This window comes from Scyliorhinus torazame, chromosome 5 (assembly GCF_047496885.1).
Source record: "Scyliorhinus torazame isolate Kashiwa2021f chromosome 5, sScyTor2.1, whole genome shotgun sequence".
In the NCBI taxonomy this organism is placed as follows: Eukaryota; Metazoa; Chordata; class Chondrichthyes; order Carcharhiniformes; family Scyliorhinidae; genus Scyliorhinus; species Scyliorhinus torazame.
Window position 1 is genome coordinate 156204460 of NC_092711.1, and position 72089 is coordinate 156276548.

General features: G+C 48.1%; 3 protein-coding genes and 1 long non-coding RNA gene across 4 annotated transcripts in view; 3 read left to right on the forward strand and 1 right to left on the reverse strand.

Moving 5' to 3' along the window:
- Positions 1 to 4423: 4423 nt before the first annotated feature.
- On the forward strand, positions 4424 to 13780 carry LOC140420235 (uncharacterized). Its single transcript, XM_072504268.1, has 2 exons — positions 4424 to 4519; positions 8002 to 13780. Exon 2 carries the CDS (start codon positions 8367 to 8369, stop codon positions 9372 to 9374), a length of 1008 nt encoding a protein of 335 aa, XP_072360369.1. The 5' UTR covers positions 4424 to 4519; positions 8002 to 8366; the 3' UTR covers positions 9375 to 13780.
- A 125-nt stretch (positions 13781 to 13905) lies between these two features.
- On the reverse strand, positions 13906 to 33230 carry LOC140420250 (uncharacterized). The gene is made up of 3 exons (XR_011946240.1): positions 32618 to 33230; positions 23982 to 24212; positions 13906 to 16417 (listed from the first exon to the last, which is right to left on the reverse strand). It is a non-coding gene; the product is annotated as an uncharacterized lncRNA (long non-coding RNA).
- Positions 33231 to 42176: 8946 nt separating this feature from the next.
- Positions 42177 to 52257, forward strand: LOC140420232 (uncharacterized). The gene is made up of 2 exons (XM_072504265.1): positions 42177 to 42311; positions 50376 to 52257. Exon 2 carries the CDS (start codon positions 50723 to 50725, stop codon positions 52010 to 52012), a length of 1290 nt encoding a protein of 429 aa, XP_072360366.1. The 5' UTR covers positions 42177 to 42311; positions 50376 to 50722; the 3' UTR covers positions 52013 to 52257.
- An 18396-nt stretch (positions 52258 to 70653) lies between these two features.
- The window catches only part of LOC140420228 (uncharacterized), a 24647-nt gene continuing 23211 nt past the window's right edge, over positions 70654 to 72089 (forward strand). The window contains exon 1 of the mRNA XM_072504261.1: positions 70654 to 70840. The gene's annotated coding sequence lies outside the window, so the exon portion shown is untranslated. The remainder of the gene's footprint in view (positions 70841 to 72089) is intronic.

The window sequence follows — 72089 nt, forward strand, 5'->3', positions numbered from 1 at the left end:
TGGATTGGCCACGCTAAATTGTCTGATAATTGGAAAAGAAATATAATTGGCTACTCTAAAATATTTTTTAAAAGTTAGAATTATAGAATCCCTGGGTGGGATTCTCTCCTACCCGGCGGGGCGCTGGGTCCCGGTGGGATGGAGTGGCGGGAACCACTCCGGCGTCGGTCCGCCCCAAAGGTGCGGATTTCTTCCCATCTTTAGGGACCAAGTCCTCACCTTGAGGGGCTAGCCCTGTGCCGGAGTGGTTGGCGTGCCGCCAGCCTGCGGGAAAGGCCTTTGGCGCCTCGCCAGCCAGGGCCAAAAGGACTTTGCCGGGCGGCGGAAGTCCGTGCATGCGCGGGACCGTCAGTGGCTGTTGACAGCATCCCCGCGCATGCGCAGGGGTGATGTCTCTACCGCGTCGGCCATGGTGAAGACTGTGGCCGACGCGGAGGGAAAAGAGTGACCCCATGGCACAGGCCCTCCCGCGGATCGGTGTGCCCCGATCGCGGGCCAGGGCACCGTGGGGGCACCCCCTGGGGCCATATCGCCCCCCCCACCAGGACCCCGGAGCCCGCCCGCGCCGCCTAGTCCTGCCGGGAAGAGAGGTGGTTTGATCCTTGCCGGCGGGACAGGCATTCCAGCAGCGGGACTTCGGTCCATTGCGGGATGGAGAATTGCCGGGGGGGGGGCTCGCCGACCGGCGTGCCGTGATTCCCGCCCCTGCCGAATATCCGGTGCCGGAGAATTTGGCAAACGGCGGGGGCGGAATTCATGCCAGCCCCCGGCGATTCTCCAACCCGGTGGGGGGGTCGGAGAATCCCGCCCCTGTTTCTGGGAGGGCAGTTTACGAGCTTTGAGGGGCTGATTGATATGTTTGGATTGGCGTGGGGAGAATGTTTCAGGTATATGCGGGTGCTGGACTTTGCAAGGAAGGTCTTCCCGATCTTCCCAATAGTGCCTGTCTCCTCGCTGTTGGAGGCTGTGCTGTCAGCGGACGCGGGTGGGGGGTTGTGGAGAGGGGTTCGTCTCGGTGATTTACAGGAGTGTTTTGGAGGAGGATGGCGTGTCCATGGAGGGGTTAAGGCAAAGTGGGAGGAAAAGCGCTGGAGGAGGGAGTGTGCTTTGAGGTGCTTCGGAGGCTAAATGCCTCGACTTTGTGTGCGAGGCTGGGGCTGATGCCACTGAAGGTGGTGTACAAGGTGCACCTTACAAAGTCTTGTGGTCTTGGCACCTTCAGGTGATGCCACCTAAGACAGAGTAAATAAAATCAGGAATACTCAGGAAGTATCAATTCGAGGAGCATAGATCTCTCAGAGATAACAAAGGAATAGATCAGAGTTTTAGCAACAGATGCTCTGAGCCTTGGGTGGAGTCAGGCAATGTTACTGAGGTGGAATCCAGTCTTCAAGATGATGTAAATATGTGGTTGGGAGCAAGTCACGGGGTCAAATATCACACCAACCATTTGGACAATCTCTTTCAGACTCAATACAGTTGTCAGGATGAGGTTTGAAGTCAGTGGCTAATAAATGGAGTTTGTTACAGGGGCTGAACGCAATGTCTTCCCAATACTGAAGTGGAGAAAGTTTCTGCTCACCCATTACTTACTGTCAGAACTGTGTGTGCCTTGGAGGGGAATCTAGATGTGATGGTGTTCACAGACCTGATACCCTGGTCCTTCAAGGAGGCGGAGGTTGAGGGTTTGGGAGATTCTGTCAATGTTCTGGTTAGATTTTGGAAATATAAATTCCCTCTCCTTCTCCACCTCTGCTCTCAATCTTTTCTCACTCTCCTCCCCCCACAGAGGCCTGAAACTTTTCTGGCCCAGACGTGTGGAAGGTTCCCTTCCCTGAACGACATCAGTGAATCGGTTGTTCTTTTGTGAAAATCTGGCAGTTTTCAAGGTGACCTTTTCCTAGTGCCGGCCTCACAAATGACCAGATTTCAGCTCAATTTCACAACCCACCTTTGTGTTCTTCTGGATTTTCTCTCACTCCTTTTTTCTGTCCAAACTGATTTCACAGGATATTGGAAGGGGAAGGTTTGCATTCGGGAAATATCACATCAGGATCTAATGGAGTCGCTTAAGTTATCATTACTGAATATCAGCAGGTTTTGAACATAATATAAGAACATAAGAACTGGAAGCAGGAGTAGGCCATCTGGACCTTTGAGCCTGCTCCGCCATTCAATGAGATCATGGCTGATCTATTGTCGACTTAGCTCCACTTTCCCGCCAGAACTACCATAAGCCTTTATTCTTCAAAAAACTATCTATCTTTATCTTGAAAACATTTAATGAAGGAGCTTCAACTGCTTCACTGGGCAGGGAATTCCATCGATTCACATGGAAGGAAAAAACACCGTTCACAGTGGAGAGAAACCATACATGTGTTGTGTGTGTGGACGAGGTTTCAGCCAATCTTCTGGCCTGTCAAGACACAAGCGCATTCACACTGGCGCAAAACCGTGGAAATGTGGGGATTGTGAGGTGGCATTTGGTTTCCCGTCTGAGCTGGAAACTCATTGATGCACTCACACTGGGGAGTGACCATTCATCTGTTCCGTGAGTGGGAAGGGATCTACTTGGTCATCAAACCTGCTGACGCAACAGCGGGTTCACACTGGGAGAAGCTGTTCACCTGCTGTGTGTGTGGAAAAGGATTCACTGATTCATCCAAGCGACCTAAACAGCAGCGAGTTCACACCGGGGGAGACCATTTGCCTGCACTGAGTGTGGGAAGGGATTCACTCATATATCCACCCTGCTGAGACACCAGCGAGTTCACTTTTACTGCAACAAACAAACGAGAAGCAACAATGCCTAAACATTATTTTTACAGGGAACGTATCCCTTAAACTATAAATAGAATGTTGCCCTTTTACTTTTCACAAAATCAAACATGGTTACATCGCTGAAGTTGTCACTCAATTCTCCTGGAACCAGCCCAATGTGATTCTTCGTTCCTATGTTTACTTCCATTCTATTCCTTTGCCTGACTGGCAAACCTTCATCCCAGAAGTGTCTTTTGCAGTGATGGTTCTCCTGATGATATTCAGGTCCCGATAAACCAAGTGACTCTTCCAAATAGGGGCTAGGAGCTGGTTTAGCACACTGGGCTAAATAGCTGGCTTTTAAAGCAGACCCACGCTTGCCAGCAGCATGGTTCATTGCCGTACCAGCCTTCCCGAACAGGCGCCGGAATGTGGCGACTTGGGGCTTTTCACAGTAACTTCATTTGAAGCCTACTTCTGACAATAAGTGATTTTTATTTCATTTAATTTCAAATCCTGAAGTGGCGTTAGGTTTTTTTCTGCAAACCTTCATCTAATATCCTGTAAAAGGAATTGACAAACGAAAATTGAGAACAGGCAATTCTAGTTTCCATCCAACACACTCTCCCTCCATTTTCACTCTGCTGTATGTAATATTCATCCTCCTAATTATCTAAAGGTGCTGATTCCGGCTGACTGACAGATCCCTGCTCACTGCTTCCCATCTTGGAGAGGCCTGAAAATCTCCATGCAGACTGCCAGACATAAATGTGTCTATATTACTGAACTCTAAATGTGTGGAAAATACAGACTAGATTCACTTCCTTTCTCTACAGTTGCTGCAAGTTACCAATGACTCCTCAGGCCGGGATCGAACCCAGGTCCAGAATCGAACCCAGGTCCTCAGCACCGTATAGACAGCAGTGCTAACCACTGGGCCACAGTGCTGCCCTATTCAAAACAGAGTTGAGGAAAAACTGCTTCTCCCAAGGGCTGTGAATCTGTGGAATTCACTACCCCAGAGTGCGGTGGAGCTGGGACAGTGAGTAAATTTAGGGAGGAGTTGGACAGATTGTTAATTGGGTCGAAGGGTTCTGAAGAACTCTCAGGACCGGGAAGAAAAGGCCAGGATGAGATCAGCCATGATGGAATGGCAGAGCAGATCAATGGGCCAAATGGCCTAATCCTGCTCCTATACCTTATGAACTTCTGAAAGGGGGAGACATTGATTTGCTCCCAGATGTTGGTAGAAGAGGAAGTTTTAGTCTGAAACCCATTGTTCAACCTCCACATTGTGACATCACAAAGGCCCTCATTCTCTAAATCAGCCAATACGAATCAATCCGCTCCGCGGTGACGTCACTGCATTAGAGCGCACACGCCGGCGCGCAGACACGCGAGCCCAGCCCCCACCCTCTGTTTCCTCGCCCCCAAAACTTCCTCGAGACGGTTTCCAGGCAACCGCCTGACAGTTCCGGCCGTCGGTGGTTTTCCCATCCCCTGACCCGGGACTGCGCATGTCTCAGGGAGTGGGGATGCTGCGCATGCGCATGTGAGCTCTCTTCCGCTGACCTTACCGCTCAGATGTTGACCAATGGGAAAACTTGGAGGACCGGAAAGACTCTGCCCCTCCGCCAATCAGAGCTCCACCATTGTCTCAATGCGGAAGCTGGACATGGAGGTTTTTGCCGAGTAAAGCTGTTGTTCCCCCAACCTTGAATGAGCTTGAGCTTCACACAGACTCCTGTCTCCAACATCTGTGAGTAAAACACTTTCTTTTCTCCCCCTTTCCATTTCTTTTCTCATTCTCACCTTCAATTGGTCACTTGCAGCAACTGAAGGGAACGGAAGTGAATTCAGGGAGGGTCAGACTCTGGAAAGGTTGGCCCAGGCCTTTCTCTCTCTTAAAGACATTGACATCCTTTGCTCCCTCAGCTTGGCACATTTATTTGTCTGGCTAAAAGGATGGTCTGTTCCTAATGTTCACAATTAAAGGGCTGGTTTCCCCAGGAGATGGCTGACATTTAAGGGGTCAGTAAACAGGCCAAATCAAACCCAGCCAATTACTTCCCTGTCGGAATACTCTCCACCATCAGCATAGTGATGGAAGGAATCATCAAAGGCCCTATTAAGTGGCACTTATTCTGCAATAACCTGCTCCTGGACGCTCAGTTTGGGTTCCGCCAGTGTCACTCAGCTCCTGACCTCATTACAGCCTTGGTTCAAACTTGGATGAAAGAGCTGAATGCCAGAAGTGAGGTGAGAGTGACTCCCCTTGACATCAAGGCAGCATTTGACTGAGTATTGCATCAAGGAGCCCCAGCTAAACTGGAGTCAATGGGAATCAGGGGATAATTCTTCACGGGTTGGAGTCATACCTGGCACAAAGGAAGATGGGTGTGGTGATTGGAGGTCAATCATCTCACCTCCAGGACTTCACTGCAGGATTTCCTCAGGGCAGTATCAGAGGCCCAACCATCTTCAGCTGCTTCATTAATGATCTCCTTTCCATCATAAGGTGAGAAGTGGTGATGTTTGCGGATGACTGCACAATGTTCAGCACCATTCTCAACTCCTCAGATAATGAAGCAGTCCATGTCCAAATTCAGTAAGACTTGGACAATATCCAGACTTGGGCTGATAAGTGACAAGTTACATCCGTTGCTACACAAGTGCCAGGCAATGACCATCTCCGACAAGAGAGGATCTAACCACCACCCTTTGACATTCAGTGGCATTCCCATCACTGAAACCCGCACAACCAACATCCTGGGGGTTACCATTGATCAGAAACTGAACTGGACTAGCCATATTAATACTGTGGTTACCATGGCAGATCAAGGGCTGGGAATCTTATGGCGAGTAACACGCCTCCTGATGCCCCAAAGCCTGTCCACCAGACATCTACAAGCACATGTTAGGAGTGTAATGGAATACACTCCACTTTGTTGGATGAGTGCAGCTCCAACAACACGCAAGAAGCTCGAATCTATCCAGGACAAAGCAGCCTGATTGATTGCGCCGCCTTCCGCAAACATTCAAACCTTCCACCACCGACAAGCAGTAGCAGCCATGTATACCATGTCCAAGATATACTGCAGTAACTCATAAAGGTTCCTCAGACAGCACCTTCCAAACCCACAACCATCTAGAAGGACAAGAGCAGCAGATACCTGGGAACCTCACCACCTGGAGGTTTGCTTCCAAGTTACACACCACCCTGACTTGGAAATATATTGCCGTTCCTTCACTGTCCCTGGGGCAACATCCTGGAATTCCCTCCAGAACAGCACAGGGGATGTAGGGCAGCATGGTGGAGCAGTGGTTAACGCTGCTGCCTCACGGCGCCGATGTCCCAGGTTCGATCCCAGCTCTGGGACCATGTGTAGTTTGTACACTCTCCCCCGTGTTTGCGTGGGGTTTCGCCCCCACAACCCAAAGATGTGCAGGTAAGGTGGATTGGCCATGCTAAATTGCCCCTTAATTGGAAAAAAATGAATTGGGTAATTCAAATTTATAAAAAACAAATTTAAAAAAAAAAAACAGCACAGGGGATGTACCTACACCTCAAGGACTGCAGCAGTTCAAGAAGGCAGCTCACCACTACTTTGGAAGGGCAACTGGGGATGGGCAATAAATGTTGGCCTGACCAGCATTGTCCACATGCCGTAAATTAATTTTTAAAAATTTAATATCGGACAAAGATATGTCTCGTGTTGTTATATGGTACGTATTATATATATTATTGGTGGTTCTGTAATAAAATACATGTATTATTATTTCTAGTTTTGTAATATAGTACTGTACCTACATTATATATTTCCAGTCATACAGTCATTGCAGCACTGACAGAATCCATTTGGGAACTCAAGTCAATGCTGACTCTCTCTACAGCAATCCAGTCAGTCCCATTCCCCCTCTATCCCTGTTCACCTGCAAGTTTATTTTCTTGAAGTGACCATCCTATTTTATTTTAAATTATGAATCATCTCAATAACTTCCACAACCCTTGTGGGCAGTGAGTTCCCTGTCATGACCACTCCATGACTAAATAAAATTCTTCCTCAAGAATTTCCCCATCTCCAATCAGTAAATGTACTTATATGGAGATTTTCTACTCTTGTACAGGTTTTAGTGAGTTTAGATTTGTTGATCAGCACCTTCAGGAAAATTGGGAGGGAAAGTAAGTGAATACAGTCTGTATATTACACACACTTTCAACAAAAGAACAAAGAACAAAGAAATGTACAGCACAGGAACAGGCCCTTCGGCCCTCCAAGCCCGTGCCGACCATTCTGCCTGACTAAACTACAATCTTCTTCACTTCCTGGGTCCGTATCCCTCTATTCCCATCCTATCCATGTATTTGTCAAGATGCCCCTTAAATGTCACTATCGTCCCTGCTTCCACCACCTCCTCCGGTAGCGAGTTCCAGGCACCCACTACCCTCTGCGTAAAAAACTTGCCTCGTACATCTACTCTAAACCTTGCCCCTCTCACCTTAAACCTATGCCCCCTAGTAATTGACCCCTCTACCCTGGGGGAAAGCCTCTGACTATCCACTCTGTCTATGCCCCTCATAATTTTGTATACCTCTATCAGGTCTCCCCTCAACCTCCTTCGTTCCAGTGAGAACAAACTGAGTTTATTCAACCGCTCCTCATAGCTAATGCCCTCCATACCAGGCAACATTCTGGTAAATCTCTTCTGCACCCTCTCGAAAGCCTCCACATCCTTCTGGTAGTGTGGCGACCAGAATTGAACACTATACTCCAAGTGTGGCCTAACTAAGGTTCTATACAGCTGCAATATGACTTGCCAATTCTTATACTCAGTGCCCCGGCCAATGAAGGCAAGCATGCCGTAAGCCTTCTTGACTACCTTCTCCACCTGTGTTGCCCCTTTCAATGACCTGTGGACCTGTACTCCTAGATCTCTTTGACTTTCATTCAGTAACATAGACATATATCTGTCTGGCAGCCTGCATGAAGATTTTCAGGTCTCTGTGTCCAGGACAGGAAGTTTGGATCTGTCAAACAGCCTGAATCAGCACCTTCAGGAGAATTGGGAGGGTGAATATTAGATACAGCAGAGTGAGAATAGAGGGAGAGTGTGTGGGATAGAGATTTAGAGCATTTCAGGGAAAGAGAGAGGAAAGAATGTTCGATATAAACTAGAATTGTCAGTTCTGAGTTTCTATCCTGTACTGACAATGATTACTATTGTAAAATCTGTTTGCAGGAAGTTAGAACGAGAGGAGTTTGAGGCCGATATCTCAAACTAAATATAATGTCAAGAACTGACTGAGTCACTCAATTCTTGGGAACTGAAGATCATCGGCCTTTGAATCTCGAAGGAGAAATGTTTGTCTATTCTGTCTGCTTCAAGATATTTTAAACATCAGTGTGTCTGGAAAAGCACTGAGACACACACACACCCATGTGGGACTATTACAGAGCACTGACTGTGGAAAGAGCTTTAACCAGTGACACAGCCTGAAAAAATACTACACCATTCACAGCAGGGAGAGACTGTATATGTGTTCTGTGTGTGGATGAGGCTTCAACTGATCATCCAACGTGGTGAGACGCAAGATCACCCGGACCATGGAGAAACCATGGAAATGTGAGGATTGTGGGAAGGGATTCAAAGGCCCGAACGAGCTGAAAAGGCATCAATGCAGCCTCACTGGAGAGAAGCCGTTCACCTGCTCTGACTGTGGGAAGGGATTCACTCAGTTATCCAGACTGCAGAGACACCAGAGAGTTCACACTGGAGAGAAGCCTTTCACCTGCTCTCAGTGTGAAAAGAGATTCACTCACATTGGCAACCTGCGGAGACACGAACAAGTTCACACTGGGGAGAGGCCGTTCACCTGCTCTGACTGTGGGAAGGGATTCACTCAGTTATGCAGACTGCAGAGCCACCAGAGAGTTCACACTGGAGAGAGGCCTTTCACCTGCTCTCAGTGTACAAAGGGATTCACTGACATTGGCAACCTGCGGAGACACGAACGAGTTCACACTGGAGAGAGACCGTTCACCTGCTCTCACTGTGAAACGGATTTCATTGATAGTGTCAGGCTGCGGAGACACGAACGAATTCACACTGGAGAGAGGCCTTTCACCTGCTCTCAGTGTGAAAAGGGATTCACTGACATTGGCAGCCTGCGGAAACACGAACGAGTTCACACTGGAGAGAGGCCTTTCACCTGCTTTCAGTGTGAAAAGGGATTCATTGATATTGGCAACCTTCGTAGACACGAACGAGTTCACACTGGAGAGAGGCCATTCATCTGTCCTGTGTGTGATAAGGGATTCACTGAATTATCCAGCCTGCAGAAACACAATGTCACTCACACCAAGAGCAGGCCCTTTGAATGCTCTGACTGCAGGAAGGGTTTCAAAAGCTCACAGCTACTGATGTCCCACCAGCGCATTCACTCTGAGGAGAGACCGTTCAGCTGCTCTCATTGCACAAAGAGGTTTAGAACCTCATCCAACCTGATAAAACACGAGCGAGGTCACACCGGGGAGAGCCTGTTCACCTCTCCGACTGTGAAAAGATTAACTCGGTCATCACTTGCTGAGCCACAATGTCACTCACACCAATGAGAGACCCTTTAAATGCTCCGACTGTGGGAGTGGGTTTAAAAGCTCTCTGGTACTGATGTCCCACCAGCGCATTCACACTGAGGAGAAACTGTTCAGCTGCTCTCTCTGCACAAAGAGGTTTCAAACGTCATCCACATTGCGGAGACACCAGTGAGGTCACACTGGAAAGAAGCCATTCACCTGCTCTCACTGTGGGGAGGGATTCACTCAGTCGTCCAACATGCTGAGACACCAAAGGGTTCACAAGTGATGATGAGTTAAATTCTGCTGTTATTCCTGCTGTTAATCACATCCAGGACTGAAGTGGGTGGAGGGATTTGTCTTCTCATCAACTCCTCCTGCTGCTAGGATGTGGCGATCCTGGCGAACTACTGCTCCCCGGACCTGGAATACCCGACTGTGAAGTGCCGTCCATACTACCTTCCATGGGAATTCTCTTCTGCGATCATCACGGCGGTCTACATCCCACCCCAGGCGGAAGTGAAGAAGGCGCTTGATGAATTGTAACCGCTATAAATAACAATGAAGCAGAATACCCGGAGGCCTTGTTCATTGTGGCCGGGGACTTTAACCAGGCCAACCTCGAGTGTATTGCCAAAATTCCACCAATACATCTCCTGTCCCGACAGGGGCCCCAACATCCTTGACCACTGCTACACAAACATCAAGGGCGCCTCTCGATCCGTCCCCTGACTGCACTTCGGAAAATCGGAGCACAAGACGGTGCTCCTTCTCCCGGCATACAAGCAGAAACTGAAGCGGAGAATCCGGTTAAGAAGGTCGTGCAATGCTGGTCCGAGGCAACAGAAGAGCTCCCACGTGACTGCTTGGAGTCAGTGGACTGGTCCATATTCAAGAACCCCGCAGCCAACCTAAACAAGTATACCAGCACCGTCACAGACTTCATCAGCAAGTGTGTAGAAGATTGTGTGTCAAAGAAGGTAGTACGTACGTTACCCAACCAGAAACCATGGTTTAATCGGGAGATTCACTCCCTGTGGAAGGGCACGTCTGAGGCATTCAAGACAGGCGACCCTGACCTAATCAAAAGATCTAGGTATGACCTCCGCAAAGCCATCACAGACTCCAAGAGACAACACCAGGACTCCCAAGAGACAATACCAGGCTAAGCTGGAATCACAGATTAACGACATGGACTCTCGTTGGTTGTGGCAAGGCTTAAATAACATAATGGGTGCAAAGTAAAGCCGAGTAGAGTCTTCAGCAGCAGCGCAGCCCTCCCCGACAAACTCTGTGTTCTATGCTTACTTCGAGCAGGAAACCAACAAACCTTGGACACACCCATGCCCACCGTCATAGCCTCCAAAGCCAGATTGGCCTTCTTGAAAGTGAACCCTCGGTAAGCGACAGGTCCTGACGGGATCCCTGCCATGCACCCAGATCCTGCGCTGACCAACTGACGGGTGTGTTTGCGGACATCCTCAACCTCTCCCTACTCCGTTCTGAGGTTCCCACCTGCTTCAAGAAGACCACCATCATACCGGTGCCAAAGAAGAACCAGGCAACGTGCCTCAATGAATACCGTCCGATGGCCTTGACATCAATCATTATGAAATGCTTAGACCACAGCTGGAGTAATGTGTGCAGTTTTACTCCCCTTACCTTAGGAAAGGTATTGCCACAGAAGAACAGCAACAAAGTTTCACCAGACTTGTTCCAGGTTTGACAGGACTGTCCTATGAAGAGAGATTGGGGATACTAGGTCTTTTTTCTCTCGAGTTTCAAGGAATGAGGGATTTAATTGAAACTTATAAAATCCATAAAGGAATAGACAGAGGAGGTGCAGGCGAGATGTTTCCCTGGGTTGGAGAGTCTGGAACCAGGGGACACAATTTCAAAATAAGGGGGAAGCCACTTAGGACCGGTCTCGGAGGAGACATTTCTTTACTCCGAGGGTTGTGAATCTTTGGAATTCTCGACCCCAGAGGGCTGTGGGAGCTCAGTCGCAGAGTGAGTTTAAAGCAGAGACTCTCAGATTTCTAAATCCCAATAACACAAAGGGATATGGGGATAGTGGGGGAAAAGGCATTGAAGTGGTTGACCAGCCATGATCGTATTGAATGGTGGAGCAGGCTCGACGGGCTGAATGGCCAACTCCGGCTCCGATGATATAAAGATGGGTAGGAAAGTAAATTGTGAAGAGGACATAAGGAGACTACAAAGGGATATGGATAGGTTAAGTGAGTGGGAAAAGATCTGCCAAATGGAGAATAATGTGGGAATATGTAAATTTGTCCTTGTTGGCCAGAAGTATAAAAAAGCTTATTATCTAAATGCTGCGTGATTACAGAGCTCTGAGATTCAGAGGGATCTGGGTGGCTGAGAGCATGAATCACAAAAGGCGAGTATACAGGAACAGCAAGTAATTAGGAAAGCTAATAGAATGTTATTGTTTATTGTGAGGGGAATTGAATACAAAAGTAGGGAGGTTATGCTTCAGTTATACAGGACATTGGTGAGACCACATCTGGAGCACTGTGTACAGTATTGCTCTCATTTAAGGAATTATGTCAATGTGTTGGAAGCAGTTCAGGGAAGGTTTACTGGACTCATACCTGGAATTGGAGGCTGGTCTTATGAGGAATGATTGGACAGGCTGTTTAGGTGACTTGATTGAACCGCATAAATCCTGAGGGGCCTTGACAGGGTGGATGTGGAAAGGATGTTTCCTCTTGTGGGAGGATCTAGAAATTGGAGTCACTTTTTAAAAGTAATAACTTGCCCATTTAAGGCAGAGGAGAACTTTTTTCTCTGAGGGTTGGGAGTCTTTGGAACTCTCTTCCTCAAAGGGCAGTGGAAGCAGAGTCTTTGAATATTTTGAAGACTGAGTTGAATAGATTCTTGATAATCAAGGGGGTGAAAGATTATTGGGGGGTCGGCGGGAATGTGGAGTTGAGGTTACTATCAGATCAGCCGGGAACTTATTGAATGGTGGAGCAGTCTCGAGGGGCCGAGTGGCCTACTCCTGCTCCTAATTTGTATGTTATCACATCCTTTCTAATAGATTTTAGCATTTTCCCTCCTGTTGATGTCAGGCTAATGGGTCTGTGGTTCCCTGTTTTTTCTCTCCCTCCTTAAATATTGGGGTTACATTTACCACCTTCCAATCTGCAGGAACCATTTCAGAATCTATAGAATTGTGAAAGATGATCACCAATGTATCCACTATCTCTACAGCCACCTCTTTCAACACTCTGGGATGTAGAGCAGCAGCTTTTGGGGATTTATTAACTTTCAACCACATTAATTTCTCCAGTACTACTTTTTCACTAATTCTAATCTCTTTCAGTTCCTCGTGCTCACTGGTCCCTTGGGGGTCTCATATTTTTGGGACAATTTCTGTATCTTCCACCATGAAGACAGACACACATTGTTTAGTTTCTGTGTCATTTCCTCATTCCCCATTATAAACTCTGCTGTCTCTGCCTGGAATGGACCCACATTGGTCTTTGCTAATCTTTCCCTTTTCACATTCCTATTGGAGCTTTTCCAGTTCTCCCCAGTTTGCTCTCACATTCTATTTACTCATTATGAGTTTCTTGATCCTCCTTTGCTGAATTCTCAAACAAGTTTCCAATCCTCAGGGTTGCACTTATTTTGGCAACTATATGAGTGATAAGATCTATTTTATCTTCAAAAATGAGACCAAGATCTGGTTGATTGGAGGTGTCCAAAAATACAACTTTATTGCTAATTATCCACCTTGATTCTCTTGCATAAAAATAAATCAAAATGCAGATCAAATAATACATCAAAACATAATAAAGAGAGTTAAACAAAAACATGAGAAAATATTAGGAAATCAATAGATGGTTCATAATTTCATAAAGCATGAATACAGAAGAAACTTTAGTCATGAAACTTTATTCTTAAAGAAATTCTTATCAATGGTCTAACCCCTTATTGGTTTCAAATTCTCAGCTGAGGCTTCCTGATTTATTCAAAAAACTCTCTGTCACTTGGAGCATGATTTGTTATCCAGGCATTGGTCATTACTTAAAATTCATTAATGTCTATCAATTTAATTAAATGTCTACATGTTCCTGCCACATGTACCAATCCTCTGAAGATAAGGTGTTCTGCAATAACCTTGCTTGTTGCTCAGGCTTTGCTACATTTTGTGAATGTTTCTGTTGCTGAGGCTGCGATACTTTTTCATTACTAGATGTATTTGTAGAACAATGGTTTATTCATTACGAGGGCTTTTATGCAACTTTTCTTGAAACCGTGTTAGATTCTGACACATCAAGTTGCTATGAAACAATGACTTTGCCTTGTGGATATTCCATTTTCTGTCTGTATGTATACTGAATTTAAGAATTATACTGCATTGATTCTTCAAGGTACCAATAAATCAGTGAAGCAATAAATCTGTAATCTATCAATGAGCCTCTTCCTTTGACCTAATGGAATCTTTAATTTTTCTTGTTAGCCACGGTTGCGTCACTTTCCCTGTTGGATTTTTGTTTCTGAAAGGAATCTATATTTTATATAAATATGTGTAATTCTTTAAATGCGACTGCCTGTGTATCATTACACATTTTATTGTAAGTTCCCAATCAACTTGCCCCTCCTAGCTTGACAGTTTCCTTCTGAGACAGAACCATGTAACCACCATAGCCTATCTTCATCTAAACCTGCATGCTTTGGGGTTCCAAACAGAAACAGGAACTATCTGGCATCTACCTTCCAAACACCCTTTCACTCTGTGATCCTTATGAAATTTGCCACAAGGCTCAAAAGCATCAGTCGTGAGAAGGCCAGTCCAGCAGAAAGAAACCCTCCGACCCTCCCCATTGACCAACTGTCAGAATGAACAAAATGCAGTCCTGGATGTAATTGAGGAGCAACAATAACAGCAGAATCCAACCCCTGTAATCAATTGTGAACTTGTTGGTGCCTCAGCAGGTACGAGGAAACACAATCCCTTGCTACACTGAGAGCAGATGAACGGCCTCTCCCCAGTGTGAACTTGCTGGTGTCTCGGCAATGTGGATGATTGAGTGAATCCCTTCCCACACTGAGAGCAGGCGAATTGTTTCTCCCCAGTGTGAACTCGCTGATGTCTCCGCAGGGTGAATGACTGACTGAATCCTTTCCCACAAAGAGAGCAGCTGAATGGTCTCTCCCCAGTGTGAATGCGCTGATGAGCTTCCAGTGCAAATAGGAGCTGCAGTCGACCATTTGGCACATTGAACTTGCTCAACCCTGTCATGAGCTCAATGGCCGATCTAGCTCAGCACCATTTCCCCACACTATTCCCCATTTCCCTTGGTGACTTCAACATCTCGAAACCTATCAACTCGATCTGGATAATACTTGATGAATGAGGCTCCATAGTCCTCTGGAGTAGAAAATTCCAAAGTTTCACCACATCCTCGAGTGAAGAATTCACTCCTCATCTTAACTTTCAGTCCATTTTCCTACCTGTTCCCCATGATCCTCAACTCCCTCATCAATCAGAATTCTGTCTAACTTCACGGCACCAAGGACCCAAGTTTGATCCCGGCCCTGGGTCACTGTCCGTGTGGAGTTTGCACATTCTCCCCGTGTCTGTGTGGGTCTCATCCCCACAACACAAATATGAGCAGGGTCGGTGGATTGGCCATACTAAATTGGCCCTTAATTGGAAAAAACATGAATTGGGTACTTTAAATTTAAAAAAGATGTTTTGGTGAGAGGGGGGTGGCGTCACAATCAAATCCAGTGACTACCCACATGTACTTTGTGTCAGTTTGGGGTCAATGTCCACCCCCTCATTTTTCATCCGAGTCTCATAAGGTTGGAGATGGCTCTGGACAAGTAATGGCGGGCGCAGCTCCCACAATCCTCCCATGCTGGTGAAACTGCTTTATCCCAGATGGGTGGGTGGTCTGGAACTGCACATGTCCAAGGGAGAGGGACCCTTAATTGAAAACAAAAACAGAGAACTTATAATAAAACAAATAATTCTGTCTAGCTCATCCTTGAATATATTCAATGACTCCCAGACTCCACTGGTCCCTGGGGGAAACTAATTCCAAAGATAAACTTTGAGGTAAGAGATTACTGAAAATATATAACATGGTTACAGTACAATATTACAAGAGTAGAAATAATAATAAATGTTCTTTACAGGTCCAGACGGAGTGACTGGGAAGAGGGGTAACCCCAGGTTAAAGACGTGTGAAATGTCTCCAGCCAGGACAGTTGGTAGGATTTCGCAAGCCCAGGCAGATGGTTTGGGGGGGGTTGGGGGGGGTGAATGTAATCCAAGGTCTTGGTTTAGGCCGTACTCACGTGTGCGGAACTTGGCTATAAGTTTCTGCTCGGCGATTCTGCATTATTAGGCTTGCAAAATCCTACCAACTGTCCTGGCTTGAGACAATTCGCACCTCTTTATAACCTGTGATTATCCCTCTCTCCAATCACTCCGTCTGGACCTGTAAAGACTTAATTACCTGCTAAGACTCGCATTCAAAAGTATCGTCTTGCATCATTGACTTTGTCTGTATCTATGTTTCTGGAACCCACCTCTTCATTCACCTAAGGAACAGTGCTCCGAAAGCTAGTGATTCGACTAGTGTTGGACTTTAACCTGGTGTAGTAAGACTTCTTACTTTTACTTTAACACAATGAACAACCACACTCCATGGTAACGTCGCTGAAGTTGTCACTCAATTCTCCTGGAACCAATCCAGTGTGATGCTTCGTTCCTGTGTTTACTTCCATTCTATTCCTTTGCCTGACTGGCAGCCCTTAACCCCAGAGGCGTCTTTTGCTGTGATGGTTTCCTGATGATATTCAGGTCCCGATAAACCAAATGACTCTTCCAAATCCTGAAGTGACGTTTTTTTCTTCAAATCTTCGTCTAATATCCTGTAAAATGCAAGTTGAGAACAGACAATTCTAGTTTCCATTCTCACTCTACTGTACGTAATATTCATCCTCCCAAATCTCAGAAGGTGCTGATTCAGGCTGATTGACAGATCCATGCTCACTGCTTCCTGTCCTGGGCAGAGGCCTGAAAATCTCCATGCAGGCTGCAAGACAAAAATATGTCTATAATACTGAACTCAACATGTGTGCAACATACAAACTTCCTTTCACTTCAGTTGCTGCAAGTCACCAAAGTCCCCTCAGAATGAGAAAAGAAATGGAAAGGAAAAGTAGATTTGGAGAGGCTACTCCCTCTTAATAATAATAATAATCGAGGGCAGCACAGTGGCGCAGGAGGTTAGCACTGCGGCCTCACGGCACTGAGATCCCAGGTTCGATTCCAGCTCTGGGACACTGTGTGGAGTTTGCACATTCTCCCCGTGTTTGCGTTGGTTTTGTCCCCATAACCAAAACGATGTGCAAGCTAGGTGGATTGGCCACGCTAAATTGCCCCTTAATTGGGGAAAAAAAATGAATTGGGTACTCTAAAATTTTAAAATAATACTAATAATCTTTATTATTGTCACAAGTCGGCTTACATTAACACTACAATGGGGCGGTACGGTGACGCAGTGGTTAGCTCTGCCGCCTCACGGCGCCGAGGTCCCAAGTTCGATCCCAGATCTGGGTCACTGTCAGTGTGGAGTTTGCATATTCTCTCTGTGTTTGCCTGGGTTTTGTCCACACAACCCACAGTTGTGCAGGGTAGGTGGATTGAACACGCTAAATTGCCCCTTAATTGGAAAAGATGAATTTAGTAATCTAAATTTAAAAAAAAAAAACACGGCAATGAAGTTACGGTGAAACTCCCCGTGTCGCCACATTCTGACACCTGTTAGGGTACACAGAAGGAGAATTCAGAATGTTCAATTCACCTAACCGCCGTCTTTCAGGCATTCTAGAACAAGAGGTAATAGTCTGAGGGTAAGATGGGCAGCATGGTAGCACAGTGGTTATCACAGTTGCTTCACATCTCCAGGGTCCCAGGTTCGATTTCAGCTTCGGTCACTGTCTGTGGAAATCTGCACGTTCTCCCTGCGTCAGCGTAGGTTTCGTACGGGTGCTCCAGTTTCCTCCCACAGTGCAAAGATGTGCAGGTTAGGTGGATTGACCAAGATAAATTGCCCTTAGTGTCCAAAAAGGTTAGGTGGAGGTTCCGGTGGCGGCTATGGAGGAGTAAGTCACACATTTGGTGCTTTTGGACCTTTCCCCCCAACTTTTTTGTACTTTTGAGTGCTAGTTCGGAAGGCATAGGCACTCAGGCACTGACTCCAGACACAGGTGTATGGAATTAAGAAGCAGAAAGAATCGCAAACAGTTGAAGAAGTGGGCAAACAAGGGCAGTGTACAAGCTGCTGCTGAGGACAATATGGCCGACGTCCGGACCCTTAATGCAGACAGCCCAGCCAACAACGGAGCATCTGTTGAAGGTCATTCATGAGGGCTTTAATGCTTTGCAGCGGAACAGTATAGACCCGATTCAGAAGTATATCGAGGGCCCTGAGCACAGGCTGGATGCCCAGGATCGTACGATCCAGAAGCTGGAAAAGGCGCTGGAGGAGCAGGAGGATCACCAAACGGTGGTGGAGGCGGAGATGGAGAGGTTGAAGGACCAACAAAAAAGGCTTCTGGAGATGGTAGAGGGGGAGGGGGGGGGGGGTAACGGGGAAGGAGTTTTTGTTCTATTCACATATTCATAAGGTGTATTCCCGAATTGATCTTTTCATCATGAGCAGAGATTTGTTAGCGGGGGTGACGGATGTAGAATATTCGGCGATCGCTATTTCGGACCATGCCCCGCACTGGGTTGATCTGCAGGTCTGCAAGGAAACTTTTCAGCGCCCTCAATGGAGGCTGGAGGTCGGTTTGTTGGCTGACGAGGCGGTGTGAGAGGGTGAGGAAATGTATGCAAAACTACCTGTACGTCAATGACACGGGAAGTCTCAGCGGTGGTGCTCTGGGAAGCGCTGAAGGCTGTGGTGAGAGGGGAGCTGATTTCAATCAGAGCACATAGGGACAGGACGGACAGGGCAGGAAACTTGGTAGGGGATTCGGCGGGGCTGAACAAGGTGTTCAGGGATTTCTATAGCAAGCTTTAATCCTCAGAACTCCTGGGGCGGGAGGGGATAAGACGCTTTCTGGATGAACTGACCTTCCCAAAAGTGGGAAGGGGATTGGGGATTGGTAGACTGGTTGGGGACCCGATCAGGACTTCAGAAATATTGGTGGGCTTGAGGGCCATGCAATCGGGTAAAGCCCCAGGGCCGGATGGGTATCCGGTGGAGTTTCATAAAATTCTCCGAGATAGTGGGGCCGGTGCTGGCTAGCGTTTTTAATGAGGCACGAGACCGAGGGGTGTTACCCCCAATGATGTCACAGGCCACCATCTCGCTGATATTGAAACTGGACAAAGACCTGGAGGCATGTGGGTCCTATAAGCTGATCTCTCTGCTCAACGTAGATGCTAAAATTCTGGCCAAGCCCTTGGCGGCTAGGATTGAGGACTGTGTGCCAGACGTCATTATGGAAGATCAAACCGAGTTAGTCAAGGGCAGGCAGCTGGTGGCCATCCTAAGAAGGCTGCTGAATGTGATTATGATGCCCCGGAGAGTAAGGAGGTAGAGGTACTTGTGGCAATGGATGCTGAGAAGGCTTTCGACCGGGTTGAGTGGGACTATCTATGGGAGGTGCTGGGACGTTTTTGGTTCGGGGAGGGCTTTATCGACTGGGTCAGACTGTTGTACCAGGCTCCAGAGGCGAGTATGAGGATGAACAGGACGACATCTGACTATTTCAGACTGTACCGTGGGACAAGGCAGGTGTGTCCCCTCTCCCCACTGCTGTTTGCGGTAGCAATAGTGCCACTGGCAATTGCCCTAAAAGCCTCTAGGGGCTGGAAGAGGCTGGTACGGGGGTAGGTGTGGAACACAGAGTTTCATTGTACGCTGACGACCTGCTCCTATACATCACGGATCCAGTGGCTGGGATGGGTGAGATTATGGGAATCCTGAAGGAATTCGGCTGGTTGTTGGGGTACAAACTAAACATGACAAAGAATGAGTTGTTTGTAGTCCAGGTGAGGGGCCAGGAGGGTAGGTTGAGGGGGCTGCCGTTCACGTTAGTGGGGGACAGTTTTAGATACTTAGGGATACAGGTGGCGCGGGACTGGAGCTGTCTGCACAAGTTGAACTTGTCTCGGTTGGTGGAGCAAATGAGGGCTGAGTTCCGGAGGTGGGATGTGCTCCCACTGACACTAGCGGGGAGAGTGCAGACAGTTAAAATGACAATCCTCCCGAGATTCCTGTTCATCTTGTAGTGTCTCCCCATTTTCATTCCGCGTTCTTTTTTCAAGAAGGTTAATAAAATGATTATGGGATTTGTGTGGGCGGGAAAGTCCCTGCGGGTGAAGAGGGTGATGCTCGAGAGGATCAGAGGGGAAGGGGGCTGGCGCTGCCAAACTTCAGTAATTTCTACTGGGCGGCCAATATGATTTTTTAAAAAATAAAAAAATTTAGAGTACCCAATTATTTTTTTAATTTTCCAATTAAGCGACAATTTAGCGTGGCCAATCCACGTAACCTGCACATCTTTGGGTTGTGGGGGTGAAACCCACGAGACATGGGGAGAATATGCAAACTCCACACGGACAATGACCCAGGGCCGGGATTTGTACCCGGGTCCTCAGCACCGCAGCAACATAGCTATGATAAGGAAGTAGATGGTGGGTGCGGGGTCGGATTGGGAGCGAATGAAGGCCGCTTTGTGCAGGGGGACCAATTTGGCAGCCCTGGTTACAGCGCTCCTGCCACTCCCACCAGCACGGTACTCCACGAGCCCCATAGTGGTAGCGACATTGTGGATCTGGGGCCAATGGAGAAGGCACATGGGGGGAATGGGAGCATCGGTTTGGTCCCCAATTTGCAATAATCACCGGTTTGCCCCAGGGAATATGGACAGTGGGTTCTGAGCATGGCAGAGGGCTGAGATTGAGAGGATGGGGGATTTATTCTTGGAAGGGAGCTTCCCGAGCATGAGGGCGTTAGAGGAGAAATTTGGGCTGGCGAGAGGGAATGAGTTCAGGTACCTGCAGGTGCGGGACTTTCTGCGCAGATTCAGTCCTTCCCACGCCTGCCACTCAGGGGGATCCAGGACAGGGTAGTGTCCAGTGGATGGGTGGGGGAGGGGAGGGTCTCGGATATATATAAAGAACTTATGGGAGCGGAGGAGTCAGACCGAGGAGCTGAAGCTTAAGTGGGAAGAGGACCTTGGAGGTGAGATAGAAGAGGGCTTATGGACGGAGGCGTTGAGTAGGGTGAACACGACCACAACATGCGCCAGGCTCAGCCTGATTCAATTTAAGGTCGTCCACTGGGCCCACTTGACAGTGGCCCGGATGAGTAAATTTTTCGGATTGGAGGACAGGTGCGCCAGATGTTCGGGAGGGCTGCCGGCGAAACATGCCCACATGTTTTGGGCATGTCCAAAACTCAGGGGGTATTGGCAGGGGTTCGCGGATGTTATGTCCTGTGTACTGAAAACAGGGGTGGTCAGGAGTCCAGAGGTGGCTATTTTGGGGGTTTCGGAGGACCCGGGAGTCCAGGGGGAGAGAGAGGCTGACGTTTTGGCCTTTGCTTCCCTGGTAGTCCGGCGACGAATTCTGCTGGGATGGAGGTACTCAAAACCTCCGAAGTCGGAGGCCTGTCTATCAGATATGGCAGGCTTTCTCGGTCTGGATGAAAGCTGTATGGGTTCGCCCGGATGTGGCAACCATTTATCAACTTCTTCGCGGAAAATTAATCGTCAGCGGGGGGCGGGGTTAGGGTAATGTAGGTTAGGGGGGTACTTAGGCTGGTCCTTGTGGGAGGGGAGCTGGGTTTCTTGCACTATAACGATTGTTTTTTTGCACACTGTTTTATATTATTGTTGTTTATTGTGCCAAAATGTCTTAATAAAATTGTTTGTCAAAAAAAAGTTAGGTGGTGTTACTGTTGGGGCTTTTCACAGTAACTTCATTGCAGTGTTAATGTAAGCCAACTTGTGACAATAAAGATTATTTTTAAAAAGAGGTAGCAAATTCTAAGAGTTGAGGAAACACTGCCTCTCCCAAGGGCTGTGAATCTGTGGAATTCACTACTCCAGAGTGCGGTGGAGCTGGGACAGTGAGTAAATTTAGGAGTTTTTAATTGGTACTGTGTTGATGGGTTATGGAGAAGTGGCAGGACTGTCGAGTTAAGGCCAGGATGAGATCCTGGTGGGGCAGACTCGATGGGCCAAATGGCCTAGTTTTGCTCCGAAATCTTATGACCTGATGAAAAGGGGAGACATTGATGTTCCCAGATGTTGCCCAGAGAAGGAAGTTTTAGTCTGAAGCTCATTGTCCAACCTCCACATTGTGACATCATAAAGGAGCTCGTCCTAAATCAACCAATCGGAATAAATTCGCTTCGCTGTGACGTCACTGCATTAGCGCGCACCCGCCCGGCGCGCGGACACGGGAGCCCCGCCCACACTCTTTGTTCCCCCTGCCCCGACAGATACTCGAGACGGTTTCCAAGCAACCGGCTGAGAACTCCGGCTAGAGCAAGAAGCCGCTCGGTGATCGCTCCTTCCCCCACCCCGGCACGGGAATGCGCATGTCTAACGGAGAGGGAAAGCTGCGCATATGTTGGTGAAATCCCTCTCCCCTGACCCGGGACAGCGCATGTCGAAGAGAGAGGGGAAGCTGTGCATGTGCAGGGGAGCACCACGCCTCTGACCTGACTGCTGAGGTATTGACCAATGGGAAGATTGGAGGACCGGAAGGACTCTGCTCCTCCGCCAATCAGAGCTTCCCCATTGTCTCAATGCGAAAGCTGAACATGGAGGTTTCTGCCGAGCAAAGCTGTTGTTCCTCCAACCCTGAATGAGCTTGAGCTTCACACAGACTAAATCATCCTCGTGTCTCCAACATCTGTGAGTAAAACACTTAATTTTCTCCCCCATTTATTTTCTTATTCTGACCTTCAATTGGTGACTTGCACCAACTGAAGGGAAAGGACGTGAATCCAGGGAGGCTGCAGACTCTGCAAAGCTTGGCCCAGGTCTCTCTCTCTCTCTCTCTTCAAGACATTGACATCCTTTGCTCCCTCAGCTTGACACATTTATTTGTCTGGCTAAAAGGATGGTCTCTTTCCTAAGGATGTGGAGATACCAGCGTTGGACTGGGGTGAGCGCAGTAAGAAGTCTTACAACACCAGGTTAAAGTCCAACAGGTTTGTTTCAAATACTAGCTTTCGGAGCACTGCTCCTTCCTCGGGTGAATGAAGAGATATGTTCCAGAAACATACATATCTCTGCAAGACGTGCCAGATCATCGACATGGATACCACCATTGCACGTGAGAACATGTGATGGTGATATATATCTCTGCAAGACGTGCCAGATCATCGACATGGATACCACTATTACACGTGAGAAGACCACCCACCAGGTACGCGGTACATACTCGTGCGACTTGGCCAATGTTGTCTACCTCGTACGCTGCAGGAAAGGATGTCCCGAAGCATGGTACATTGGCGAGACCATGCAGACGCTGTGACAACGAATGAACGGACATCACGCGACAATCACCAGGCAGGAATGTTCCCTTCCAGTCGGGGAACACTTCAGCAGTCAAGGGCATTCAGCCTCTGATCTCCGGGTAAGCGTTCTCCAAGGCAGCCTTCAGGACGCGCGACAACGCAGAATCACCGAGCAGAAACTTATAGCCAAGTTCTGCACACATGAGTGCGGCCTCAACTGGGACCTGGGATTCATGTGGCATTACATTCATCCACCACCAGCTGGCCTGGGCTTGTGAAATCCTACCAACTGTCCTGGCTTGAGACAATTCACACCTCTTTAACCTGGGGTTACCCCTATCTCTGGATATGTAAACACTTAATTAACTGCAAAGGGGCTGGTTTAGCACACTGGGCTAAATCGCTGGCTTTTAAAGCAGACCAAGCAGGCCAGCAGCATGGTTCAATTCCCGTACCAGCCTCCCCGAACAGGTGCCGGAATGTGGCGACTAGGGGCTTTTCACAGTAACTTCATTGAAGCCTACTTGTGACAATAAGCGATTTTCATTTCATTTTCATTTCATGCTCGCATTCTAAGTATTGTCTTGCATCTTTCAATTTGTCTATACATATGTTTCTGGAACATATCTCTTCATTCACCTGAGGAAGGAGCAGTGCTCCGAAAGCTAGTGTTTGAAACAAACCTGTTCGACTTTAACCTGGTGTTGTAAGACTTCTTACTGTTTCCTAATGTTCACATTTAAAGGTTGACATTAAAGGGAACAGTAAACAGGACAAATCAAACCCAACTAATTAATTCCTTGTCGGAATACTCTCCATCATCAGCAAAGTGATGGAAGGAGTCATCAACAGTGCTATCAAGTGGCACTTACTTAGCAATAACCTGCTCATGGACGCTCCGTTTGGGTTCTGCCAGTGTCACTCATCTCCTGACCTCATTACAGCCTTGGTTCAAACATGGACGAAAGAGCTGAATGTCAGAGGTGAGATGAGAGTGACTGTCCTTGACATCAAGGCAGCATTTGACTGAGTATGGCATCAAGGAGCCCTAGTTAAAGTGGAGTCAATGGGAATCTGAGGGAATACTTTGCGTTGGTTGGAGTCATACCTGGCACAAAGGACAATGGTGGTTGAAGGTCAATCATCTCAGCTCCAGGACATCACTCCGGGAGTGATGGGTTTCTTCCATGGTGCTCTGGTTTCCTCCCACAAGTCCCGAAAGACGTGCTTGTTAGGTGATTTCGACATTCTAAACTCTCCCTCTGTGTACCCAAACAGGTGCCGGAGTGTGGCGACCAAAGGCTTTTCACAGTAACTTCATTGCAGTGTTCATGTAAGCCTACTTGTAACAATAATAAAGATTATTATTAGGAGAATTGGGAGAGTGAATATTAGATACAGCAGAGTGAGAGTGGAGGGAGAGTGTGTGGAATGGAGACTTAGAGCATTTGAGGGTAAGAGAGAGAGCAAAGAATGTTTGCTAGAAACTAGAATTGTCTGTTCTGAATTTCTTATTCTGCACTGACAGTGATCACTTTTGTAAAATCTTTTTGCAGGAAGTTAGAACGAGAGGCGTTTGAGGCCGATATCTCAAACTAAATATCACGTCAAGAACTGACTGAGTCACTCAATTCTTGGGAATCGAATATCATCGGCCTTTGAATCTAGAAGGAGAAATGTTTGTCTATTCTGTCTGCTTCAAGAGATTTTAAACATCAGTGTGTCTGGAAAAGTACTGAGACACACACACACATCCCCCATGTGAGACTGTTACTGAGCACTGACTGTGGAAAGAGCTTGAACCAGTGACACAGTCTGAAAAAATACTACACCATTCACATCAGGGAGAGCCTGTACACGTGTTCTGTGGACAAGGCTTCAACTGATGATCCAACGTGGTGAGACTCAAGATCACCCAGACCATGGAGAAACCATGGAAATGTGAGGACTGTGGGAAGGGATTCAAAGGCCCGAACGGGCTGGAAAGGCATCAACGCAGTCACAATGGAGAGAGACCGTTCACCTGCTCGGTGTGTGGGAAGGGATTCACAGCCCCGCATGAGCTGGCAAGGCATCAACGCAGTCACACTGGAGAGAAGCCGTTCACCTGCTCTCAGTGTGAAAAAGGATTCACTGACATTGGCAATCTGCGGAGACACGAACGAGTTCACACTGGGGAGAGGCCGTTCATCTGCTCGGACTGTGGGAAGGAATTCACTCGGTTATCCCACCTGCAGAGACACCAGAGAGTTCACACCGGGGAGAGGCCATTCGCCTGCACTGGGTGTGATAAGGGATTCACTCGGTTATCCCACCTGCAGACACACCAGCGAGTTCACACTGGGGAGAGGCCATTCACTTGCACTGTGTGTGATAAGGGATTCACTCAGTATTCCAACCTGCAGGCACACCAGCGAGTTCACACCGGGGAGAAGCCATTCATCTGCTCTGTGTGTGATAAGGGATTCACTCAATTATCCAACCTGCTGAGCCACAATGTCACTCACACCAAGAGCAGGCCCTTTAAATGCTCTGACTGCAGGAGGGGTTTCAAAAGCTCACAGCGATTGATGTCCCACCAGCGCAATCACACTGAGGAGAGACCGTTCAGCTGCTCTCACTGCACAAGGAGCTTTAGAACTTCATCCAACCTGATGAAACACGAGCAAGGCCACACTGGGGAGAGCCCGTTCACCTCTCCGACTGGGAAAAGATTCACTCGGTCATCACTTGCTGAACCACAATGTCACTCACACCAATGAGAGACCCTTTAAAAGCTCTTGGATACTGATGGAACACCAGCGCATTCACACTGAGGAGAGACCGTTTAGCTGCTCTCACTCCACAAAGAGATTCCAAACATCATCCACATTGCGGAGACACCAGCGAGTTCACACCGGGGAGAGTTGATTCACCTGCTCTGATCATAGAATCATAGAATTTACAGTGCAGAAGGAGGCCATTCAGCTCATCGAGTCTGCACCGGCTCTTTGAAAGAGCACCCTACCTAAGCCCACACCTCCACCCTATCCCCATAACCCAGAAATCCCACCCAACACTAAGGGCAATTTTGGACACTAAGGGCAATTTAGCATGGCCAATCCACCTAACCTGTACATCTTTGGACTGTGGGAGGAAACCCACGCACACACGGGGAGAACGTGCAGACTCCGCACAGACAGTGAACCAAGCCGGGAATCGAACCTGGGACCCTGGAGCTGTGAAGCAATTGTGCTAACCACCATAAGACATAGGAGTGGAAGTAAGGCCATTCGGCCCATCGAGTCCACTCGACCATTCAACCATGGCTGATTTCAACTCCATTTACCCGCTCTCTCTCCATAGCCCTTAATTCCTCGAGAAATCAAGAATTTGAAATGAAATGAAATGAAAATCGCTTATTGTCACGAGTAGGCTTCAATGAAATTACTGTGAAAAGCCCCTAGTCGCCACATTCCAGCGCCTGTCCGGGGAGGCTGGTACGGGAATCGAACCGTGCTGCTGGCCTGCCTTGGTCTGCTTTAAAAGCTAGCGATTTAGCCCAGTGAGCTAAACCAGCCCCTAGCTAAACCAGCAATTTATCAACTTCTGTCTTAAAGACATTCAACGTCCCGGCCTCCGCAGCCCTCTGTGGCAATGAATTCCACAGACCCACCACTCTCTGGCTGAAGAAATTTCTCCTCATCTCTGTTCTAAAGTGACTCCCTTTTATTCTAAGGCTGTGCCCCCGGGTCCTAGTCTCCCCTGGTAATGGAAACAACTTCCCTACATCCACCCTATCTAAGCCATTCATTATCTTGTAAGTTTCTATTAGATCTCCCCTCAACCTCCTAAACTCCAATGAATATAAACCAGGATCCTCAGACGTTCATCGTATGTTAGGCCTACCATTCCTGGGATCATCCGTGTGACTCTCCGCTGGACCCGCTCCAGTGCCAGTATGTCCTTCCTGAGGTGTGGGGCCCAAAATTGCTCACAGTATTCTAAATGGGGCCTAACTAATGCTTTATAAAGCATGCTACCGTGCTGATTGTGGGAAGAGATTTAGTGATTCATCTGCCTTGTTGACACACCAGCGAGTTCACACTGGAAAGAAGCCATTCACCTGCTCTCACTGTGGGGAGGGATTCACTCAGTCATCCAACATGCTGAGACACCAAAAGGTTAACAAGTGATGACCGGTTAAATTCTGCTGTTATTCCTGCTGTTAATCACATCCAGGACTGAACATGGAGTGGGTGAAGGGGTTTGTCTCCTCGTCAACTCCTGGTGCTCGGATGTGGCGGCCCTGGCGAACTACTGCTCCCCGGACCTGGAATACCTGACTGTGAAGTCTCATCCAAAATACCTACCACGGAGTTCACTTCTGCCATTATCACAGTGGTCTACATCCCACCCCAGGCGGAAGTGAAGAAGGCGCTTGATGAATTGTACATCGCTATAAATAACAATGAAATGGAATACCCGGCGGCCCTGTTCATCGTGGCCGGGGACTTTAACCAGGGCAACCTCAAGAGTGTACTGCCAAAATTCCACCAACACATCTCCTGTCCCGACAGGGACCCCAACATCCTTGACCACTGCTACACAAACATCTAGGGCGCCTGATGATCCATCCCCGGACCACACTTTGGAAAATTGGACCACAAGACGGTGCTCCTTCTCCCGGCATACAAGCGGTTTGTTTGCTTAATAAATTTAAGTGTACACAATTATTTTTTTCCAATTAAGGGGCAGTGTAGCGTGGCCAATTCACCTCCACTGCACATCTAATTGGGTTGTGGGGTTGAGACCCAAAGACACGAGGAGAATGTGCAAACTCCACACGGACAGTGACTGGGGCCAGGATCGAACCCAGGTTCTTGGTGCCGTGAGGCAGCAGTGCTACCCATTGTGCCACCCAACTGACAGATTTCTAATTACCAATAACACAAAGGGATATGGGGACAGTGTGGGGAAAAAGGCATTGAAGTGGATAATCAGCCATGATCATATTGAATGGTGGAGCAGGCTCGATGGGCTGAATGGCCAACTCCGGCTTCGATGATGTAAAGATAGGTAGGAAAGTAAATTGTGAAGAGGACATAAGGAGGTTACAAAGTGATATAGATAGATTGTGAGTGGGAAAAGACCTGCCAAATGGAGAATAATGTGGGAAAATGTGAAATTGTCCACGTGGGCCAGAAGAATAAAAAAAGCTTATTATCCAAATGGTGAGAGATTGCAGAGCTCTGAGATTCAGAGGGTGTCCGAGAGCCTGAATCACAAAAGGCGAGTATACAGGTACAGCAAGTAATTAGGAAAGCTAATAGAATGTTATTGTTTATTGTGAGGGGAATTGAATACAAAAGTAGGGAGGTTATGCTTCAGTTATACAGGACATTGGTGAGACCACATCTGGAGCACTGTGTACAGTATTGCTCTCATTTAAGGAATGATGTCAATGTGTTGGAAGCAGTTCAGAGAAGGTTTACTGGACTCATACCTGGAACTGGAGGCTGGTCTTATGAGGAACGATTGGACAGGCTGGGCTTGTGTCCGATGGAGTTTAGGTGACTTGATTGAACCGTATCAGATCCTGAGGGGCCTTGACAGGGTGGATGTGGAAAGGTTGTTTCCTCTTGTGGGAGAATCTAGAAATTGGAGTCACTTTAAAAGTAATAACTTGCCCATTTAAGACAGAGGAGAACTTTTTTCTCTCAGAGGGTTGGGAGTCTTTGGAACTCTCTTCCTCAAAGGGCAGTGGAAGCAGAGTCTGTGAATATTTTGAAGGCAGAGCTGGATAGAATCTTGATAGGCAAGGGGGTGAAAGGTTATCGGGGGATTAGCGGGAATGTGGAGTTGAGGTTACAATCAGATCAGCCGTGAACGTATTGAATGGTGCAGCAGGCTCGAGGGGCCGAGTGGCCTACTCCAGCTCCTAATCCGTACGTTATCACATCCTTTATAATAAATTGTAGCATTTTACCTCCTACTGATGTCAGGCTAATGGGTCTGTGGTTCCCCATTTTCTCTCTCCTTCCTTAAATAGTGGGGTTACATTTACCACCTTCCAATCTGCAGGAACCATTCCAGAATCTATAGAATTGTGAAAGATGATCACCAATGTATCCACTATCTCTACAGCCGCCTCTTTCAACACTCTGGGATGTAGAGCATCAGCTTTTGGGGATTTATTCACTTTGAACCACATTAATTTCTCCAGCACTACTTTTTCACTAATACTAATCTGCTTCAGTTCCTCGCGCTCACTAGTCCCTTGGTTCTCGCGTGTCTTTGGCCGATTTCATGTCCTCCATGAAGACAGACACACGTTGTTTAGTTTCTCTGCCATTTCCTTATTCCCCATTATAAACTCTCCTGTCTCTGCCTGGAATGGATCCACATTGGTCTTTGCTAATCTTTTCCTTTTCACCCCCCCCCCCCCCCCCCCAACGCGTCTGCTGATGATTTACTTCCAGCAAAGAAGTCGACGAACGGTTGCCACCTCCGGGCGAACCCTAACAGAGACCCTCTCAAGGCGAACTTGATTTTCTCCAAACAGAGAAAGCTAGCCATGTCCGATAGCCAGGTCTCCAACTTCGGGGGCTTTGAGTCCCTCCATGCTAATAGTATCCATCTCCGGGCTACCAGGGAACCAAGGCCAGAACGTCTGCCTCTTTCTCCTCCTGGATTCCCGGGTCTTCTGACACCCCGAAAATAACCACCTCTGGACTCAAGTGCCACACATAATTTTAACACCATGGACATGACTTCCGCAAACCCCTGCCAAAATCCCCTCAGCTTTGGACATGTCCAAAACATGTGGACATGGTTCGCCGGTCCTCCCGCACATTTTGCGCACCTGTCCTCCACACCAAAGAATATGCTCATCTGGGCCAGTGCATGTGAGCCCGGTGAACAACCTTAAATTGTACCAGGTTGAGCCTGGCACATGTTGCGGACGTGTTGACTCTACTCAACATGTCTGCCCATAGACCATCCTCTATCCCAGCTCCTCCTCCCACTTGTCCTTTTCACATTATAAAGGAAAATGTTTCTAGCCAGTTTGCTCTCGTATTCTATTTTCTCTTTATGAGTTTCTTGATCCTCCTTTGCTGAATTCTAAAACAAGTTTCCAATCCTCAGGGTTACACTTATTTTGGCCATTTTGTGAGCGATGAGATCTATTTTCTTCAAAAATGAGCCGTAAATCTGGTTGATTGGAGGTGTCCAAAAATACAACTTTATTGTTAATTATCCACCTTGATTCTCTTACATAAAAATAAATCAAATTCTCATCAATGGTCTAACCCCTTATTGGTTTCAAATTCTCAGCTGAGGCTTCCTGATTTATTCAAAAAACTCTCTGCCACTTGGAGCATGATTTGTTACCCAGGCATTGGTCATGACTTAAGATTCATTAATGTCTATCAAATTAATTAAATATCTACATGCTCCCGCCACGTGTACCAATCCTCTGAAGATGAGGTGTTCTGCATTAATGTTGCTTGTTGCTAAGGCTTTGCTACATTTTGTAAATGTTTGTGTTGCTAAGGCTGCAATTCGTTTTCATTACTAAATGTATTTGTAGAAAAATGGTTTATTCACTACGAGGGCTTTTATGCAACTTTTCTTGAAACCGTGTTAGATTCTGACACATAATTAAGTTCCTGTGCAGCAATTCTCATATTTTTATCTGAAACAATGACTTTGCCTTGTGGATATTCCATTTTCTGTCTATATACTGAATTTAAGAATTATACTGCATTAATTCTTAAAGGTACCAATAAATCCGTGAAGCAATAAATCTGTAATCGATCAATGAGCCTCTTCCTTTAACCAGTGGAATCTTTAATTGTTCTTGTTAGCCACGGTTGCATCACTTTTCCTGTTGGATTTTTGTTTCTGAAAGGAATCTATATTTTATGTAAATATGTGATAATTCCTTAAATGCGATTGCCTGTGTATCATTACACATTTTATTGTAAGTTCCCAATCAACTTGCCCTTCATTGCTTGACAGTTTCCTTCTGAGACAGAACCATGTAACCACCATAGCCTGTCTTCATCTAACCCTGCATTCTTTAGGGGTTTCAAACAGAAACAGGAACTATATGTCATCTACCTTCCAAACACCCTTTCACTCTCTGATCCTTATGAAATTTGTCACAAGGCTCAAGAGCATCAGTCGTGAGAAGGCCAGTCCAGCAGAAAGAAACCCTCCGACCCTCCCCATTGACCAACTGTCAGAATGAACAAAATGCAGTCCTGGATGTAATTGAGAGCAGAAATAATAGCAGCAGAATCTAACCCCTGTAATCAATTGTGAACTTGTTGGTGTCTCAGCAGGTATGAGGAAACACAGAATCCCTTCCCACATTGAGAGCAGGTGAACGGTCTCTCCCTCCTGTGAACACGCAGGTGGGACGTCAGGCTGGATAATTGATTGAATCCTTTCCCACATTGAGAGCAGATGAATGGCCTCTCACCACTGTGATCCCACTAGTGCCTCTGCAGGCTGGATAATTGAGTGAATCCATTCCCACACTGAGAGTAGGTGAACGGTCTCTCCCCAGTGTGAACTCGCTTGTGTGTCTGCAGGGTGAATGACTGACTGAATCCTTTCCCACAAAGAGAGCAGCTGAATGGGCTCTCCGCAGTGTGATTGCGTCGATGAACTTCCAGTGCAGATGGGGCTCTGTATCTCTTCCCACAGTTCCAGCATTTCCACTGTTTCTCCATATTTTGGGTCTCCTTGTGTCTCTCCAGGTTAGACAATTGAAGCCTTACCCATACAGAGAGCACATGAGCAGTCTCTCCCTGTTGAGTGCTGCGATGTTTTGTCAGGCTGCGTGTCTGGTTAAAGCTCTTTCCACAGTCAGTGCTCTGGAACACTCTCGGGTATGTGTTCCCCAAGGAATCAAGTGACTCTGGCAGATCAAGACATGGGGCGAGATTCTCCGACCCCCCGCCGGGTCGGAGAATCGCCGGGGCCTGGCGTGAATCCTGCCCCCGCCAGTTGCTGAATTCTCCACCACCGGATATTCGGCGGGGGCGGGAATCGCGCCACGCCGGTTGGCGGGCCAACCCCGCGATTCTCCGGCCCGGATGGGCCGAAGTCCCGCCGCTAAAATGCCTGTCCCGCCGGCGTAGATTAAACCACCTACCTTACTGGCGGGACAAGGCGGCGCGGGCGGCTCACGGTCACGGCTTCCTGTCCTTAACACAGAGATCATCACAGGGGGACATCACAATCAAACCCAGCAACTACCCACATGTACTTTTTGTCAGGTTGGTGTCAATATCCACCCCCTCACTTTTCATCCCAGTCCCAGGAGATTGGAGACTCCGCTCCGGACGAGTAATGGCGAGCGCAGCTCCCACTATCCCGCCATGCTGGAGAAACCTCTCTATCCGCCATGTGGGTGGATGGTCTGGAACTGCACATGTCCAAGGGAAAGGGGCCCTTAAATGAAAAAAAAACACTGGGCACTTAGAATTTAAAAAAAATAATTCTGTCTAGCTCATCCTTGAATATATTGAATGACCCCCAGACTCCACTGGTTCCTCTGGGAAACGAATTCCAGAGATTAACAATCCTCTTGAGGTAAGAGAGTACTGAAAATATAAAACATTGTTACAGTACAATATTACAAGACTAGAAGTAATAATAAATGTACTTTACAGAACCATAAATAATATATCTAATTTTCCCCATATAACAACACTGGACATTTCTCTGGCCGATATTAATTTACTGTACCTTAAATGTTCAGCCTTCACCTGGGGAAACCAGCCCTTTAATTGTGAACTTTAGGAAAGAGACCATCCTTTTAGCCAGGCAAATAAAGGTGTCAAGCTGAGGAAGCAAAGGATGTCAATGTCTTTCATAGACAGAGACCTGGGCCAAGCTTTCCAGAGTCTGCACTCTCCCTGAATTCACTTCCTTTCTCTTCATTTGCTGCAAGTGACCAATTGAAGATCAGAATGAGAAAATAAATGGAAAGGGGGAGAAAAGAAAGTTTTACTCCCGAGATGTTGGATACAGGAGGAAGTTTTAGTCTGTGTGAAGTTCAAGCTCATTCAGCATTCGAGAAACAACAGCTTTGCTCGGCAGAAACCTCCATGTCCAGCTTCCTGCATTGAGACAATGGGGGAGCTCTGATTGGCGGAGGAGCAGAGTCCTTCCGATCGTTTAACACTTCCCCATTGGTTGCCAGCCGCTTAAAGCCACAGGGCACCATGTCACGTGGCCACGGAAGCACTTTTGACCTCAAGAGCGGACCACATGCCCAATGGAATAGCCTTTTTCTGTGTGTGCAACTGACCTCTTCCTTGGACATGCGCAGTCCCGTGCAACCCGCCAGCGCTGCGGATAAAGCGGTTTCTCAAGCGCGGGGGATTGTGGGAGCCCCGGTCGCCATTACCCATACTGAGCCCAGTCTCAAAATTACTGGGACTGGGATGAAAAGCGAGGAGGAATGGGCGGCAGTAACCTCATCCTGGCACAAAGTACTTGTGGGTAAATGGAAAAAAAATTAAAGTACCCAATTAATTTATTTTCCAATTTTTAATATAAATTTAGAGTACCCAATTTTTTTTTTCCAACGAAGGGGCAAAATTAGCATAGCCAATTCACCCACCCTGCATATCTTTTTGAGTTGTGGGGGTGAGTCCCAGGTAGGCACAGGGAGAATGGGCAAACTCCACACGGTCTGTGACCCAGGGACGGGATCGATCCTGGGTCCTCCGTGTCATGAGGCAGCAGTGCTAACCACTGCTGCCAAATTCATTTTCCAATTAAGGGGCAATTTAGCGTGGCCAATCCAGCTATTCTGCACATCTTTGGGTTGTGGGGATGAGACCCAAGCAGACACGGGAAGAATATGCAAACTTCCTTTGGCGCCATGAGGTAGCAGTGCTAACTACTGCACCACCATGCCTCTCCCCTTAGCAAAACAGTTTGTTAACTTAAGGATAAGATTTAGACACTTGGGTGACATATTGGGGAGGACAATAGGTGAGAGTGAAACTACCAGAGAGTCAGCATCTTGAGGGGAGGAGAATTGGGGAAAAGCAGGAGAACAGTGGGGTGAATTAGTGTTAAAATAAATAGTGAGACGGGAGTGCATGAGGGGACAGAGATTTATAGTTTGAGAGGGAGAAGGATGTTTCATGGCAAGTAGAATTTTGTATTCTGAATTTCTGTCATCTATTTTTGCTGCAGTTGTGTTGGCATCAGAGACAAACATCTGGATTCCACCAAAAAATTTTATTTGATGATTACCAGATAAATATTGGCCAGGACACCAGGAATAATTCCCCTGCTCTTCTTTGAAACAGTGACCTTGTATCTTAAACATCCATCCGAACAGGCAGACCAGAGCTCGGTTTCATGCCTGATCTGAAATTCTACATTCTCCTTCCAGACTGCAGTAGTCATCCTTGGTTTTTATGCTCAAATCCTTGAGTAAGATATAAATATCGGGACCTTTGATTCAGAGGCGAGAGTGCTGTGAACTGAATGCAACTGACTGTAATGACCTTTTTTGTAGCATTTTAGAAGGGGAGCTTTTACAGACTGTAAACTAAATCAAATGTCGGCCGGGTCTGATTGATTCATTCAATTTCTCAGGTTGTGAATATCATCAGTCTTTTTATCTTGGAGAAGTGACTTTTTGTTCTGTCAGTTTGAAACATGGGAGTGTGAATGGTAAAGCAGTGAAATACACACAGGGAAGTGAAAGTGCTCCAGAGCACTGACTGTGGAAAGATCCTCAACCAGTTATGCAGCCTGAAATAACATCGAACCATTCAGATTTTGGAGAGACCGTAGAGGCATGGAAATGTAGGAATTGTGGGAACTAATTCAGATTCTACTTGCATGGAAACTCATCAACACTGTCACACCAGTTAGAGCTGTTGACGTGTATGGGAAGGGATTTACATATTCTGCCAACCGACTGAACCACCAGTGAGTTCACAATGAGGATGGGACATTCGCCTGCTCTGTGTGAGAAGAGATTCATTCAGTTGTCCCACCTGCTGTCACAACAATCCAGTCACGCAGGGGAGAAGCCGTTCACCTGCATCCAGTTTGGAAAGGGATTCCTTGGGTCATCCACCCAGCTGAGACTCCAGCGAGTTCATATGTGAGTGCAGAGATTGGATTTTGCTGTTATTGCTGCTAATTACAGTCAAGACTATTCATTCTGACATTAGCTCAGTTGGTCTACGTCAGTGTTTAGGCTCCACTTGAGCTTCTTTCAATTCTACTTCAACTCCTGTAAATCAGCAGAACCTTCTATTCCTTCTTCCGTCATGTGTTCATCTAGGTTCCCCTTATATCTGTCTCTGACCTCAACCACTTCATGTGGTAGCGTGGTCCACATTCTCACCTCCCTGACAAAAAGAACAGTTCCTCCTGAATTTATCAGTGATCATCTTATCTTTGTTTCCACAATTTCTGGCCTCCCCCACAAGTGAAAGCTCTTCATCTCAACAACAACCCTAAAAAAAACCTTTATAATCTTAAAGTCTCTATCAGGTCAACCATCAGCCTTCTCTTTCCCAGAGAAAATACCCCAGTCTGTTCAGTCTATCCTGTAACTTAAAACTCTCCATTCATGTACCATCCTTGTGAATCTTTCTTGCACCTTGTCCTGTTTCTCTCTCTCATTTTTATAATTATGGAGATGCAGAACTGCTCACAGTATTCGAAGTGTAGTCAAACCAGGATCTAACAAATTGAACATGACTTCTCTGCTTTTCAATGTTCTTCCTCAGCAAATGAGGCCCAGGTATGGGCCCCATAATTCAGGAAGGATGTCAAGACTTTGGAAAGGCTGCAGGGATTTAGTACGGTGACGGGAATGAGGAACCTCAGTTCTGTGAAGAGGCCGAGGTTGTTCTCCTTAGAGCAGTGAAGGCCAAGAGGAAATTTGGTGTAGTAACTCAATTCATCGGAACCTAAATATAATCAGCCTTTGAATCTAGAAGGAAAAATATGTGTCTCTGCTCTGTCTACTTCAAAAACTTTTAAATATTGGTGTTACTGGAAAGTGTTCCAATGCATTGACTTAGGAAAGACCATCCCAGTGTGTGTGTGTGTGTGTGTGTGTGTTTATGGGGCGGGGTGGGGTGGGGGTGGGGGGGGGGGGGGGGGGAGAATGGACGAGGCTTCAACTTATTATTGAACCTGGACAGTCCTTAGTATCCTGCAACATGGGGAAAGTATGCAGCATCTGCAGTAGTATGGAGCCTTTGGGAACAGATTCAGATTTGCATTTGCGCTGGAAGCTCATCGATGCAGTCACACTGGTGAGATCGGTCACCTGCTCAGAGTGTGGGAAGAGATTCACTCAGTCCTCCAGCTCACTGAAATACCATGTCACTCACACCAATAACTGACAGTTTAAATGCTCTGAGTGTGTGAGTGCCTTTAAAAGCTCTGTGGAACTGATGGCCCACCACTCACACTGAGGATAAACCGTTCAGCTGCTGTCACTGCACAAAGAGATTTAAAACATCATCCCACCAGCTGAGATACCAGTGGGTTCACACCGGGGAGGGACCTGCTCCAAGTGTGAGAAGGGATTCAGTAATTAATCTGATCTGCAGATATACCCGTGAGTTCACACCAGGGAGAGACCATTCACCTGCTCCATGTATGGTAAGAAATTCAATAATTCACCCAGCCGGCTGAAACACAAGTGCAGTAACATCAATTAGAAAGGTTTTAGATAGTTTGTGAGGGGTGGTCAAGTGGGGGAAGGGGAGGGGGAGTGGGATGGTCAGGTAGGGGTGGTGGTGGCGGGGGGATTGTAATGTGTCAGGATTGGAGGCTGAGAGCAGTCTTTAGCAGAGAGGGGGGCCATCTTGGATGGGCCCAGTTCAGGGCAGAATTAAGTGAGGCAGAACTGATAGGGGATGATGGCGGACGGTAGCGGGGAATAGAGGTACAAGCCTCCAGTAAGATTGTGACATGAAATGTCCGGGGGCTAAATGGGCCGGTCAAGAGGGCCCGGGTTTTTGCACACCTGAGGGGTATGAAAGCGGAGGTGATTTTTCTACAGGAGACGAATCTCCAGGTAAAGGATCAGGTTAGGCTGAGGGAGGGATGGGTGGGGCAAGTCTTCCACTCGGGGTTTGATTCAGAGTCAAGGAGAGGTAGCCATCTTGCTGAACAAGAGAACCGGGTTCGTGGGGGCCAGGGAGGTGCAGGACCCAGGAGGAAGGTGTGTGATAGTGAGTGGGGTGCTAGACGGGATGCCTGTGGTGCTAGTCAATGTATATGTGCCTAATTGGGAAGTTGCTGGGTTTATAAGGGGGTCTTGGGAGCGATCCTGGAGATAGATACACAGCAACTGATTATGGGCAGAGACTTTAATTGTGAAATGGAGCCGAAGGTGGACAGGTCGAGGCCCAAGTCGATGGGAAGGTCGAGGATGACAAAGGAGTTGGGAGAGTTTATGGAGAATATGGAAATGGTTGTCCCATGAAGGTTCAGGAACCATGGATGGAGGGAGTACTCCTTCTCGCATGTGTATAATGTGTATTGAAGTATTGCTTTCTTTGTGGTGAGTCGGGTGGTGCTGGTGGGGGTAGTGGGAGTGGCCTATGCGTGAATCATGATCTCAGATCTTGCACTGCACTGGCTGGATGTGAGGCTTCATTCGGGACAGGTGCAGAGGCCGGGATGGAGGCTGGACTCAGTCATATTGGCGGATAAGGGGTTTTGTTATAAGGTGAAGAGGGTGACTGGGGATTATGTGGAGCTTAATCAGAATGGGGAGGTGTCGGCACCCACGTTCTGGGAGACGTTGAAGGCGGTGGTTCAATGTGAGATTATCTTGTTTAAGGCTCACAGGGGTCGGAGGAGGAGGGAGGAGCACGGACGGCTGCTGGACCAGATAGTCGAGGTGGGCAGGAGATACCGGGGAGGGGGGCCACTAAGGAGTTGCTGGGGTGAGGAAGAGGCTGCAGGGGCACTTTGATAGGTTGATGACGAGAAAAGCGGTGCGGCAACTACGGAGGGCAAGTAGGGTCCAGTACGAGAACAGAGAGAAGGCGAGGGGCCTTCCGGTTTCGGGGGTTTGCTAAGAAGTCACACATCAGGTGGCTCTCCTCCCGCGAACCTGAAAAATAGACTATTTTTCCTTGAAAAACGCCTGCAAATGATACAAATCAGCCCCACACCATTACAAAATGAAGGAAGAAGGAAAGATGCTGAACAACAGCCAGTCCAGAGGCTGAGTGGAGACCAGGAGTGGGAAAAGCCGGGACAAACAACAATTGGCTGAGCCGACCAGCGCACGAGGCGGTGAACCTCGGAACCCGCCAGAGTGAGAGGAACCGACCCACCGCACGAAAAGCCCCCTCTCACCAGGGGATGGATGGAGGATATTCCTCTCAAGTGAGTTGAGGGAATACCAAGAAGAGATGAAATCGGACATACAAGCTGCGGTGAAGCTTGTGTCCGAAGCTCTGGCGAACATGCAGGTGGCCCTGGACAAAGCTGAAAAGCGACAGGAGGCCCAGGAGGCAACGATTAAAGATCTGGAAAGAGCCGCAATGAACCAGAGCGACCGGATCATCGCCCTGGAAAAGGAGGTGGCAAGGCTGGTCGCGACACAAGGCAACCTGAGAGGAAAGGTTGAGGATCAGGTGAACCGGTCAAGGCGGCAGAACCTACGAATCGTGAGCCTACCGGAGAGGAGCGAAGGTCAGAACCCCACAGACTATGTGGCCCAAATGCTGGGTAACCTGCTGGGAAGGGACAGCTTCCCCAAACCACCAGAAATTGCCAGAGTGCACCGGTCGCTCCCATCAAAACCCAAACCGGATAACAGCCGAGGGCGATAATCGGCAAGATGCACCGGTACCAGGACCGGGAAAGAATCCTGTGCCGGGCCAGGCAGTCCACAAACTGCAGCCGGGAAGGTCACAAGATCCGGATCTACCAGGACATTGGGGCTGACCTGGCCAAGCGTTGGGCCGAATTTAACACAGTGAAGGCCGCGCTGTACAGAAACGGCGTAGGATTCGGAATGCTGGACCCAGCCAAGCTCTGGGTCATGTATCAAGGCAGGGAACACTTTCTCACGGTCCCTGCAGACGCATGTTCGTCGCAGAGAACAGACTGGAGAAATGGCAGCAGGGGCAGCGGTGAAGAGCCCGCAGAATGAGACTTTGATAAAGCAATGTTTTAACAAAAAAAAGCTCTCTCCCTTTTACAGTCTGCACAGCCAACAGGAGACCATTGCCACAGAGACCGCTTCACACGGGTGAACACTGCCCCGTTTTGGAGACGAGAGCAGCAAGAGAGGGAAGGATGATCTAAATATAGCTAAGCACAGGGAAATGGCGGACAGGAAGCCCAGAAATCGGGCAATGGGAGGAAGTGAATCAACTCCCAGGAGGGGGCCACCACACTAGTGAGGTAGCTAGCACCGGGATTCATGCAGGAGAGAGAGGCTGCGGAGGGGGAAGCCAACTGGCCCCAGGGTGGGGTCGGGCAGATAACGGGCACGGAGGGATAATCAGGGGAGAAAACAGCAGGGAGGGGGAAGGTTTAGCTACGGAATAGAGGTGGGTGTGTGCGGGTGAGAAGACCGGGGGGGGGGGGGGGGGGGGGGTGGAGGGAAGAAGACCGGAAGGGAGAAATAGGTGTAGAAAGATGGAAGGCATTAGACCGGCTACAACAGGCCACATGTGGCGACTTGGAACAAAATGGCTCTGCAAGCAACCACTTTGGAGGGTCCCTGAACAAAGGGAAACCTTGGAGAGCAGGGGCTCACCCACATGGTGTACACACAGTTGGCGGCCATGTTGGATGTCCTCTGGAAAAGGGAAACCCCGGAGCGCAGGGGCCCGACCACCAGGTAAGTATGTTTGATCCCACAGGAACGGGGGGACAAAATAGTCACCTGGAACGTTGGGGGACTTAACGGCCCAGTAAAAAGATCCAGAGTCTCCATCCACCTGAAAAGCATGAAAGCCGACGTAGTCTTCCTCCGAGAGACACATCTGAGGGAGAAGGACCGGCTGTGGTTAAGGAAGGGCTGGGTGGGACAGACCTACCATTCCTGCTATGGGACGAGGATCAGGGTCATTTTGCAAAATAAGAGGACAATGTTCACGGTGACAAGGGTCAGCCTGGCCCTTGTCAGTGCCACTTGGGTGCTGGCCTGGCACTGCCAGGCTGGCATTTTTTGCATGTGCATGTGATCGGGCAGGGGGTGCCCAGCGTGTGTCTTGAGAGGGGTTCGGGTGGCTGGCGACCCTTCCATAGTGCGATCGGGCTGGAGGGGGTGGGGTCGGGAGGTCAGGGCTCGTTTCTGGAGCCTTGGAGATTGAGACATCATTTAAAAATGGCCTCACCATCTCTCGCTAAACTGGGGAGTTCCGGCCAGCGAAGCTCCTCACAGTAGAAAACGGGCTAAGTGCAGCCTTGGCTGTGCGTCCCCATTCCGGTCCTCTATACAATGCGTGTCACGTTGAATAGCCATGTGTTTCTCAGCGCTGAGAGTGGCATGAAACACGCAGCTAAACGTGCTTGCTCGGGGACTTTGTTTCCTCTTCGGAAAATCGCGCCCACGATGTTAACTTGTTATCTGGTTGTTCTATTGCAAAATGTTGTTGTATTGTTGCTGGCAATAGCTCTTGTTCTGCTCTGTACCCATTTCCCACCAATTTTACTGTTACTCTGTTGTGGTTATGCTTAAAAAAATGTTTTTAAAAAATATAATAATAAACAGATTTAAAACAATCTGTCCAATTTATCCGTAAAAAACATTCAATGACCCTCCCCGCCTCCACTGGTCACTATGGATGAGAATTCCAGAGACTAACGACCTTCTGAGGGCAGAGATGACTAGGAATATATAACATAGCTACAGAACAATATTACAAGACAAGAAATGATAATAAACCAAAGAGAAAATGCTGGAAAATCTCAACAGGTCTGGCAGCATCTGTAGGGAGTGAAAAGAGCTAATGTTGAGTCCAGATGACCCTTTGTCAAAGCTAAAAGACAGAGAAAGTGGGAAATATTTATATTGTGGAGTGAGAATGAAAGATGAGTCATAGCCACAGAAACCATGGGAAACGGGGTGCTAATAGCCACAGAACGCAAGGGGAGTGCTAATGGCAGTCCCCAGGGAGAACAAAAGGTGTGAAAGGCCAAACTGCAGAGAAATTAACATCAGAGGGTAAACTGTGAAGTTGTAGATGTGGGGGGAGGGGAAGGGGGAAGCAAAGGGGAGAAAGGGTAAGGAAACGTGGAGAAGATGGGGGGTAAATATATATAAAGAAAGGCAAGAGAGAAATAAATGGTAAAAGACAGTTAAAATGAAATGGGATGAAAACAAATGGGTCGAGGTGGGGTAGAGCTGATCATCTGAAGTTGTTGAATTCGATGTTGAGACCGGAAGGAATTAGCGTGCCTAACCGGAAGATGAGATGTTGTTCCTCCAGTTTGCATTGAGCTTCACTGCAACACTGCAGAAGACAAGGATAGACATGCGGGTATGGAAGCAGGGTCTTGTGTTAGGCAAGCGTAGCTAGGACCCATGCGGGTACCCATTGTTACACATTTCATTTGGAGAAAATGGGATGATAATAAATGTACTTTATTGCAGAACCATCAATAATATATCTGCTCTGTGCCATATAACACTGGACATTTCTCGTCTGATATTAATTTACTGCCCCCTTAACTGTCAGCCAACTCCTGGGGAAAAGAACCCTTCAATTGTGAACATTAGGGAAGAGACCATCCTTTTAGCCAGACAAATAAATGTGTCAAGCTGAGGGAGCAAAGGATGTCAATGTCTTTGAGAGAGAGAGAGAGACCTGGACTAAGCTTTGCAGAGTCTGCACCCTCCCTGGATTCACTTCCTTTCCCTTCAGTTGCTGCAAGTGACCAATTGAAGGCGAGAATGAGAAAAGAAATGGAAAGGGAGAGAAAAGAAAGTGTTTTACTGACAGATGTTGGAGACAGGAGGAAGTTTCAGTCTGTGTGAAGCTCAATCATTCACACAAAGCCCGCGCGCTGATTGGCTGGAGGACGAGAGTCCTTCCGGTCCCACAACTCTTTCCAATTGTCTAAACCTCAGGAGGAAGGTCAGGAGGCGGGCTCTCCCATGCACCTGTGCAACTTCCCCTCTTCCTTGGGACATGCGCAGTCCCGGGCCAGGGGGAGCTCACCGAGTTGCTTCTCGATCTGGCTGCATCCATCAGCCGGTTTTTTGGAAACCTTTGTCTCGAGGAGGTACAGGGGAAAACTGGTGGGGGTGGGGCTTCGGGGCTCCCGTGTCCGCGTGCCGAGCATGCGCACTGAGACCCGAAAACGTCAGTTGAACAGAGTGATTCTTATTGGTTGATTCAGATCGGGTTCTCGTGACGTCACGAAGCGGGCATTGGAAGTGAAACTTCCTCCTGTGTCTCCAACATCTGTGAGTAAAAACTTTCCTTTCTCCCCCTTTCCATTTCTTTTCTCATTCTCACCTTCAATTGGTGATTTGCAGCAACTGAAGGGAAAGGAAGTGAATCCAGGGAGGGTGCAGACTCTGCAAAGCTAGGCCCAGGTCTCTCTCTCTCTCAAAGACATTGACATCCTTTGCTCCCTCAGCTTGACACATTTATTTGTTTGGATAAAAGGATGGTCTCTTTCCCAATGTTCACAATTAAAGGCTGGTTTCCCCTGGAGATGGCTGACATTTAAGGGGTCAGTAAATTAATATCAGACAGAGATATGTCTAGTATTTTTAAATGGTACAGATTAGATATATTACTTATGGTCTGTAATAAAGTACATTTATTATTAACTCCAGTTGTGTAATATTGTACTGTAGCTACGTTATATATTTCCAGTCATCTCTTCCCTCAGTGGGTTGTTAGTTTCTGGATTTCTCTTTCACATGGACCAGTGGAGTTTGAGAGTCAATGAATATATTCATTACGAAGTCTTACAACACCAGGTTAAAGTCCAACAGGTTTGTTTCGATGTCACTAGCTTTCGGAGCGCTGCTCCTTCCTCAGGTGAATGAAGAGGTATGTTCCAGAAACACATAGATAGACAAATTCAAAGATGCCAAACAATGCTTGGAATGCGACCATTAGCAGGTGATTAAATCTTTACAGATCCAGAGATGGGGTAACCCCAGGTTAAAGAGGTGTGAATTTAACCTGGGGTTACCCAATCTCTGGATCTGTAAAGATTTAATCACCTGCTAATGGTCGCATTCCTAGTATTGTTTGGCATCTTTGAATTTGTCTATATATGTGTTTCTGGAACATACCTCTTCATTCACCTGAGGAAGGAGCAGCGCTCCGAAAGCTAGTGACATCGAAACAAACCTGTTGGACTTTAACCTGGTGTTGTAAGACTTCGTACTGTGCTCACCCCAGTCCAACGCCGGCATCTCCACATCATGAATATATTCATGGATGAGTTGGACAGATTTTTAATATTTCTTTTGTTATTTTTAAAAACTTTTTAAAATAATGAATGCAACAGACTAACAGAAAAATTGATGGAAAATGGGTACAGTGTAGAACAACTGATATTGCTGCATAAATACAAGCAACACATTGCAGAATTAATTTGTAGCAGGATATTTTAGGGACCAGAGCCGCTATATGAAATGCCAGATCAATTGAACAACCGGTTAACAGAGTGAGTGGGGAAAGAGGGTAAGATTATATAAAAACAGACGGATACCAATGCACACCCCAAAACAGACTAACAGCATAGTTGAATTAAAATAACATAGATGACACAGAATCTCTATAGTGCAGAAGGAGGCTATTCGCTTCTTCAAGTCAGCACTGACCCTCAGAAAATGCACTCACCGAGGCAGACTCCCCGCCCGATTCCCATAATCCGGTGCATTGATCATCGTCAACCCACCTAACCTAACATCTTTGGACACTAAGGGGCAATTTAGCATGACCAATCCACTTAACCTGCACATCTCTGGACTGTGGGAGGAAACCGGAGCACCCAGAGGCAACCCACACAGACACAGGGCGAATGTCCATGTCCACACAGATAGGCACTCAAGGAATCAAACCTGGTTCCCTGGCTCTGTGCTAACCACTGTGCCTCACTGTGCCCTACTCTGGGCTCAGTTGAATTGAATTCACTGATGGAAATCCCTGGAGGAGCAAGTCTGTCAAATTGGAGCACATATATTTGAGACAGGGGTCTCATTATTTAACAAATGCATCAGACTTAGAATGAAGTACAGACATTACAATTGCAATGGGATACATTCTGTAATCAATCTGTGCCAGTTTTGGATAGAGGGAGAACTGATTGGCCTGCTTCCATATCGAGCCTGATGGATGTTGGGTCTATCGTAACCAAATTCCGTGTGAAACTAAGATGAGAGGCCCATTGATAAAGCCTGATATTCCGGAGACACCCACCTTTAGCTCCTGGTGATTGGAGCTTAACTAAGTTGAGGTGAGGTTTATTTTTATTCCAGATAAATGTACTAATCATTCCATTAATTTCCTGAATGACCATGGTTGACAGCAGCATAGGCAGCATCTGCAGAGGGTATGCAGTCTGGGCAACACATTCATTTTAATGAAGGTGATCCTCCCTCGCCATGAAATCGGAAGAGCCGACCACCGGGCAAGGTCCCACCTAATAGTCACCATCAGCTGTGGACAGTTGGCCCCATGTAGCTGTCTGAAAAAGGGTCATTGATATTCCCAGATATTTAAATCCCAAGGGGGGAGCATCTGATTGAGAACTTAGCAAGAGGAGGGGGCTTACCCTGCAACACCCTCCCCCCTCCCCTCACCAGCATGGCCTCTGACTCAGTAAAATTCATCTTATAACCAGAGAAGGCACTAAATCTATCCACAATCGGGTGCAGCTGGTTAAGATGAACATTTTGTGGTTTTTATTTTTATCTCGGTGCCTAATGGTCTTTTTGCCAAAATTGGTCTTTATGGGGGTGGATTGGTTGGTTTAATCGTTTGTGTGGGCAGATAAGGTGGCAAGGATTAGGAAGACGGTGATTCAGAGAGGGCGACAGTCAGGCGGCTTGGCCCTGCTGAACCTGTTATACTATTATTGGGCGGCGAACGCAGAGTACGTGTGGGGTTGGAGCAGGGAAACGGAGGCTTTGTAGGCTTACATTAAAGGGTAGGTGGGGTCAATGGGTTACAGGGATAGGGTGGAGACATGGGCTTATGTAGGGTGCTCTTTCAAAGAGCCGGTGCAGACTCGATGGGCTGAATGGCCTCCTTCTGCACTGTACGGATTCTATGTTCTATAATTTCAAGGAACTGCTAGGTGGGAGGGGAGGGAGGTGAAGAGTTTGGTTAGGGAGTTGGGGTGGGTTTAGAGGTTTTGTGTTGGTTTTACTTTGTAATGTTATGTGTTGCAAATGTTAAAATCAGAATGAAAATACTTTAAAAAAAATCTATCCACTACTCCAATAATGTCCAGGACTGAAACACTGGGGTTCAACACAAACAGCAGCCCGTCATGTGCACACAGAGTGATCTTGTGCTGCCTCACCCCACCCCCCAGTCCCGATATCAGAGACTCCGATCTGATAGCCTCTGGCATTGGCTCAGTGGACAAGGGGGACAGAGGGCAGCCCTGTCTAGTCCCTCTCTGAAGCTGAAAATTCGATGCCCGCAAACCATTGGTGAGCACCGCCGCTGCCGGTCTGTGATGTAACAATTGAATCCACTCAATATAATCCTCACACAACCCGAAGCCTCGCAGCGGATACACCAGATAATTCCACTCAACTCAAGCAAAAGCTTTTTCTGCATCGAAGGAGATCACCAGCCCATCCAATGCATATTTCTGAACAGCCTGAATCAAATTCAGCAACCTTCCAACGTTGTTACTGGAAAATCTTCCCCGTATAAACCCAGTCTGGTCCTCCCATACGATTGTCGGAAGGATGTCCTCCAGCCTTATCGCCAAAACATAAGATCGCAGTTTCAAGTCAACATTCAAAAGAGAGGGAACTTGTGACGGGGATGTGCAGAGCAGTCACACATCAGGTGGCTCTCCTCCATACAACAGAAAAATAGGCACTGTCGGCCGAATTTAGCCGCAAAATCAGACTTCAACATCCCCTCACCATCAACAATAGTGCGGACAACAAAATGCTAGGAAGCAACAGCTCGAAAGGCTGCAGGGTCACAAACTGCAGCAAGGGACAGGAGCGGCGAGCAAGCGGGTCGGCGGCCCCAATCGACTACGTGGCCCAAATGCTGGGCAATCTGATTGGGAGGGACAGCTTCCCCAAACCGCCAGACATCGACAGGGCATCACCTCGCAATGAACAGGGGAGCCAGCTCATAGGAGGGAGGGGGCGAGGTCAGCAGAGCGCAGGAGAGGGTGAGGAGGAGGCAGCAGGGACACAAGCAGAGCGGGTGTAGGATGGGGGTCAGATCGATCCTGGGTGGGGGGGCCACACACCAGCGGGAAAGCTAGTGCCAGGAAGTACGGGAGAGAGAGGGCCCGTGGCACATCTCCCACTGGGAAGAGAGTGTCTGTGTGTGTGTGTGGGGGTGGGGGGGGGGTGAGAAAGAGAGGATAGAGGAGGGGGATACGGTGGGGTGGGGGGCAGAATAGAAGAGGGGGGGATACAGTGGGCTGGGAGGGAGATAGAAGAGGGGGGGGATACGGTCTGATCATGAGCGGGGGAACTTCACACCTGTTTAAGGATCCATTTACTGACAGATCAATCCCAGAACAGGGAAAATGACAGCCATGGTGAGGGAACTGGGAACGTTCATGAAGCAGTTGGGGGCAGTGGATCCCTGGCGGTTCATGGAGCAGACGGGGGCAGTGGATCCCTGGCGGTTCATGGAGCAGACGGGGGCAGTGGATCCCTGGCGATTCTTACACCCGGATGAGAAGGAATTCTCGTTCTTCTCACCAGTACACAAGGTCTACACTCACATCGGCTTCTTTGTTGTGGGGAAATCGGTGCTTCCAGAAATAGTCAGAGCAGAATAATCCATGATTGTAATCTCAGACCACGCTCCACATTACATGGATGTGAGGTTGGAGACGGGACAAACCCAATGCCCCACATGGAGGTTGGACACGGCCCTCTTGGCCGACAAGGTCTGCCAGAAAACATCACCGGCCATCGGCAAGTACATCACTAACAGCCAGAACGGGGAAGTCTCACCTTCCACATTCTGGGAGGCACTGAAGGCTGTGATTCGGGAAAAAATAATCGCCAAAAGGCTCGTAGAGACAGGGAAGAGAGAGCGGTTAGGCAGCAACTGATCAACTCCATTCTGGAGGTTGACAGACGATACTCCGAGGCCCTGACCATAGAGCTTCTGCTGGAGAGGAAGAAGCTGCAAAAGAACTTTGACCTGCTCCCCACCAGGAAAGCAGTGACCAACTCCACCAGGCACGGGGGACCTTTTATGAGCACAGAGAGGGCTAGCCGCCTGCTGGTTCACCAGCTGAGAAAGAAGGCAGCCACGAGGGAAATAGCCCAGGTAAAGGATAACAGAGGCAGATTGGTAGAATAATTTTTATAATTGTCACAAGTAGGCTTACATTAACACAGCAATGAAGTTAGTGTGAAAATACCCTAGTCGCCACACTCCGGCACCTGTTCGGGTACACTGAGGGAGAATTCAGAATGTCCAATTCACCTAACATTATGCCTTTCGGGACTTGTGGGAGGAAACCGGAGCTCCCGGAGGAAACCCGCGCAGACATGGGGAGAACGTGCAGACTCCACACAGACAGTGACCCAAACCGGGAATCGAACCTGGGACCCTGGCGCTGTGAAGCAAAAATGCTGACCACTGTGCTACCGTGCCGCCCAACCATAGCCGTCCCGTAGCCCAACCAAAAAAGGTCAACCAAGCGTTCAAGGCCTTCTACCGGGGACTGTACGCCTCCGAGGACCCCCTCCTCCCCGGAGAGAGTTCGGAATCTTCTTGGGCCACAAACCCAACCTGGGCAAAAACAAAGATTTCCCGGTGAGGGGGAGGGGCAGAGCTGGAGGGCCTCCCAGTTAAAATAGCCCAAAACAAATCCCGCTACCTGGAGATCCAGGTTTCCCACGAGTGGACACGGATCCACAAGTGGAAGCTGACCAGTCTGGCGGAGGAAGTCAAAAACGACCCACAGAGATGGGATGGATTCCTGCTTTCCCTGGCGGGGAGGATGCAGACGATCAAGATGAACGTACTGCCCAGGTTCCTCTTCCTGTTTCGATCCTTACCGATCTACATCCCCAAGGCCTTTTTCCATTCAATAGATAAGGTGATTATGGCGTTTGTGCGGAGGGGCAAGAATTCCAAAATCCCTAAAACAGTACTACAATGGAGAAGAAACATGGGAGGCCTGGCCCTCCCGAACTTGCAATACTATCACTGGGCAGCCACGGCCGAAAGAGTGAGGAGATGGGTAAAGGACCCTGACATGGAATGGTTGATGATGGACGAGTCCTCGCGTACAGGAATGACCCTCCGGGCCCCACTCCCATCCCCGCCAGCACCAGTCCAGTGGTGGCAGCTACCCTGAGAACCTGGAACCAGATGTGGCAGCATTTCAGTCTGACCGATGTGTCCTTCATGGCCCCCATCTGCGGCAACCATAGGTTTGCACCAGCCATTCTCAACACCACCTTCAAGAGGTAGAGACAGGGTGGGGGAACACTGATGGTTAGGGACTTTTACACGGGAAATAGACTAGCGACCTTAGAGGAGCTGATGGAGAGACTGAACCTACCAAACAGGGATGAGCTCCAGGTCAAACACTTTCTCTGCAAGGAGACACCAGCACACCCAGAAACCCTGAGAAGCACAATGCAAGAGGAGTTACTGGACGCAGACAGTCTGGGGAAGGGAAACTGTGGGGACCTGTACGGACAACTCTTAATAAGGATGCGCTCCTTACTTGACGAAACCCAGGAAAAATGGGCAGAAGAGCGAGGGACGGAAATAGGGTGGGGTCTCTGGAGCGAAGCACTGAACGGGACCAACTCCACCTTCTCCTCCGCAAGGCTAAGCTTCATGCAGCTGAATGTTGTGCACAGAGCGCACCTGACAAGAACCCGAATGAGCAGGTTCTTCCCGGAGATGGAGGACAAATGTGAATGGTGCCAGCGGGGCCCGGCAAACCATACCCACATGTTCAGGGTATGCCCCAGACTTGTCGAATTCTGGACAGCCTATTTAGAGGCAATGTCCATGGTTATGAAGGTGGAGCCGTGCCCACAAATGGCAGTCTTCGGGGTATCGGACCAGACAGAACTACTCATGGGGAAGAGGGCGGACGCCCTTGCCTTTGCTTCTCTAATCGGCCGCTGGAGAATCCTGCTCGGCTGGCGATCAGCAGCACCACCCACAGCTGCAGACTGGCTGGCAGACCTATCGGAATTTCTCCACCTGGTGAAGATCAAGCTCACCGTCCGAGGGTCAGAGGATGGTTCCCACAAAGTGTGGAGGCCATTCACCAACTTGTTCCAGGACCTGTTTGAAGCCAGCGGCCAATGGAACACTGGGGAGGGAGGTGGGTGTACGGGGGCCAACGGGATCACAGGGAGCAGGCAGGAAAAGAGGTGGGGGGGGGCTACTGGGACAAGGTGGGAGAACCAGAAACCAACTGACACAGAGACCAGAGAGCCGAGAACAAAAACACAAGAGGAGGAACCCCCCAAGGGAAGGTTTAAAACAGGACAGGGAGTGCGCGGGGTGGAAGGGGGGAGGCCCATCAATGGGTGGCGGTGGGGGGGGAGGGGGGGCACCGTCCACTTGTAAATAATAGATAACTCCCATTGTACAGTGAAGGGCCCAGGAAAGGACCCAGAAACGACGAGTGATGGGGCGGAGGGGAGGGACGGGAGATGGGGGGACCGGCACAAAGGAAATTGACATGCACATTGTAATCGGCAGAGTTACCCTGACTGCTTGGATAGTGTATAATAAGCATTGCCACAAGTCTGTTACTGGATGAAAAAGAGGTGAAAAAAACTTCCCCATCCAATCCCGCCTCAATTTAAAGTGTTCCTCATAATCCAGATGGGTTTCCTGTAATAAAGCGATGTCGACTTTCTCCTTTCGAAAGGAGAGGATATTTTTCCTTCTGATAGGGTGATGGATGCCCCGTACATTCCCTGAGAAAATTTGCAGATTAACTGCCGCCATTAGTCAGGCGACAAGAGAGACAGGAACAGATTTTCACACCACAATCGTGCGTGCGCCATTACCCCCTCCTCCAACTCACTTTACACCAGAGGCACCAAAGTTTCTCCAAATTGCTCCTTTCACAGATAAAAGCCCCGTCTGTACCAGAGTAGGATAAAGTCAACAACACATAAACCCTCCCATAATAACAAAAATACAAAAGAATCACCACCACAATAGACCCAAGGGGACATTCCTCAATAAGACTGAGGACCCGGAGGATTAACCTCACGGCCAGACTGTCGTTACCCTCAGGAAACCTTCTCCAAAATGAGGAGAAGAAAAGTAACTTTTGTAAATTGTTTTTACAGGATATTAGAAGAGGAGGAATTACAGACAGAAATCTCAAACGTCACATCTCAATCTGACTGAGTCTCTCAATTCCTTGAAACTGAATATCACCGGACTTTGAATCTAGAAGGAGAAATGTTTGTCTTTTCTGTCGGCTTCAAAACATCAGTGTGACTGGAAAAGCCCCGAGACACACACACACGAGTGAGAGTGTTCCAGGGCACTGACTGTGGAAAGAGCTTTAACCAGTTACGCAGCCTGAAAAAACATCTCACCATTCACAGCGGACAGAGACTGTACACGTGTTGTGTGTGGACGAGGCTTCAACTGATCGGCAAACCTGGAGAGACACGAGGATACCCAAAACATGGAGAAACGGTGGAAATGTGGGGACTGTGGGAAGGGATTCAGGGTCCCATCTGAGCTGGAAGTTCATCGGCGCATTCACACTGGGGAGAGGCCGTTCACGTGCTCTGTGTGTGAGAGGGGATTCGCTCAGGTATCCGGCCTGCGGAAACATCAGCGAGTTCACACTGGGGAGAGGCCGTTCACCTGCTCTCAGTGTGAAAAGGGATTCACTCAGTTATCCACCCTGCGGATACATCAGCGAGTTCACACTGGGGAGAGGCCGTTCACCTGCTCTCAGTGTGAGAAGAGATTCACTACTTCATCGGGACTGCTGGCACATAAGCGAGTTCACACTGGGGAGAGGCCGTTCACCTGCTCTCAGTGTCAGAAGGGATTCACTCGGTTATCCGTCCTGCAGAGACATCAGCGAGTTCACACTGGGGCGAGGCGGTTCACCTGCTCTAAGTGTCAGAAAGGATTCACTCAGTTATCCGACCTGCGGACACACCAGCGAGTTCACATTGGGGAGAGGCCGTTCACCTGCTCTCAGTGTGAGAAGGGATTCACTACTTCATCCGACCTGCTAACACACCAGCGACTTCACACTGGGGAGAGGCCGTTCACCTGCTCTCAGTGTGAGAAGGGATTCACTACTTCATCCGGCCTGCTGACACACCAGCGAGTTCACACTGGGGAGAGGCCGTTCACCTGCTCTCAGTGTGAGAAGGGATTCACTACTTCATCGAACCTGCTGACACACCAGCGTGTTCACACTGGGGTGAGGCCGTTCGCCTGCTCTCAGTGTGAGAAGGGATTCACTACTTCATCGAACCTGCTGACACACCAGCGTGTTCACACTGGGGTGAGGCCGTTCGCCTGCTCTCAGTGTGAGAAGGGATTCACTACTTCATGTAGCCTGCTGGGACACCAGCGGGTTCACACTGGGGAGAGGCCGTTCACCTGCTCTCAGTGTGAGAAGGGATTCACTACTTCATCCGGCCTGCTGAGACACCAGCGAGTTCACACTGGGGAGAAGGCGTTCACCTGCTCTCAGTGTGAGAAGGGATTCACTACTTCATCGAACCTGCTGACACACCAGCGTGTTCACACTGGGGTGAGGCCGTTCGCCTGCTCTCAGTGTGAGAAGGGATTCACTACTTCATGGAGCCTGCGGGGACACCAGCGGGTTCACACTGGGGAGAGGCCGTTCACCTGTTCTCAGTGTGAGAAGGGATTCATTTGGTTATCCAACCTGCGGAAACACCAGCGAGTTCACACAGGGGAGAAGGCGTTAACCTGCTCTTCGTGAGAGAAGGGATTCAGATATCCATACACCCTGCAGGAACCCTAGTGAGTTAACACCTGGAAGAGGCCATTCACCTACTCTGAGCAGGGGAGACATTCAATGATCCGTCCCATCTCCGGAGACACTAGCGAGTTAATTCTGGGGAAAGACCATTCATCTGCTCTCAATGTGGGGAGGGGGTTTTGTGATTCATCACACCTGTTGTGACTCCAACAAGTTCACAATAAATTGCAGATGTTGGCTCCGTTGTTATTGTTTCTGCTCTCACTGACATCCAGGACTGCATTTTGTTCATTCTGACATCTGGTGAATGGTGATGATTGGAGGGTTTCTTTCTGCTGGACTGGTCAGTCTAGCACCTCTGCCTCCGGTGGGCTGACCATTTTTGAGGCTAGTTGCGATTATCTGGTTCCAAGTTTGACGAGGAGCACAGAATGAAAAGGTGTTTGCACATTGGAAGATATTTAGTTCCCAAAGCAGCCACGTTGCCATGAAGATGGGCTATGGTGGTTACAGGGTTCTTTTGCCTAATTTATCTGGGTGTTTCTCACAGAAGGAGACTGTCATGGTATGAGGGGCAAGTTGTCTGTGGTAGATTGGGAAATTACAATAAACGTATCACTGAAAGTGGCAACGCAGGTGGATAAGGAGCTAAGAAGGCAGACGGCATGCTTGTCTTCATTGGTCTGGACATTGAGTATAAAAATTGGCAAGTCATGCAGCCGCTGCACAAAACCTTAGTTAGGCTACACGTGGATATTGCCTACAATTCTGGTCACCACATTACCAAAAGGATGTGGAGGCTTTGGAGAGAGTACAGAGGAGGTTTACCAGGATGTTTCCTGGCCTGGAGGTTATTAGCTATGAGGAGAGGTTGGATAAACTCTGATTGTTTTCACTCGAGCGACAGAGTTGAGGGACGACCTGATAAAAGTTTACAAAATTGACTGGCACGGACAGAGTGGATAGTCAGAAGCTTTTTCCCAGGTTGGAAAAGTCAATTACCAGGTGACAGAGGTTTAAGGTGCGAGGGGCAAAGTTTAGAGGAGATGTGTGAGGGAGTTTTTTTTACACCGAATGCGGTGGGTGCCTGGAACTCACTACCGGAGGAGGTAGTGGAAGCAGGGACGATAGGGACATTTAAGGGGCATCTTGACAAATACATGAAAAGGATGGGAATAGACGGATACAGACCCTGGAAGCACAGAAGGTTTTAGTTTAGACAAACATCATGATCCGAGCAGGCTTGGTGGGCCGAAGGGCCTGTTCCTGTGCTGTCCTTTCTTCTTTGTTGTTCTTTGTATGACGATGGACAATAGACAGGCAACCACTCGCATTTTATTTACATAAAATATAGATTCCTTTTAAGAAGCAAAAATTAAACAGCAAAATGAAGCTATCGTGGCTAACAAGAAAAGTTAGATTCTATTAGATCAATGGAGGAGACTCAAAGTGGGTAAAATATTAGTGAGCCTGAGGATTGGGAACTTGGTTTAGAATTCAGCAAAGGACCAAGAAACTGATAAAGAGAAAATAGAATATGCGAGCAAACTGGGGAGAAACATAAAAACCAACAGGAAAAATTCCTACCGGAATGTGAAAAGGAAAAGATTAGCAAAGACCAATGTGGGTCCATTCCAGGCAGAGACAGGAGAGTTTATAATGGGGAATAAGGAAATGGCAGAGAAACTAAACAATGTGTGTCTGTCTTCACGGAGGAAGATACAGAAATCGTCCCCAAAACACCAGAGAACCAAGGGACCAGTGAGCACGAGGGAATGAAAGAGATTAGTATTCGTGAGAAAGTAGTACTGGAGAAATTAATGGTATTGAAAGTTAATAAGTCCCCAAAAGCTGCTGCTCTACATCCCAGAGTGTTGAAAGAGGCGGCTGTGGAGATAGTGGATACATTGGTGATCACCTTTCAAAATTCTATAGATTCTGGAATGTTTCCTGCAGATTGGAAGGTGGTAAATGTCACCTCACTATTTAAGGTGGGAGAGAAAAAACAGGAACCACAGACCCATTAGCCTGACATCAGTCGGAGGGAAAATGCTGCAATCTATTATAAAGGATGTGATAACATACGAATTAGGAGCAGGAGTAGGCCACTCGGCCCCTCGAGCCTGCTCCACCATTCAATAAGTTCACGGCTGATCTGATTGAAACCTCAACTCCACAGAGGCCCCTCAGAAAATACATCTGAGGAGAGGGTAATAATATTCTTTATTATTATAATCTTTATTATTGTTACAAATAGGCTTACATTAACACTGCAATGAAGTTACTGTGAAAATCCGCCAGTCGCCACACTCCGGCACCTGTTCAGGTACACAGAGGGAGAATTCAGAATGTCCAATTCACCTAACAAGCACGTCTTTTGGGACTTGTGGGAGGAAACCCACACAGTTTTGGGGAGAACGTGGAGACTCCGCACAGACAGTGACCCAAGCCGGGAATTGAACCCGGGACCCTGGAGCTGTGAAGCAACAGTGCTAACCACCATGTGCCTCCACGCCGCTGTGTCAGTTATGGGGAACAAGGAAATGGCAGAGGAGTTCAAAAATATATATATTTCTATTCTCCTTTTTCACATTTTATGCCAAATTTACACCCACCAACAATAAACAATCAGCAACAAATCTGTCAATCCCCATAACAATAACAACAATCCCATCCCCCCACCAACCAACAAACATCAGCCCGCACGTTTACATAAACAAATGACAAAAAGGAATCAGGGATTACCCATAGTCACCATGAACACACACAGCCCCCCTCCCTCCCACCCACCCCCCCAACTAATGTTCGATGTTATCCAGTTTTTGAAAGTGCATAATGAATAATGCCCATTAATTGTAGAACCCCTCCATCCTTCCCCTCAGTTCAAACTTATCCTTTTCAAGGGTCCAGTATTCCAACAGGTCCCCCCGCCACGCTAGGGCACAGGGTGGAGAGGCTGTTCTCCATCCCAGCAGGATCCGTCTTCGGGCGATCAACGAGACGAAGGCTACAATATCTGCCTCTGCCCCCGTTTCCAACCCTTGCTGATTTGACACCCGAATATGGCCTCCCGGAGACCAGGGTCCAGTTTCACGTGCACCACCTCGGAAATTACCCTAAAAACCTCCTTCCGGTACTTCTCTAGCTTTGGACAGGACCAAAACATATGAACGTGATTAGCCCCCCCCCCTTCCCCCGCCCGCAACATTCACACACATCTACTCCTTCAAAGAATCGCCTCATCCTCGCCCTTGTGAGGTGTGCTCTGTATACCACCTTCAGCTGTATCAGCCCCAACCTCTCACATGAGGTGGAGGCATTTACTCTCCGGAGCACCTCACACCAGAACCCCTCATCTATAATAACCTCTCCCAACTCTTCCTCCCACTTTGCTTTGATCTCTTCCAGTGGTACCTTATCCTCTTCCAAAATAGCTCCATACACCGCTGACACTGCCCGCTTCTCCAGTCCCCTTGTCGTCAGCACCTCCTCCAGCAATGTGGAGGCCGGTTCCTCCGGGAAGCTCTGTATCTCCTTCCTGGCAAAATCTCGAACCTGCAAGTATCTAAACATTTCTCCCCGCTCCAGCCCATACTTCGCTTCCAGCTCCCTCAATCCTGCAAACCGACCCCGAAGAAACAAATCTTTTAGAGTCTTAATCCCCTTCTCTTCCCATTTCCGAAAACTTCCATCCCACCTCCCTGGCTCAAATCTGTGGTTCCCCCGAATCGGCATTTCCCTTGACCCTGCCCCCAACCCGAAGTGTTGGCGAAACTGCCTCCAGATTTTCAATGAAGCTATTATTACCAGACTCCCTGAGTATTTACCCGGAGCTATCGGGAGCGGCGCTGTTGCAAGTGCTTTCAGTCCCGACCCCCTGCACAAACTTTCCTCCATTCTGACCCACTGGGAATCAACCCCTCTGACCCAGCTCCGCACCTTCTCCACATTCGCTGCCCAGTAGTAGAACATCAGGTTCGGGATAACCAAACTCTCTGCCTGCCTTCCTCTCTGTATCAGCACCTTTCTCTCTCTGGCCACCTTCCCTCCCCATATGAACGAGGTAATCCTTCCCTCAATCTCCCTGAAAGAAGCCTTTGGCAGGAAAATCGGTAGGCATTGAAAAATAAACAGAAATCGCAGCAAAACATTCATTTTAACCACCTGTACCCGACCCGCCAGTGACAGAGGGAGACCATCCCACCTTGCCAGATCAGCTTTCACTCTCCCCACCAAACTAGTGATATTGTACCTGCGAAGCCTCCCCCACTCCCGGGCACCCTGCACCCCCAGATACCTAAAGTGAGTCCCTGCCCTACGGAATGAATGGCAGAGGAGTTAAAACAGATTTTTTTTGCATCAGTCTTTATGGTGCAAGATACTTTGACTATCCCATTAATACTAAAGAATACGAATGGAACAATTAAATACCATCACTGGAGAAGTTGTATTGGACAAACGAATGGGGATAAGATCAGTCTCTTGGATGGCTGCAGCCTAGGATCCTAAAAGAAATGGCTACAGCCTAGGATCCTAAAAGAAATGGCTACAGGGATAGTGGATGCATTGATTGTAATTTTCCAAAAATCCTTGGATTCTGGAGAAGTACCAGAGGATTGGAAAACTGCCCATGTGACAACCCCTGATTCAAAATGGGAGGGAGGCAAAAAACGAGACACTATAGGACGATTAGCCTAACATTTATTATTGAAAAAATGTTGGAATCAATTACTAGGAAGTAATAGGAGCACATTGAGAAAATCATTATCTAATCAAGCAGAGTCAGCATGGCTTTTGTGAAAGGGAAACCGTGTCTGACAATTTTATCAGAGTGTTTCGAGGAAGTCTCAACCAGAGTGAATAGAGGGGGACCAGTAGATGTGTTGTATTTAAACTTCCAGAAGGCCTTTGACAAGGTACCTCACAAACCGTTAAGTCATGAGATAAGAACCCATGGTGTTGGAGGTAGTATATTGACATGGATAGAGAATTGGTTAATGAGCAGGAAACAGCGAGTGGGAATAAGGGGTTCTTTTTCAGATTGGTGACCTGTAACCAGTGGGGTTCCACAGGGGTCAGTGCTGGGATCGCAACTGTGTACAATTTATATTAATGACTTGGGGGAAGGAAGTGAATGTACTGTGCCCAAATTTGCAGACAACACAAAAATAGATGGAAAGGCAAGTTGCGAGGGGGATACAAACAGTTTGCAAAGAGATATTGAGAGGTTAAGCAAGTGGACAAAAAGTTGCCACATGGAGCATAATGTGGGAAAATGTGAAGTTAATTTTGGAAGGGAGAACAAAAGAACAGTATTTAAATGGAGAAAAACTGCAGAAAGCTGCAGCACAAAGGGACTTGGGGGAACTTGTGCACGGAACACAGAAAGCTAGCAGACAGGTGAAGCAGGTAATCAGGAAGGCTCATGGAATGTTGGCCCTGATTTCAAGGGTGTTGGAGTATAAGAGTCGGGAAGTCTTGCTGCAGCTGTACAAGGTGCTGGTGAGACCACATCTGGAGAACTGAGAGCAGTTTTGGTCCCCTTATTTAAGGAAAGATATTATTTTATTGGAGGCTGTTTAGAGAAGGTTCACGAGGATGATCCCCATTATGGAGGGATTGTGTTATGAGCAAAGGTTAAACAGGTTGGGACTCATTGGAATTTAGAAGAATGAGAGGCGATCTCATTGAAACATCCAGGATTCTTAAGGGGTTTGACAGGGTAAATGCGGAGAGGATGTTTCCCTCATGGGAGTGTTGACCAGAGGGCATAGTTTCAGAATAAAGAGATGTCAATTTAAGACTGAGGTGAGGAGTTTCTTCTGAGAATCTTTGGAACTGAATTGTGGGGACAGAGTCCTTGTGTATATTTAAGGCTGAGATAGATTCTTTTTTTTAGTTTAAAAAAAAATGTAAATTTAGAGTGCCCAATTCATTTTTTTCCAATTAACGGGAAATTTAGTGTGGCCAATCCACCTACCCTGCACATCTTTGGGTTGTGGGGGCGAAACCCACGCAAACATGGGGAGAATGTGCAAACTCCACACTGACCGTGACCCAGAGCCGGGATCGAACCTGGGAACATCGTGAGGCAGCAGTGCTAACCACTGCGCCACTGTGCTGCCCGGCTGAGATAGATTCTTGATCAGTCAGGGAACCGAGGATTACGGGGAAAGGGCAGGAAAGTGAACATGAGGAATGTTAGTTTCAGACATGATCCTATTGAAATGTGCAACAGGCTGGAAGGGCCGAATGGCCTACTCCTATTCCTTATGGTCTTAGTGTGGTCTTATTCCCAACTATCCCTGATAAACTTTCACCCCTTGATTTTCAAGAATCTATCCAGGTCTGCCTTAAAAATATTCAAAGACTCCGTTTCCACTGCCCTTTGAGGAAGAAAGTTCCAAAGACTCCCAACCCTCAGAGAAAAAAGTTCTCCTCCGCCTTAAATGGGGCAAGTTATTGGTTTTGTAGTGACCACAATTTCTAGATTCTCCCACAAGAAGAAACATCCTTTCCACATCCATCCTGTCAAGGCCCCTCAAGATCTTACACGGTTCAATCAAGTCACCTAAACTCCATCGTACACAAGCCCAGCCTGTCCAATCATTCCTCATAAGACCAGCCTCCAATTCCAGGTATGAGTCCAGTAAAACTTCTCTGATCTGCTTCCAACACATTTACATCATTCCTTAAATGAGAGCAATATTGTACGCAGTGCTCCAGATGTGGTCTCAGCAATGTCCTGTATAACTGAAACATAACCTTCCTACTTTTGTATTCAATTCCCCCCACAATAAACAATAACATTCTATTAGCTTTCCTAATTACTTGCTGTACCTGTATACTCACCTTTTGTGATTCATGCTCTTGGACACCCAGATCCCTCTGAATCTCAGAGCTCTGCAATCTCTCACCATTTAGATAATAAGATTTTTTATCCTTCTGGCCAATATGGACAAAACATTTTCTCACGTTATTCTCCATTTGGCAGATCTTGTTCCACTCATTTAACATCTACCTTTTTTTAAAAAAAAATATTTTATTGAAAATTTTTGGTCCGCCAACACCGTACATTGTGCATTCTTGACACAATATTATAACAACACAAATAACAATGACCTATTTTATAAACAGAAAATGAATAAATAATAAATAACAAAAATGAAAACTAACCCTAATTGGCAACTGCCTTATCACAAGTAAGACTCTCCAAAAATATAATTTAACAGTCCAATATATAATTATCTGTAGCAATGACCTATACATATTATATAGTTTATATTAACAACCCTGAGAGTCCTTCTGGTTCCTCCACCTCCACCCCCGCCCCGATCCTGCTGCTGCTGCCTTCTTTTTTCCATTCCATCTATCTTTCTGCGAGGTATTCGACGAACGGTTGCCACCGCCTGGTGAATCCTTGAGCCGACCCCCTTAGAACGAACTTAATCCGCTCTAGCTTTATAAACCCTGCCATGTCATTTATCCTGGTCTCCACCCCCGGGGGCTTGGCTTCTTTGCACATTAGCAATATCCTGCGCCGGGCTACTAGGGACGCAAAGGCCAAAACATCGGCCTCTCTCGCCTCCTGCACTCCCGGCTCTTGTGCAACCCCAAATATAGCCAACCCCCAGCTTGGTTCGACCCGGACCCCCACTACTTTTGAAAGCACCTTTGTCACCCCTATCCAAAACCCCTGTAGTGCCGGGCATGACCAAAACATATGGGTATGATTCGCTGGGCTTCTCGAGCACCTCGCACACCTATCCTCCACCCCAAAAAATTTACTGAGCCGTGCTCCAGTCATATGCGCCCTGTGTAATACCTTAAACTGAATCAGGCTTAGCCTGGCACACGAGGACGACGAGTTTACCCTGCTTAGGGCATCTGCCCACAGCCCCTCCTCGATCTCCTGCCCCAGCTCTTCTTCCCATTTCCCTTTTAGTTCATCTACCATAGTCTCCCCTTCGTCCCTCATTTCCCTATATATATCTGACACCTTACCATCCCCCACCCATGTCTTTGAGATCACTCTGTCCTGCACCTCTTGTGTCGGGAGCTGCGGGAATTCCCTCACCTGTTGCCTCGCAAAAGCCCTCAGTTGCATATACCTGAATGCATTCCCTTGGGGCAACCCATATTTCTCGGTCAGCTCTCCCAGACTCGCGAACTTCCCATCCACAAACATATCTTTCAGTTGCGTTATTCCTGCTCTTTGCCACATTCCATATCCCCCATCCATTCTCCCCCGGGGCAAACCTATGGTTGTTTCTTATCGGGGACCCCCCCAAGGCTCCAGTCTTTCCCCTATGCCGTCTCCACTGTCCCCAAATCTTCAGTGTAGCCACCACCACCGGGCTTGTGGTGTAGTTCCTCGGTGAGAACGGCAATGGGGCTGTCACCATAGCCTGTAGGCTAGTCCCCCTACAGGACTCCCTCTCTAATCTCTTCCACGCCGCTCCCTCCTCCTCTCCCATCCACTTACTCACCATTGAAATATTAGCGGCCCAATAATGCTCACTTAGGCTCGGTAGTGCCAGCCCCCCCCTATCCCTGCTACGTTGTAAGAATCCCTTCCTCGCTCTCGGGGTCTTCCCGGCCCACACAAAACCCATGATGCTCTTCTCAATCCTTTTAAAAAAAGCCTTCGTGATCACCACCGGGAGGCACTGAAACACAAAGAGGAATCTCGGGAGGACCACCATCTTAACCGCCTGCACCCTCCCTGCCAGTGACAGGGATACCATATCCCATCTCTTGAAATCCTCCTCCATTTGTTCCACCAACCGCGTTAAATTTAACCTATGCAATGTGCCCCAATTCTTGGCTATCTGGATCCCCAGGTAACGAAAGTCTCTTGTTACCTTCCTCAACGGTAGGTCCTCTATTTCTCTACTCTGCTCCCCTGGATGCACCACAAACAACTCACTTTTCCCCATGTTCAATTTATACCCTGAAAAATCCCCAAACTCCCCAAGTATCCGCATTATTTCTGGCATCCCCTCCGCCGGGTCTGCCACGTAGCAAATCGTCCGCATACAAAGATACCCGGTGTTCTTCTCCTCTAAGTACTCCCCTCCACTTCTTGGAACCCCTCAACGCTATCGCCAGGGGCTCAATCGCCAGTGCAAACAATAATGGGGACAGAGGGCATCCCTGCCTTGTCCCTCTATGGAGCCAAAAATATGCAGATCCCCGTCCATTCGTGACCACGCTCGCCATCGGGGCCATATACAACAGCTGCACCCATCTAACATACCCCTCTCCAAAACCAAATCTCCTCAACACCTCCCACAAATAATCCCACTCCACTCTATCAAATGCTTTCTCGGCATCCATCGCCACTACTATCTCCGTTTCCCCCTCTGGTGGGGGCATCATCATTACCCCTAACAGCCTCCGTATATTAGTGTTCAGCTGTCTCCCCTTCACAAACCCAGTTTGGTCCTCGTGGACCACCCCCGGGACACATTCCTCTATTCTCATTGCCATTACCTTGGCCAGGATCTTGGCATCTACATTTCGGAGGGAAATAGGTCTATAGGACCCGCATTGTAGCGGGTCCTTTTCCTTCTTTAAGAGAAGCGATATTGTTGCTTCAGACATAGTCGGGGGCAGTTGTCCCCTTTCCTTTGCCTCATTAAAGGTCCTCGTCAATACCGGGGCGAGCAAGTCCACATATTTTCTATAGAATTCGACTGGGAATCCATCCGACCCGGGGCCTTTCCCGCCTGCATGCTCCTAATTCCTTTCACCACTTCTTCTACCTCGATCTGTGCTCCCAGTCCCACCCTTTCCTGCTCTTCCACCTTGGGAAATTCCAGCCGATCCAAAAAGCCCATCATTCTCTCCTTCCCATCCGGGGGTTGAGCTTCATATAATTTTTTATAAAATGTCTTGAACACTCCATTCACTCTCTCCGCTCCCCGCTCCATCTCTCCTTCCTCATCCCTCACTCCCCCTATTTCCCTCGCTTCTCCCCTTTTCCTCAATTGGTGTGTCAGCAACCTGCTCGCCTTCTCCCCATATTCGTACTGTACACCCTGTGCCTTCCTCCATTGTGCCTCTGCAGTGCCCGTAGTCAGCAAGTCAAATTCTACATGTAGCCTTTGCCTTTCCCTGTACAGTCCCTCCTCCGGTGCTTCCGCATATTGTCTGTCCACCCTCAAAAGTTCTTGCAGCAACCGCTCCCGTTCCTTACTCTCCTGCTTCCCTTTATGTGCCCTTATTGATATCAGCTCCCCTCTAACCACCGCCTTCAGCGCCTCCCAGACCACTCCCACCTGGACCTCCCCATTATCATTGAGTTCCAAGTACTTTTCAATGCACCCCCTCACCCTTAGACACACCCCCTCATCTGCCATTAGTCCCATGTCCATTCTCCAGGGTGGGCGCCCTCCTGTTTCCTCCCCTATCTCCAAGTCTACCCAGTGTGGAGCGTGATCCGAAATGGCTATAGCCGTATACTCCGTTCCCCTCACCTTCGGGATCAACGCCCTTCCCAGCACAAAAAAGTCTATTCGCGAGTAGACTTTATGGACATAGGAGAAAAACGAGAACTCCTTACTCCTAGGTCTGCTAAATCTCCACGGGTCTACACCTCCCATCTGCTCCATAAAATCTTTAAGTACCTTGGCTGCTGCCGGCCTCCTTCCAGTCCTGGACTTCGACCTATCCAGCCCTGGTTCCAACACCGTATTAAAATCTCCCCCCATTATCAGCTTTCCCATCTCTCGGTCCGGAATGCGTCCTAGCATCCGCCGCATAAAATTGGCATCATCCCAGTTCGGGGCATATACGTTTACCAAAACCACCGTCTCCCCCTGTAATTTGCCACTCACCATCACGTATATGCCCCCGTTATCCACCACTATAGTCTTTGCCTCGAACATTACCCGCTTCCCCACTAATATAGTTTTTCGCATCTAGCCCCGAATGGAACACCTGCCCCACCCATCCTTTGCGTAGCCTAACCTGGTCTATCAGTTTCAGGTGCGTTTCTTGTAACATAACCACATCTGCCTTAAGTTTCTTAAGGTGTGCGAGTACCCGTGCCCTCTTTATTGGCCCGTTCAGCCCTCTCACGTTCCACGTGATCAGCCGGGTTGGGGGGCTTCCTACCCCCCCCCTTGTCGATTAGCCATGCCCCTTTTCCAGCTCCTCACCCGGTTCCCACGCAGCTGTATCTCCCCCAGGCGGTGCCCCCCCGCCCGTCCCCTCCCATACCAGCTCCCCCCTCTCCCCAGCAGCAGCAACCCAGTAATTCCCCCCTCCCACCCCCCCCCCCCCGCTAGATCCCCCGCTAGCGTAATTACTCCCCCCATGTTGCTCCCAGAAGTCAGCAAACTCTGGCCGACCTCGGCTTCCCCCCGTGACCTCGGCTCGCACCGTGCGACGCCCCCTCCTTCCTGCTTCTCTATTCCCGCCATGATTATCATAGCGCGGGAACCAAGCCCGCGCTTCTCCTTTGGCCCCGCCCCCAATGGCCAACGCCCCATCTCCTCCACCTCCCCTCCTACCCCCCATCACCACCTGTGGAAGAGAGAAAAGTTACCACATCGCAGGATTAGTACATAAAACTCCTCTTTCCCCCCTTTTTAACCCCCCTCTTCGCCCCCCACATTCGCCCCACCACTTTGTTCAAACGTTCTTTTTAATAACCCGCTCATTCCAGTTTTTCTTCCACAATAAAAGTCCACGCTTCATCCGCCGTCTCAAAGTAGTGGTGCCTCCCTCGATATGTGACCCACAGTCTTGCCGGTTGCAGCATTCCAAATTTTATCTTCTTTTTATGAAGCACCGCCTTGGCCCGTAGCCCTTCGATCGCCTGTAGTATCGGGGCCAACAGCTCTTTCTTCATTTCCTTTTTGAGCTCTTCCACGCAGCATTTCAAGAACTCTTGTTGTTCAGGGCCCCATGTTAAACTGCCACCTTCCGACGCCATCTTGGTTTTTGCTTGCCTTCCTTGCCGCTGTTCTAAAGGATCCACTGCAATCCGGCCACTTTCTCCTCCTTTTTTCATCCGTATCCAGGGGGGATTCCCTTCTGGTTTACCGCACAGTGTTTTTAGCCGTCAAAATTGCCGTTGGGGCTCCTATCAAGAGCCCAAAAGTCCGTTTCACCGGGAGCTGCCGAAACGTGCGACTCAGCTGGTCATCGCCGCACCCGGAAGTCTCACATCTACCTTTTTAACCTCCTTATGTCCTTGTCACAATTTACTTTCCTGCTTATCTTTGTATCATTGGAATATAGGGGCAGGACTTGGCCATTCAGCCCGTCGAGCCTGCTCCACCATTCAATACGATCATGGCTGATCATCCACTTCAATGTCTTTTCCCCACATCCTTTGTGTTATTGGGATTTAGAAATCTGTCAGTCTCTGTCTTAAACACACTCAATGACTGAGCTTCCACAGCCCTCTGGGGTAGAGAATTCCAAAGATTCACAACTTGTAGATCAAACCATTGCCCCGTTCTATCCTCATATTCCTGTCAGTTTATTTCCCTCAAAAGCCCATCCAATTTCCCTTTGGAAACATTCCAACATCTCTGCTTCTACCCGCATCGTAGGAAGTGGCTTCCAGGTATTTCCCACTTTCTTCAAATGCAAATGAGTCTCAGTGAGCACAGAAAGAGGCCATTCTGTCCATTGTTCCCATGCTAGCTCTTTGAATGAACTATCTAATTACTCCTATCGCCCAGTAAGTACTTTTCCTCAAGAATCTGTCCAGTTCCCTTGTGAAAGTTACAGTTGAACTTCCTTCCTGCAGCTTTGTCAGGCAGTGAATCCCAACAACTCGTTCTGTTTTAAATTGAATAATTTCACAATACGCTGTGTTTGGATTTTTACTGGGGATTTGAAATGGCACCCCCCGTGTCTTCATATCTAACCCTGAGTGAGAGACGTGGCCTACCCACCCTTTCCTTAGCCTAGTCTGGTCCTCGATCTTCAAATGTGTTTCCTGTAAAAATGGCACATCCGCGTTTAAGCTCCTCAAGTGGGCGAACATGCACGACTGTTTGACCGGCCCATTCAGCCCTCTCACTCTCCATGTGATCAACTGGTCAGGGGGCGTGCCCCTCCCCCTCTCCACTGATCAGCCATAGCTTCTCTTGGGCCAGCCCCGGCCCACATCACACAACTCTCCAGGCCCGCCCTCTGATGCCCACCATCACCAACCCCCTCCTTATCGCACTTCAACAGCACCACCTCCGTCAACACCCTGAACAACACAATCTCAATACTCTGATCACCTGCTCACCCCCCACTGCGCTCCTGTGAACTAGCTCGCCCAGCTAGCCTGGCTGACCCGCCCACAGCGGCAAACTTCCTACCCCCCACTGATCTCCCTCCCCGCAGCACTTCCATGGTGCAATCAACAATAACAATAAGAAAATAAAAGATGCCCTCACCCCACCTGATCCTCCAGCCTCCCAGCAAAGAACCTCGCAAGAAAGACAAACGATCCCTGAGTGAAACGAGGTTCTTCCCTGACCGTCACCCCAAACAAAACAATACAATAAAAAAGCAACAATCACAATGGGACAGAGAGAATCAGCATCTCCTCACACCTCCTCCAAAGTTCAATGTCCTTCTCCTGCCAGTCCATTGTCTCTCTCAAACTCCATCGCCTCCGCCGGCGCTCCAAAATAATCCTCACGACCATTGTGGGTCACCCAGAGGTGGGCAGGGTACAGCATCCCGAACTTCACCCCCTACTTATAGAGGGCAGCCTTGACTCGGTTGAATCCCGCTCTCTTCTTGGCCAGGTCCACACACAGGTCCTGGTATACCCAGGGCTCATTACCCTCCCAGGTACATCTCGTCTGCCTGGCCCCCCTCAAGATCTTCTCCTTATCCAGGAATCGGTGTAACCTCGCCACCATAGCCCTCGGCGGCTCGTTCGCCTGCGGTTTCCTCATCAGCGCCCTGTGCGCCCGATCAACCACCGGGGCCAGTCAAAGGCCCCTTCCCCCATCAACGTCTCCAGCATTTTGGCGACACGAGCCTGCACGGCTCCCTCAATGCCCTCTGGCATCCCCACAATTCTTAAATTCTGTCTCCGGGAGCAGTTCTCCAGGTCCTCCACTTTCTCCTTAAGCCGCTTCTGGGTCTCTCGCATCATCCCGATCTCGGCCACCAACGAGGTAAGCTACACCTCGTGCTCCCCCACCTTCTGGATCGCCTGGCTCTGGATCTCAAGCCTCAGCTCCACACGATCGATCCCCGCTCTCAGCGGGTGTACCACCTTCTCCAGATCCTCCAGAGCCTCCACCCTCTGTTGGCTGAAAGTTTCATTCAGAAAGTCAACCAGCTGCTCAGTCGACCATTGAGCTGGTCGGGCTGACCCCTAGCTCTCCACCATCTTTCCCTGTGTCACACAAAGAGCTTCTTGCTCTTGCAGCTCCTTTCTTCTAAACCCACTTCTGGTCCACAAATCCATTCACCGATGGAGTAAAGTCTTCCTCCACCACTCTTAAACCATTTTCCTTCAAAACATCCGCCCAGCAACTGGGGAGAAGGACCAAAAATTCCACCTCGAGCAGGAGCTGCCAAATGTGCGACCACTCACTCCATGGCCGCCACTGGAAGTCCGATTATTTCCAGTCTTGTAATATTATTCGTCACTCAGTGCTATAGAACTTGTGTGTTGCTAAAAAAGGGACCAGCAGTCGAGGCTTTTCATCCTCACTCATCCGGACAGATCCAAGAATAGCAAATTTCAAAGGGAACAATTTTTTTGAAAACAGGTCCTGATTGTTTGGCAAGTCAGAATTGATTGGGCAATTCTTTGCCATGTTGATTGCAACACAGAGCAATTGACTCCCAATATTTTTATGTAACTAAAGGGGTGAAAAATGTCCAGCTACTTTTATTCCAGTAATACCAATGATTATCAGATCTCTACTTTCTTGGGCAGGAAGTGGTGAGCATGGATCTGTGAAGCTGGATGAATCAGCACCTTTAGGAGAATTTGGAGGGTGTATATTATGTTTTCGGAATAACTAGCTACGGAAACAGACAAAAGTCTGCCTTGGTGCATCACTAGGTGTGAGAAGAGAATTGGAATGGAATATTAGGTACTGCACAGTGACACTGGCCAGAGGGATGTGGATGGAAATTTACTTTTGGGAAATGAGAGAGGAAAGAATGTTCCATAGAAACTGAAATTGTCTGTTCTATGTTTCTAGCTTGTAATGACAGGAATGAATTTTGTGATCTCCTTTTACAGGATATTAGAAAGTTAAGGATTTACAGAAAGTAAATCTCAAACCAAACATCACATCAAGATCTGACAGTCACTCGATTCATCTGGACCGGAATATCATTGGCATTTGAAGGTGGAAGGAGAAATGTTTATCTGTTCTGACTGCTTCAAAAGATTTTAAACATCAGTGTGACTGGAAAAGCACCGAGACACACGCACCCGAGTGAGAGTGTTCCAGACTGTGGAAAGAACTTTAACCGGTTCCACAACCTGAAAAACATTGCACCATTCACAGCGGAGAGAGGCCTTATCTCTGTTCTAATTGAGGAAAAGATTTCAACTGACCAGTAAATCTGGAGGGAGACCAGGATACCCACATCATGGAGAGACCATGGAAATGTGGGAATTGTGGAAAAGGATTCAAAGTCCCGTCTGAGCTGGAGATTCATCAACGCAGTCACACTGGGGAGAGGCCGTTCACTTGCTCGGTGTGTGGGAAGGGATTCACTCAGTCATCAACATTACTGAAACACCAGCGAATTCACACTGGGGAGAAGCCATTCACCTGCTCTCAGTGTGAGAAGGGATTCATTCAGTCATCCCACCTGCGGACACACCAACGAGTTCACACTGGGGAGAGGCCGTTCATTTGTTCACTGTGTGGGAAGGGATTCTCACTCTCATCTCACCTTTTGACACACCAGCGGGTTCACACCGGGGAGAGGCCATTCACCTGCTCCGAGTGTGGGAAGGGATTCTCTCAGTCTTCCACCATCCTGACACACCAGCGAGTTCACACCGGGGAAAGGCCTTTCATCTGCTCCGGTGTGGGAATGGATTCACTCTCTCATCCCACCTGCTGATACACCAGCGGGTTCACACAGGGGAGGCTCTGTTCACCTGCCCTGACTGTGGGAAGGAATTCACCCGATCGTCCAACCTGCTGACCCACCAGCGAGTTCACACCAGGGAGAGGCCGTTCACCTGCCCTGACTGTGGGAAGAAATTTATTCAGTCATCCCACCTTCTGACGCACCGGCGAATTCACTCCGGGGAATTTTAACAGGGATGTCTCTGTAGGGTGGACGCTTGACTGAATCCCTTCCCACACTGAGTACAGGTGAATGGCTTCTCCCTAGTATTAACTCGCTGGTGTGTCTGCAATTTGGATAACTGAGTAAATCCCTTCCCACATTGAGAGCAGGTGAACGGCCTCTCCCCAGTGTGAACTCGCTGGTGGAGCAGCAGGGTGGATGACTGGCTGAATCCTTTGCCACACTGCAAACAGGTGAATGGCCTCTCCCCAGTGTGAATCCGCTGGTGTATCAGCAGGGTGGATGACTTTTTAAACTTCTTTGCACAGCGAGAGCAGCTGAACCATCTCTTCTCCTCTGTGAATGTGCTGGTGGAACATCTGATCCACAGAGTTCTTAAAGCCACCACCACTGTCAGAGCATTTGAAGTGTTTCTCACAGTTATGACTGTCCTGGTGTTTCAGCAGGTTGTATGACTGACTGAATCCCTTCCCACACACTGAGCAGGTGAACGGTCTTTCTCCAGTGTGAACCCGTTGGTGTCTCAGCAGGGCGAATAACCTAGTGAATGTCTTTCCACAGTCAGAGTAGGAGAATGCCCTCTCCCTGGTGTGAACTCGCTGGTGGGTCTGCAGGTTGGTAACTGACTGAATCCTTTGCCACACTCAGAGCAGGGGAACGGCCTCTCCCCGGCGTGACTGCGTCGATGAATTTCCAATTGCGATGGGCCTTTGAATCCCTTCCCACAGTCCTCGCATTTCCACGGTTTCTCCATGGTGCAGGTTTCCACGTGTTTCTCCAGGGTCAATGATTTATTCACGCCTTGTCCACACACACGACACGTGTAACTGGTTGAAGCTCTTTTCACAGTTAATGGTCTGGAACACTCTCACTCGGGGGTCTGTGAGTCTCAGACCCTTCCCAGTCACACTGATGATTATAATATTTTTAACCAGGCAGGACAAACAAACAACTTATCCTGAAGATTCCAAGACCAATAATATTTCCGTCTCAATGAATCAAATGATTCTGTCAGATCTTCCTGTGACGTTGCATTTGAGATTTGTCTCTGAATCCTCCCCTTCTAGTATCCTGTAAAATAAGTTGACAACAATTCAGCATTGTCTGTATAGGATAGAAATTTAGAATACACAATTCTAGTTTCTATGGAACATTCTTTCCTCATTCGTTCCCCAAAAGTAAATCTCTGTCTCACACACTCTTCTTCCATACACACTTTGTTTTATCTAACACACAGCCTCCCAAATCTCCAAAAGGTGGCAGGACATTCTGGTGGACAGGCCAATTCGCACCACTTCCGGTACAAGAAACAGAGTCCTGATAATCATATATAGAACTGGAATAAAATTAGTTGGATATTTTGCACCTTTAATCAATACTCAAAAGACTGATGATCAAACTGTTTTATTCACAATAGCAAAGCATCACCCAATCAATTCTGATTTGTCAACCAATCAGGACCTACTTTGAAATGAATGAAAATCGCTTATTGTTACAGGTAGCCTTCAATGAAGTTACTGTGAAAAGCCCGTAGTCGCAACATTCTGGCGCCTGTTCGACGAGGCTGTTATGGGAATTGAACCGTGCTGCTGGCCTGCCTAGTCTGCTATCAAAGCCAGCAATTTAGCCCAGTGTGCTAATGTTCCCTTTGAAATTTGGTATTCTTGCATCTGTCCTGATGAGTGAAGATGAAAAGTTTCAACAGAAGTCCCTTTTTTTTTTAGCAATGCTTAGTTCAGTAGTACTAAGTAATGAATAATATCACAAGACTGGAAATAATAATCATTGCATCTTACAGAGAACTGTAAATAATATATTGAGTCAGTAATATGTAACAACACTGAACATAAATCTGTTCAGTGTTAATTTACTGTCCCCTTAAATGTCAGCCATCTCCTGGGGAAACCAGCCCTTTCATTGAACATTAGGAAAGAGACCATCCTTTTAGCCAGACAAATAAATGTGTCAAGCTGAGGGAGCAAAGGATGTCAATGTCTTTAAGAGAGAGAGAGACCTGGGCCAAGCTTTGCAGAGTCTGCACCCTCCCTGGATTCACTTCCTTTCCCTTCAGTTGCTGCAAGTGACCAATGTCACCCAGAATGAGAAAATAAATGGGGAAGGTTGAGACATTAATTTTCTGCTGTTGCCCAGAGGAGGAAGCTTCAGTCTAAAATTCTTGTCCAACTTCCGCTTTCTGACCTCACAGTGGAGTCCTGCCTGAATCAACCAACGGGAATCACGCTGCTCCGCAATGACGTCTCCAGATTCCAGTGCGCATACCCGGTACGGACGCGGGAGCCCCGCCCCCATCCATTGCTCCCCTTCCCCCCACACCACTGAAATGCAAGGTTTCCCAGCAACGGGCTGATGACTCCGGCCAGAGCGAGTAAGCCGCTCGGTGATCTCCCCGCGGCCCGGGACTGCGCATGCCTAAAGGAGAGGGACAGGTGCGCACGTTCGGGAGGGAGCCGCCTCCTGACCTTTCTGCTGAGATGTTGGCCAATGGGAAGAATTGGAGCGCCGGAAGGATTCTTGTCCTCCAGCCAATCAGAGCACGAGCTTTGTGTGAGTGAAGATTGTCTTCACTAAAATTGTCTGACTAAAAGGATAATATAATAATACAATAATAATCACTTATTGCCACAAGTAGGCTTCAATGACGTTACTGTGAAAAGCCCCGGGTCACCACATTGCGGTACCTGTTTGGGGCGGCCAGTACTGGAATTGAACCCGTGCTACTGGCATTGTTCTCCATTGCAAGCCAGCTGTTTAGCCCACTGTGCTAATCCAGACACTGGTCTCTTTCCTAATATTCCCAATTGAAGGGCTGGTTTCCCCAGAAGATGGCTGACATTTAAGGGGACAGAAAAGTAATATCAGACAGAGATATATCTAATGTTATATGGCACAGATTAGATACATTAGTGATGGTTCTGTAATAAAATACATTTATTATTTCCAGTTGTGTAATATTGTACTATCGCAACATCATATATTTCCAGTCTCTTCCATTAGAGGGTTGTTTGTCTCTTGAATTCTCTTCCGCAGGGATCAATGGAGGCTTTGGGGGAGGGGGGGGGGGGGGGGGGGAGGAGGGGGAGGTCATTGAATATATGCACAGATGAGCTGGATTGATTAAAAAACATATTTTTATTGGTTTTTAACAATGAACACAAAGTTACAGAAACATTGGTGGAAAATGGGTGCAGAGAACAAGGGATATTCCCAGCATAAATACAAGGAACACATTGCAGAATTAATTTGGGACAGGATATTTGAGGGACCAGAGCCTCTCGATGAAATGCCGGATCAATTTAACAACCAGTTAACAGGTTAACATAGTGAGTGGGGAAAGAGGGTAAGATTATATAAAAACAGAAGGATAACAATGCAGGTTGCATATCCTTTAATATTGTGAAACAAACTAACAACATTGTCCAATTAAAATGAAGCATAAAAAGCTCATGGAAAGCCCAGGACGAGCAGGTCAGATAAAATGGAACCTGTGTATTTGAGATGGGGCTTCCATACTCTGTGGAATACATCTGACTTAGAACGGAGTACAGACATTAAAAATTTCATTGGTATGCTTTCGATAATCAGCCTATGCCAGGTTTGGACAGAGGGGAAATTGTCGCTAATTCAGGAGTAGAGGATATTTTTACGAGTGGCAACAGTCAAGATATTACACAGCTTTTTTTTAAATAGAATCAGTGATTCGTCCATGTAGGAGACCCAGGATCAGGACTAAAGCGTTCGACTCTAACACTCTGTCTAAAATCCTCTCCAGTTCCCTGACCACATTTCGCCAATA

Excerpts from the sequence above, each read along its gene's own strand:
- LOC140420235 (XM_072504268.1), top strand. The coding sequence starts at position 8,367 with ATGGAGAAACCATGGAAATGTGAGGATTGTGGGAAGGGATTCAAAGGC.
- LOC140420232 (XM_072504265.1), top strand. The coding sequence starts at position 50,723 with ATGGAGAAACGGTGGAAATGTGGGGACTGTGGGAAGGGATTCAGGGTC.